Genomic DNA, 72,089 nt, shown 5'->3' on the forward strand with positions numbered 1-72,089 from the left:
ATGTCAGATCCAAATGAGCAGGACCTCGCCTGATTGTTCATTTTTGCCATTTCATAAAGGTGTGCGTTCAGGCAGAAACACATCTTTAGAAAATGGAATTTATAAAATAAAAAGAATAGCAGGGAGAGGACCAGCAGAATAAACACAGTGGATTCCAAACAACCTTGTTAATCAAATCCAATTTTAAAAAGACTGTCTTCTGCCATAAAAGATAGACAATGACAATAAGTTCATGACATTAACACAGGTGTCTAAATCAAAATGGAATGGGGAAAAAAACTAATAAAAAAGAATAGGAAAATATCATTTATAATTATCACTGCTTTTTAAAATAGCGCAGAGAGCAGTATCTAAAATTCTAATTTCATCCTATATAATAAACATAGGTGGAATCACGCATCCTTGTGAGAAGGATATAAGTTGAATGAGAGAGGAATTCATGTTTCCACAGGACGGCAAAAGGACGATTGCTAGTTTAGAAAATAGATCCAATCACAAAAAAAAGGTAGCAGTGAGGAAGCACAGATGGGAGGTAGGTGGCAATACATACAAAAGGCAGTTTATTACTACAAGGCACATAAAAAACAATGGGTGAGGGACAAACTATGACTAGTTGACAGGTTTGGCCACTCACAATTTATAAACTCTCAACAAATACATCTGTACATACATACAAGAACTAAACAGCAAATAGCAAACTTGGCTTAAAATTTTGCAATTGTGTTTTTTGTTTGTTTCACATTTTTGTTTAAATTCTAGTTGGTTAACTTAGTGTGATACTGGTTTCAGGAGTCAAATCACGCGTTTGAAAGAATGCAATCAAAAAGAAGAAAGAAAATGATTCAGCAAGAATGACAAACAAAAACAAGAATAAGAATGCTCCGAACCTAGGAAACCAGGCAAAGAATTTTTGCAGATAATTTGCTGCAAAGAAAGTAAATGGCTAACACCCCAAAACTGTATTCCGTCTCTAGGTAACGAAAAAATTGTCAAGTAAAGCCCTGTAGCATATTCCTGTTGTGTTTTAAATAAACTGTTTAAGTGAATATCTAATGGAGAGAAGATTCTGTGAAATGTATGTCTCCAGAACTGTGGTTGCAAGATCGTGGCTCCCTCCATTGGTCTGGATCTTTCTAACGGATACAGAATATGCTCCAAAATACCCCATCTTAAAAATATTTTTTAAATTCCCTCACTGCACTGCACCCCCCTCCATACCTAATAGTGTATTTTCCTATTCCCTTTTACTGCAACACTCCTTGGAAGTGTTCAAAGTTTCCAGGAAGACGGTACCTCCCACTCCTTCGTTAGTCTCACCCAACTGGACTTTGATTCCCACCACTTAGTTGTCGACAATAATCCTTGCATTAGCAATTTCAACAGACATTCCTTTTTTAAAAAACATTTTAAATATATTGATTATGAATGAATGAGTTCACCACACCAACAAACACAACAATCTCTCAGATCTGGGACAGGATGGTTAGGCTCTCAGGTGACCTCATCCATTCTCCCTGAACCTTTCCTGAAATACTTGCTGAGCTCTGAGACTCACCTGCTTGGGGTCTCTGAGAGGAAGGTCTCCGAGTGGAGGTCAGAATTCCTCCCTGTTGGTTGATGATAGAGAGCAAGCTCTATTTCCAGACAGCAGGAAGGAGTGCTAGGACCCCAAATGCAAAAACCATGTCTCCTCCAGCTTCAGGTAGAACATGTTCAGGGTCTGCAGCAGAGGAGATATTTATAGTCTCTTATGTTTGCTGTATCTGTTCTCTATAACTGCTCATTAGACACATTTCCCATTATTACTCCAACCTCTGAGCACATCTCCCCATGGGAACTTATCTGGACAGAATGGAATTTTTTCCTATAGGTTCTCTGTTCCCAGGAGATCAGGTTAGAATCCAGGTATATCCAGGGTGCCTGAGTGGCTCAGGGAGTTAAGTGTCCGGCTTTGGCTCAGGTCATGATCTCATGGTTGGTGGGTTCAAACCCCGCATTGGGCTCTGTGCCGACAGCTCAGAGCCTGGAGCCTGCTTCAAATTTTAAGTCTCCCTCTCTCTCTGTCCCTCCCCCGACTCATGCTCTGTCTCTGTCTCTCAAAAATAAGTAAAATGTTAAAAATTAAAAAAAAAAAATTCAGGTGTATCCAATTTTTATTATTCCTCCTTGAACTTTCCTGGCTTCTAGAGCTCTAACATTGAAACTTTTCACAGCCCGGAGTGAAAGTTTTTTCCAAATATAAGACTCAGGAACCTGGGTCTCCAAAACATTGAGTTTTGGTGAGAACACAACTCCTACTAGCTCCAGAAAATTTCTATTCCTTCTTCAACAAGCAAAGGTAGGTTCCTTTGCTATGAAATCATGGGTACAACAATCCTTGGATTCATAATTCTTTTGACAAGTCAAGTAGGAGTTATGTATTTTTAAGTTGACATTTATTAGACGTTTGGTTATTCAAGCTATATTACAAAGCTGTAGTCATCAAGACAGTATGGTACTGGCACAAACACAGACACACAGATCAATGAAACACAATAGAGAACCCAGAAATGGACCCACAATGATATGGTCAAATCTTTGACAAAAAAGGTAAGAATATCCAATGGAAAAAACGCAGTCTGTTCAACAAATAGCGTTGGAAATTGGTCAGCAACATGCAGAATGAAAATGGACCACTCTCTTACACCATACACAAAAATAAATTCCAAATGGATGAAAGGCCTAAATGTGAGACAGGAAGTAACCAAAATACCGAGAGGAGAACACAGCGAAATATCTCTTTGACCTTGGCCATAGCAACCTCTTATTAGACATGTTGCCTGGAGGCAAGGGAAATAACAATGACAACCAAAAAAACATGAACTGTTGGGATTTTATCAATGTGAGAAACTTCTGCACAGTGAAATAAACAACCAGGAAAACTAAAAGGCTGCCTCAGGAATGGAGAAGATATTTTCAAGTAACATATTGGATAAATATTCCATTGTGTGTATGTGTGTGTGTACGTGTGTGTGTGTGTGTGCGTGTGTGTGTGTGTGTACCCCATTTTCCTTATCCATCTGTCTATTGATAGACACTTAGGTTGCTTCCACATTTTGTTTATAATAAGTAATGCTGCGATAAACATAGGGGTGCATATATCTTTTCAACGTAGCGTTTTTGTTTTCTTTGGAAACAGTAGTGGAATTATTGGATCATAGAATAGTTCTATTTTTAAGTTTTGAGGAACCTCCATACTGTTATCCGCAGTGGCTGCATTCCCACCAACAGTGCATGAGGGTTCCTTTTTCTCTACACCCTCACCAACATTTGTTTTTTCTTGTGTATTTGATTTTAACTATTCTGCCAGGTGTGAGGTGGTATCTGATTGTGGTTTTGATTTGCATTTCCCTGATGATGAGTCATGCAGAGCATCTTTAATGTGTCTGTAGTCATCTAGATGTCTTCTTTAAAAGAAATGTCTATTCAGATCCTGTGCCCATTTTTTAATTTGATTGTGCGGGGTTTTTTTTTTTTTTTTTTTTTTTTGGTGTTTAGTTGTATGAGTTCTTTATGTATTTTAGATATTAACCCTTTATCAGATATGTCACTTGCAAATATCTTCTTCCATTTACTGGGGGGTTTTTTTTGTTTTATTGTTTCCTTTGCTGTGTAAAAGCCTTTAATTTTGATGCAGTCCCAATAGTTTATGTTTCTTCTGTTTCCCTAGCCTTGGGAGACCTATCTAGAAAGATGTTGCTATAGCTGATGTCGGAGAAATTACTGCCTGTGTTCTTTTCTAGGATTTTTATGGTTTCAGGTCTCACATTTAGGTCTTTAATCCGTTTTTAGTTTGTTTTTGTGTGTGGCATAAGAAAGTGGTTCTGTTTCATTGTTTTACATGTAGCTGTCCAGTTTTTCCAGCACCATTTATTGAGAAGACTGTCTTTGCCCAATATTGTCACCTCTTTTGTCATAGATTAATTGACCATATAATCATGGTCATGGAGTCTCTATTCTGTTTCATTGACCTATGTGTCTACTTTCGTACCAATACCATACTGTCTTAATTACAACAGCTTTGTAGTATATCTTGAAATTTGGTAGGTCTGGTCTTCTTTCTCAGGATTGCTTTGGCTATGCAGGGTCTTCTATAGTTCCATACAAATTTTAGCATTATTTGTTCTAGTTTTGTGAAAACTACTGGTGGTATTTCAATAGCGATTGCATTGAATCTGTAGATGGCTTTGGGTAGTACGGACGTTTTCACAATATTGATTCTTCCAGCCCATGAGCATGGAATATCTTTCCAATTATTTATCTTCTATTTCCTTCATCGGTGTTTTATAGTTTTTGGAGTATAGGTCTTTCACTTCTTTGGTTGAGGTTATTCCTAAAGATTTTATTCTTCTTTGTGCAATTGTAAATGGTGTTTAAAAACATTTTTTGTTCTTTCAGCTACTTCACTGTTAGTGTATAGGAATGTTGCTTATTACTGGGTATTGATTTTTTATCTTGTACTTTACTGAATTAATTTATTACTTCTAGTAATTTTATTGATTGATTGAAATTCAAGTTAGTTAACATACAGTGTAGTATTGGTTGCAGGAGTAGAACCCAGGGATTCATCACTTACATATAACACCCAGTGTTCATCCCAACAAGTGCCCTCCTCAAAACCCATCACCCATTTAGCCCATCCCCCATGGTTTCTGGGTTCCCTCCAGCAACCCTCAGCCTGTTCTCTGTATTCAAGAGTCTCTTATGGTTTTCTCCCTCTCTGTTTTTATTGAACTTTTCCTTCCCTTTCCCTATATTCATCTGTTTTGTTTCTTAAATTCCACATATGAGTGAAATCATCACATTTATCTTTCTCTGACTGAGTTATTTCTCTTAGCATAATACACTATAGTTTCATCCACTTTGTTTCAAAAGGCAAGATTTCACTCTTTTTGATTGCTGTGTAATATTCTACCGTATGTTATATACCACATCTTCTTTATCCATACTTCTAGTAATTTGTTGGTAGAATTTTCTGGAATTTTTATGTATAGTGTCCTATCATCTGAAAATAGTGGCTGCTTAACTTACTTCTTACCAATATGGATATCCCTTATTTCTCTTTCTTGTCTGATTGCTGAGGCTAGGACTTCCAATACTATGTCGAATAAAACTGTGAGAGTGCACATCTTTGTCTTGTTCCTGACATTAGGGGGAAAGATCTCAGTTTTTCCCCATTGAGTATGATGCTGGCTGTGAGTTTTTCACTTATGGCATTTATTATGTTCAGGTATGTTCCCTCTTTATTGAGAGTTTTTGTCATGAATGAATGCTGAATTTTGTCAAATGCTTTTTCTGCATCTATTGATATGATCATATGTTTTTTATCCTTCATTTTGTTTATGTAGTATATGATATTGATTTTCAAATATTGAAACATCCTTGCATCTCTGAAATAAATGCCACCTGATCAAGGTCAATGATTATTATAATATATTGTTGTATGTGGTTTGCTAGTATTTTCGTGAGGATTTTTGCATCAATCTTCATCAGGGATAGTGGCCTATAGTTTTCTTTTTTTGTGGGGTCTCTGGTTCTGGTAGCAGGGTAATGCTGGCCTTATAGAATGGATTTGGAAGCCTTCCCTCTTCTTCTATACTTTGGAAGAGTTGGAGGAGAATAGATATTAACTCTTTAAATGTCTGGTAGAATACACCTGTAAATCATCCATCTGGTCCTGAACTTTTAGTTTTGAGTAGTTTTCTGATTACCAATTCCATTAAAAAAATTTTTTTAATGTTTTATTTATTTATGAGACAGAGAGAGACAGAGCATGAACGGGGGAGGGTCAGAGAGAGAGGGAGACACAGAATCTGAAACAGGCTCCAGGCTCTGAGCTGTCAGCACAGAGCCCGACACGGGGCTTGAAAATCACAGACCGTGAGATCATGACCTGAGCCCAAGTCAGACGCTTAACTGACTGAGCCAACCAGGCGCCCCTTTTTAAAAATTTTTTTTTAATGTTTTATTTCTAATCCCATTTTTTATTGACAATTGGTCTGTTCAGATTTTCTATTTCTTCCCAGTTCCATTTTGGAAGATTGTATGTTTCTAGGACTTTATCCATTTCTTCTAGGTTGTCCACTTTGTTGGCATACAATTTTTCGTAATATTCTCTTACCATTTTCTGCATTTCTGTAGTGTCGATTGTTACTTCTGTTCTTTTGTTTCTGATTTTACTAATTGGGTCCTTTCTCTTTTTTCATGATGAATGTGGCTCAAGGTTTGTCAATTTTGTTTATCGTTTCAAAGGAACAGCTCTTGGTTTCACTGGTATTTTTCCATTACATTTTTTAGTCTCTGTATCATTTATTTCTGCCCTGATCTTTATTATTTCCTTTCTTTTGCTCACATTCGACTTTGTTTAGTCTTCAGGAAAGAATATTTTGAATACAAAATAGTACCTGATAGTAATTTAGAGCAGGCATATCAAACATGAATGACCTTAACTTCATTTCATTGGTCCTGTATCCATACAGACACTGTTTTCTTTCTAGTTCTTTCTAATTAGAGGACAGACCTTCCATCCTGGTTCGATGTGAATCAGCTACTAATGTTCTAGATCCTCCCATCAGCCATGCTCCACTAGACTTTTTTCCTTTTAACCCTATCACTGAGGTGTAATTATATACAATAAACTGCACCCATTTAAAGTTTACAGTTGGACCCTTGTGGTGAGCACAACATAAAGAGTCGTCTGTCAAATCACTATGTTGTACACTTGAAACTATCAATGACACTTCAATAAAATTTTTTAAAATAAATTGCAGAGTTTGCTCAATTAAAGGAGTCATAAATATTTAGAAGCATATTGTGAATGATTCCATTTATATGTAATTCCAGAAAGTGCACAATAAGCTTTAACTACTTTGTTCTGTAACTTATTAAAATTTTTAATGTTTATTTATTTTTGAGACAGAGGGAGACAGAGTGCGAGTGGGGGGAGGGGCAGAGAGAGAGGGAGACACAGAATCTGAAACAGGCTCCAGGCTCTGAGCTGTCAGCACAGAGTCCAATGCGGGGCTCGAACCCACGAAGTGTGAAATCGTGACCTGAGCTGAAGCCGGACGCTTAACAGACTGAGCCACCCAGGTGCCCCTGTTCTGTAACTTATTAAAATTTAATTTTCTTGAGTCTCAGTTTTCTTATTTCTGAAGGTAATGCAGGATAACAAAACTAATTTCAGAGGAATATTGTGGGGAATGAACAAATGTGTGGTAATATTTTGATTCCTAAGAAAATGTTCAAGGAGTATGGTGTGTGTGTGTGTGTGTGTTTATACACATTTTTCTTTCAAGTAAACATTGTGGGGAATAAACAAATGTGTGGTAGTATTATTTCAATTCCTAAGAAAATGTTCAAGGGGTATGGTGTGTGTGTGTGTGTGTGTGCGTGTATGTTTATACACATTTTTCTTTCAAGTAAACATATGTGCATACACACAGACTCATTATTAGGCAATATTTCATGTCAAAAATAAACTGGAGAGAAAGTGGGAGAGGATAAAAATGATAAGAATGAAAACTTGGATTAACATGAAAGTAAAAGCATATAAAGATTTGGACATAAAAATTTAAGATAGAACAAGTGACCTTAATATTTCAGGTTTTGTCCCTCAGTGCCTGCACGTCAGTATGGCTCATAGCTTGGGAGATTTTCTCTACCAGCTGTTGGGGTTGAGCAACTCCAAAGTGACTTTAGATTTCTTAATCTACATAAACTGATATTTCGACACCAAATGTCCTTATCTGAGAGAATATGAATGAATAATATCCAAGGCTGAATTTCATTTCCCTTGAAGAGAGTGTTATTGGATAACTATCTGGAATAGATATTTATTGTGGTTGAGACAAATTCCATGCCGCTGGCTTAGAACAAATAAATTTATGTTCTGATAGTTCTGGAAGTCAGAAGTCTGAAGTAGGTCTCCCTGGGCTAAAATCACGCTGCAGAGAAGAGTTCATTCTGGAGGTCTGGGGAATGAAAGCCACCTTTATTCCCCGGTTCATGGTCCCTCCCTTTATCTGCAAAGCCAGCAACATAGCATCTCAAAATTTCTCTGTGATTCCTACTCTTCTGTCTCTGTCTTCCATATCTGGAGGTACTTTGTGATCTATTGAGCCCACCTGGATAATCAGAACAAGTTTATCTTCAGGTCAGCTGGCTAACAATGTTAATACCATTTGTCACCCTAATTCTCCCTTGCCGTGACACAAGATATATTCGAAAAGTCTGGAGATTATGATGTGGAAATATTTGGGGGACATTATTCTGCCTACTAAAAGTCTTTTTCAGGGGTATATTTGGGGTCAGCTCAGGGTCCCTCAGATTAAAGAATCAAACACAGACTTTATTTCGGACTCTAGGGTGAGTCCTTAGACTTTTCTTTCAAAACCATACATGAAGAGGATCACATGCCTCATTTATTAAAATTACTTCAAAACTATAAATGGTAAAGTAAACCCTCAATTCAATGAATTCACTATCAACTCAAGGCGAAGGTGAAGTGCAAGCTGGTTAGACCTCTGGAAGGCAGGCAAGTTCATGAGCGTGAGTAATACAAAACTGGACTCACCTGACTTCTAATCTAAACTCCCAGGAACAGAGTGTCAGCAGGAAATTTTTCCTTTCTGTGCACTCCAGTGGTCCATGGAGAAATCATGTGCTCCAAGGTGGGAGTAACAATGGCAACAGCGTCTAATGAGCAGACATAAGGAGCTGGAAATGTCTCCTTCACTGCAAAACCATAGTATATGAAACCTTGGAATGGCCAGGACATGATTGTTGCTTTGGGGCTCCCAAGTCTGGGGGAGGAGGGACCAATGTTTCACTCCTTCCTGCTGTCCTGTCTGGGAAAAGAGTTTCGGTCTCCGTGATCAATCATGCAGGGAGGAAGTCAGACCTCCAAGTGGAGACTTTCATCTTCTAGACCCCAACCAGATGAGTCTGAGAGCTCAGCAGATATTTCAAGCAAGGTTCTGAGAGATTGGAACCTGAGAGCTTTCACCTGAGGTTACCTGAGACTAGGTAGACACATTTATAATTAATTTACATAGTATGTTCAAAAGAGAAGCGTCCATTGGACTCAGCAATACAGGGATCATTGTTGACAATGAGTGGTGGGAACGGAAGTCCAGTTGGATGAGACTGAGGAAGGAATAGAGGGGCATAAAGTGGTTCCAGTGAAATTAGAACATGTCCAAGGAGTTTTGCAGCCAAGGAGAGTAGGAAAACAGAGTGTTAGGCTTGGAGGCATGTGCCCTGAGCTTTTTAAGGAATGGTGGTTTTGAGCACGCTCTGTATTTATAGAAAGACCCAGAGCCATAGAGGTAGCTGTTTCCTTGTAACAGCACTTCTTGAGACACACACTTCTTGGCATCATCTTTCACGGTGAGTATTCACATAAAAATGTGTGTTTAATTTGCAAAAGAGTGTATGCTAACTAGCTTTACTGCGTAATACTTCATTACCAAGTTGTATAGAAACTAGGAAGATATTTGTTCAACATAGAAGAAAAAACTCAGCCAATCTCTTCATCAGTGATAATCATCCACTTACTAATGAGAAGGAACCATTGTAAGCCTTTTACATACACTGACTAACGCTGTCTACCACCCTAGGAGGATGGACACTGCTCTCCCCACTCTTTGAGTAAGGATATTCACATTTGGAATGGATTCATTGTCTTTCCCAAGTTCAAATAGCTTAATAGGATAGATCTGACCTTCGAAGCCTGGTTTTCTGATTCCAAATGCTTTGCATTTAAAATCATTCAGAAAAACCTTTTATTATTGCAGCTTGAAAAATCCCCTTCTGTTGTTGTACAGTGTATATTTTCTGTTGTCAATTGCAGGTTTATTCCCTTAGCACATTTTCTAGAGAGACATGCGATCAGTAAAAGATCCTGACATCATAAAAAATACCCCTCCTTTCTTGTTTAGGTACATTTTTTCCCAGCTATCTTAATTATTGTGGGCATCAAATGGATGTAACTGGGGCTGGAATGCTGCCAGAACCAGGGAAGCTTTCCTTTCATCACAGTCTCTCAGGGACAATTGGAGCTTATTAGATCTTTTTTCCCCTGTTCCATTTCTTTCCTGTCTGTGTTTTTGGAACTGCTTTTTTATGTTTCTTTAAATACAGGACACAAGGGGCACCTGAGTTGCTCAGTCTGTTAAGCACTCAGTGCTTGGTTTCAACTCAGGTCATGATTTCCCAATTTGGGGGTTCAAGCCCCGTGTCGGGCTCTGTGCTGCCAGCACAGAGGATTCTCTCTCTCCCTCCCTCTCTCTCTCTCTCTGTCCCTTAAATAAGTATACTTTAAAGAAAATACAGGACACAAGATGATCATATTAAAAGGGCTCCCATGTTTACATGTCCATTGGAGGCATACTCAACAAAATTTAAGTACTATTTACACATTCTCTAGGATAAAGGTAATCTGATGTTGACAGCTTGCCTTGTACCATTTCTTTCAAAAGTATGGTGGTTGAGGGCGGGAAAAGCCTGATAGCAATCAGTGCCGGGATGCCATAATGCACTCAGTGTGTGTGTGTGTGTGTGTGTGTGTGTGTGTGTGTGTGCATGTGTGTGCATGTCTGTGTTGTAGGGTATGAGTTGTCCTCAGGGCAATGAATTGTACCTGAGTTCATATACTCCAATATGTGACCCTTAAATGCCAGGATGTCAACCAACAGATGGAAATAAGAAAGGGAATATCTCTATTCACAGAATATCTTGGGAAAAATTAATAAAATGCAAAGAACCATGGGAAGGAAGGACTCCCTGTGTCTTGAAGTTTCTGTCCATTTATTAACTGGATTATTTTGGGGGGTGTTGAGTTTGATAAGTTCTTTACAGATTTTGGATACTAACTCTTTGTCAGATAGGTCTTCTGCTAATATCTTCTCCCATTCCGTAGGTTGCACTACTAGGTATTTGCCCAAAGGATAAAAAAATACTAATTCAGAGGGATACATGCACAAGGATGTTATAGCAATATTATCTCAAATAGCCAACCTAGGGAAATAGCCCAAGTGTCAATCGATTGGTGAATGGGTGAAGCAGAGTTTACACACACACACACACACACACACACACACACACACACACACTCGGCCATCAAAAAGAATGAAATCTTGCCATTTGCAATGATGTGGATGGAGCTAGAGAGTAGTATGCTCAGCAAAATAAGTCAGAGAAAGACAAAAACCGTAAAATTTCACTCATATGTGGAATTTAAGAAACAACAGAAAACAAGAAAAGGGAGAAAAATAACACAAATCAAGAAGCACACTCTAAACGATAGAGAACACACTGATGGTTACCAGAGGAGAGAAAGGTGGGGGGATGGGTAAAATAGGTGATGGGGATTAAGGGTTGCACCTGTTGTGATGAGCACCGGCTGTTTATGGAAATGTTGAATCACTATACTGTGTACCTGAAACTGATATTACACTGCATGTTAACTAACTGGAACTTAAATCAAAACTTTAAAAAATGAAAAATAAATAAATGGTAATACACGAGAAAAGCTCATTTGCTTGAAAAATACTCATGTTATTATTTTCTCTCCTAGTATTCAACTTCACCACATGGGACTCAGCAATGATACACACATTTCATTTTTTTCTTTGGGGGTTTTCAGAGGAACCAGAATTACAGCCCCTCATATTTGGGCTTTTCCTCTCCATGTACCTGATCACTGTGTTTGGCAACCTGCTCGTCCTCCTGGCTCTGACTTCCGCCTCCACACCCCCATGTACTTCTTCCTGGCCAACCTGTCCTTTGTAGACATCTGCTTCACCTGCACCACCGTCCTGAAGATGCTCTGGAACATCCAGACCCAGAGTAAGGTCATAACCTATGAGGACTTCATCACCCAGATGTACTTTTTCCTACTCTTCACGGGACTGGACAACTACATCCTGACCGTGATGGCCTATGACCGATTTTTGGCCATCTGTCACCCCCTCTGCACTACACGGGCATCATGAACCCCCGGCTCTGTGGGCTGCTGGCTCTGGTGTCCTGAATCATGAGTGTCCTGCATTCCTTATCACAAAGTTTAATGGTGCTGCAGCTGTACTTCTGCACACACATCACTTTTTCTGTAATTTAATCAGATGATCCAACTTGCCTGCTCTGGCACCTTTCTTAATGACACAGTGATGTATTTTTTAACCGTGTTGGTGGCTGGTGGTCCTCTTGCTGGGATCCTTTACTCTTATTCTAAGATTATTTCCTCCATACATAGAATCCCATCAGCTCAGGGTAAGTATAAAGCATTTTCCACCTGTGCGTCTCACCTCTTGGCTGTCTCCTTACTTTATTGTATGGTCCTGGGAGTATACTTTAGCTCTGCTGCTACCCAGAGTTCACGCTCAAGTGCAACAGCCTCAATGATCATTCCTATGCTGAACCCCGTCATCTACAGCATGAGGAACAAAGACATAAAGAAGGCTCTGATGAGATCCTTCGGGATGGCAAGTGTAAAAGGGACCATTGTCCTGCTAGTGAAGAAGTGCCCTTGATTGCAGGGCTCAAAGCCATGATTCTTTGAACATCATGAAATAGAATTTGTTGTTATGTATTTCCTGAAATTTCCATTTCTTAGAAATCAGCTTCTCTATACAATTTCAGAAAACTCAGTTTACTAAGCTGTCTGCTCTGTCCAATATATACACAAGTTTTTCCCTTTGTCCGTTTTCATGTGTTCCCACAATTCTTTCTGGCCTTGGGTCAGACATATTTGAAAATTTCCACATCTTTTTGTGGCACTTGGGTGGCTCAGTCAGTTGAGTGTCCAATTTCAGCTCAAGTCATGGTCTCATGGTTCATGAGTTTGAGCCCTACAGCAGGCTCACTGCTGTCAGCACAGAGACCACTTCGGATCCTCTGTTCCACTCTCTCTCTGTATCTCCCCCTCACCTGCTCTCTCTCTCTCAAAAAAATATAACTAAACCTTAAAAAAAGAAAATTTCCATATCTTTTATAGGACAGCTTTAATGATGTCTTAGAAATGTTTCTTCTCGGGGCGCCTGGGTGGCTCAGTCGGTTAAGCGTCCGACTTCAGCTCAGGTCACGATCTCGCGGTCGGTGAGTTTGAGCCCCGCGTCAGGCTCTGGGCTGATGGCTCAGAGCCTGGAGCGTGCTTCCAATTCTGTGTCTCCTTCTCTCTCTGCCCCTCTCCCGTTCATGCTCTGTCTCTGTCTCAAAAATAAATAAATGTTAAAAAAAAAATTTTTTTAAAAAAAGAAATGTTTCATCTCAAATAATATATATCACATGTATATATGACATATATCATACATATATAACAATTTCTTTTTTAATTTAATTTTAATTTGTTTTAATTCCAGTATCATTAACCTACAGTGTTACATTAGTAACACTTTATTTATTCATTCATCCACTTGAACATCTCGGTTGTTTCCATGTCTTGGCTATTGTAAATCATGTTGCAATGAAATGGGGGTGTGTATATCTTTTTGAATCTGTGTTTCTGTTTTCTTCAGATAAATGCTCAGAAGTTTCATTGTTCAATCATATGGTAGTTCAATTTTTAATTTTTCAAGGAACCTCCACACAGGTTCCCACAGTGAATGAACCAGTTTACATTCCCACCAACAGTACACGGGGGTTCCCTTTTCACCACATCCTCACCAACACATGTTGTTTTTGTCTTTTTGAAAGTAACCATTTTAATAATAGGCATGAAGAGATATCTCATTGCAGTGTTAATTTGTATTTCCCTGGGGGTTAGTGATGGCAAACATTTTTTCATGTATCTGTTAGCCATCTGTATGTCTTTGGTGGAAAAATGCTTATTCAGATCCTCTGCCCATGTATGAATCATATTGTTTGCTTTTCTTTTTATTTTTTTTCATTTCATTATTTTTCATTCATGAAAGCTGATTTGACATACATCCGCATAGAACCTTTTCTCTCATGTCTACAGCTCAACACACTGCTGAATCCAAAGGAGCTGGTGCCATTACTATGTGGAGTATATTGTATTAGTGTTTCAGTCGTTTATTCCGACCCATTTCTTCTTTTATACTCTAAAACATCTTCATTATGCTGTTTGGTCAGATAGATCCACAAGAAGCTGGAGGTGCCCAAGGTCAGCCCAACTTTCATCCAGTCGGGTCTGTCACGTGGCAGCTCCTGAATGTAGGACCTTGATGGCACTGAAGACCAGTTGGGAGTCTGGCCAGATCCAGAAGCTTGGAGAAGGGGTGCAACAATGAAGTCAGGGCCATCTTCCTGGGCTGGGGTCCTTTTCTGTCTTTGCTATTGAGTTTTTTATATACTTCGGGATATTTACCTCTTATGATATGTATGATTTGCAAATATTCTCTGCCACTCGAGAGGTTGCCTTTTCATTTTGTTGATGGTTTCCTTGCCATGCAGAAGATTTACTTTGATGTAGACCCTGCTTATTCTTGCTTTTGTCCTCTTGTTTTTGATTTCAGATCCCAAAATCATTGCCAAAATCAAAATGTTTTTTTCCCCAGGAGTTTTATGGCTTCAGGTCTTATGTTCAAGTCTTTAATCCACTTTGAGTTACTTTTTGCCTGTGGTGTAAGACAGTGGTCCAATTTTATTCTTTTGCGTGTGGCTCTCCAGTTTACCCAACACCATTTGCTGAAGAGACTGTTCTTACCTTACTGTATATGTTTGCCTCCTTTGTCATAAACTAATTAACCATATATACAATGGATTTGTTCCTGGGCTGTCGATTCTGTTGCATTGATCTGTGTGTTTTTTATGCCAATAACATGCCGTGTTGGTTACCATAGCTTTGTAACATAGTTTGATGCCTCCAGCTTTTCTCTTCTTTCTCAAGATTGCTTGGCTATTCGGTTCTTTTGTGGTTCCAGACATATAGTAGAAGTGCTTGTTCTATTTCTATTAAAAAAAAAAGTGCCATTGGAATTTTGACAGGGAGTGCTCTGAATCCACTGATTGCTTTGGGTATATGGACATTTCAACAGTATTCATTCTTCCAGTCAATGAGCATGGCCTATTTTTTCATTTATTTGTGACTTCATTTCTTTCAGCAATTGTCTTATAGTTTTCAGTATACAAGTGTTTCACTGCCTTGATTAACCTTGTTCTCAGGTATTTTATTCTTGTTTATGCAGTTGTAAATGAGATTGTTTTCTTCATTTTTCTTTCTGATAGTTTGTGATTAGTGTGGAGAAATGCAGCCAATTTTTATATATTGACGTTATAGCCTGCAGAATTCATTTTTCAGTTATAAGGGATTTTTTTCTTTTAAATAATCCATTGAAATGCAATGGCACACAATAAGCTAAACATATTTAAAATGCCATATAGCCGGTTACGCAACTGACTCTTGATTTCGGCTCGCATCACGATCTCACAATTGTGGGGTCAAGCCCCACACTGAGCTCTACACTGACAGCATGGAACATGCTTTGGATCCTCTCTATTTCTCTCTCTCTGCCCTTCCCCTGCTCTTGCACTCAATAAATAAATAAATAAATAAATAAATAAATAAATAAATTTTTAAAAAAATAGTAAAATGCAAAATATTCTGAATTAAAGGAATCATACAAAAACCGAGTTCATACTGCCTAAATCCATTTAAATGTAATTCAAGAAAGTGCACAAAAGCTTTAAAGCTTTGTTACATAATCGTAAACATTGTGATCCACCCGAAACCTCTGTTTTCTTAATTCTGATGGTGATGTGGGTTAATACGTCTAATTCAGGCAGCTGTGTTTAGGAATAAGTACAGTGTTTGGAAATACTGGGTGAGTCCAAGAAGTCTTTCATAAGTAGGGAGTGTATGTACGTGCACATATCTACGCATCTGTATATTATTTCATACAAATACACTCTTATCAATGTATGTATGACACAGACACAGGAATCCCATCTTCAAAGTTGAAAGGATATTTGGAGAGGATAGAAATCAAACCAATGAATGTTTGAATTAATATGGAGTTTTAAAAGTGTAGGAATTTAGACTCAAATACTTAAAGTATAATGGGTGAACTTAATTTTAGTAATAAATGACATTTTTGCTCTTCTTTTCAATGTTTACTTATTTACTTTGAGACACAGAAAGAGGGAGAGAAAGAGAAGGTGGATGGGGAATGGGGAGAGAGAGAGGGAGAGAGAATCCCAAGCAGGCTTCACACTGTCAAACCAGAGCCCAATGTGGGGCTGATCCCACAACCACGAGATCATGATATTAGCCAAAATCAAGAACCAGTTGCTTAACCGACTGAGGTACTGAAGCACCCCAGATTACCTTTTTTTATATCAATGCATAAAGGCCTCAAAACCAGAACTTATGTTTAAATCTAAAGTCACAGAGTGCCTGGTTGGCTCAGTTGGTAGAGCATGCAATTTTTTGGGGGGAAAGATATTATTTTTAAGTAATCTCTGCACCCAACATTGGGCTTAAACCCACAAACCTGAGATCAAGATTCCCACCCTCCATGGACCTAGCCAACCAAGAGCTGCACGCATGTGACACTTGATCTCAGGGTCATGAGTTCAATCCCTATGTTAGGCGTATTTATATAAAATAGATAGATAGATAGATAGATAGATAGATAGATAGATAGATAGATTGATAGATAATAGATAGATAGATAGATAGATAGATAGAGTCAATTTATATTTTATCAATGGGGAGTTCACTTTTTCCATTCCTTTTAAGAAATGGAGCAGAAGCTCCAAAATGACTTTATTTTTTTTCTTCCAGTTGAGGTTGGATTTCAACACAGAATGCCCTTACCAAGAGAAGAGAAATGAATTAACTGAGAGACTAAAATGCCTTTTCCTCCAAAACCATTTTATTGGATGAATTTCTATATTACATTGCTATTTCTGATTAACAGATTACCACACTAGAAGCTCAAAAGAAACACATTTTTGCTATTACTATTTAGAGGTCAGAAGCCTGAAGTCTCCATAGGCTAAAATCAAGATGTCTGCAGGGCCTGGTTCCTTCATGGATGCTCCAGGAGAGACCGTCTTCTTTCCTATTGTGGTTTCTAGGGACAACAAGCATCCTTTGGCTCATTGCCCTTTCTGCATCTTGAAAGCCAGCAATGTGGTGTCCTCACATCTCTCTCTGATCCAACTACTCTGCCTTCCTCTCCTACACTTGGAGGACCATGGTGATTACATTAGTGCCACCTGCACAATCTTGGCCAACCTTAGTTTAAGGTCAGCTCATTACCAGCCTTGTTCCACTTGCTACTTTAATCTCCCCCCCTTACTATAAAAATAAACACATTGAAAGTTTCTAGGGTTTAGAATGTGGACATCAGAAGGCTCTTATTCTGCCTACTGGAAAGCCCTTTACCAACAGTATTTTATTTCATGTCACTCAAAGGCCCTTATGTAAAAGAAACAAACACAGAATTTATCACAGCCCCTACAATGACTGGATATGCTTAGCATTCCAAAACTTATGCAAACACAATTTATTTTGTGAAGAAGACCTACGACCACCTGCACCTTGCTCTATCCCAGGACCACAACCTTGCTACTCAAAGAGTGGTCCATGGACCAGGACTTACAGTATCAACATCATTCAGGGGCTCGTTAGACACACCAAACTCCTGGCCCACCAGCACCTGCAATGTCATAATTTGCATTTAAACTAGAATTCTAGGTGATTCGTATGCACCTTGAAGTTGAAGAAGTGCTGGGCTAGAGTAGGTTTTCTCACATTTTCAATTTGGCCTTTGAGGCAGGATGATTATTTGTGTTGGGAGCTGTCCTGCTCACCACAGGTGTTTAGCAGCATCCCTCAGACATTGTCAAATACCCCAGGGGGAAAGACTCATCTCTGGGAGGGAACCACGGGCGCAGAGTTCGAAAACTGGGAACGTCTTGACAGGATCCAATGAACACCCATCTATTTCCACAATGATAACTTTGAGAAGATCACTAACTTCTTCAAGCCCCATTTCTCCATGGGGAATGGAGTTCACACTAGTACTTTCTTACAGAATATACTTTTATAAAAATCAGGCTATTCCTAGAGCTGCTGAACTCAGGTTATAGTGCATAAAAAGATGTAAATATATCTCTGACAATTAACAAACATTTTATAATGGCATTTTAAGTAATGCCTTTAAACTGGTGATGTAAATATGAAATCCCTAATTGTTTTGGCAAAACTATCATGAAGCCCACGAGTGTAGTGCCCCAGGTTTTATATCAAAGGAGCAAACCTCACATCTTTGTTGAAAAAGAGAAAAGTTACTTTCCAAAGATATTAGGGGCTATGTCTTTAACCCAAGTCAATGCTTTGAAGAGTCCAAGGGACCTAGTCAAAACTGATTTCTCAGTCTTAAACAGGAGAAAACGTTCATTCAGGATTGAGATAACATGCTGGGAGTTTAGATCTCTGAAAGACAGAAGTAATAGAAAAAGAGTAAGAAAAATGGACTTCAGCTGCCTTATCACCTGGTCTCCTAGCAACAGAAATTCAACAGGGAAAATTTCCTTTCTGTCCACCCTGGTGTCCCGTAGGGTAATCACGTGCCTAAAGGTGGGAGAGACAAGAGGGAAATGTGCCTAATGAGCAGAATTAAGAGGCTGCAAATACCTCCTCTGTTGCAGCCTCACAGTGTGTACACCTCAGGCTGGACAAGACATGGTCGTTTCTTTTGCAGTCCTAAGTCTGGATGGGACACTGAAGTTTGACCCATCCCGGCTGTCGCGTCTGGGACAGAGCTTCATCCTCCACCATCTACCAATGAGATGGGTATTTTGATTTGCATGTAGAGACCTTCCTCCCAGAGACCCCATCTAGATGAGTTTTACATCGCAGTAAGTACTACCAGAGAAGGTCAAGAGAATGAAAGTCAAGAACATTTACCTGAGGTCACCTGAGAGCCAATCTAGCCTAGCCAGAGCTGAGAGTTTGCTGTAGTTGTTTGCTGGCTTGATTAGTAAGTTGATTGATTGATTGATTGATTGATTAATGTATTTATGATGTTATAAATAGAAGTAAATATTGAAGTCAGAAATGCAATGTTCAACGTTAACAACTAAGTGATAATAATGGAAACTCATTTAGAGGGGGGATGGGAAGCACAAAAGTAGAACCTGAGACCGAGGATCTTTGCAATTAACCGGAGTAGAAAAGTCTAGTACTGGTTGTTGAGGGATGTACATTGAAGTGAGGACATGTCTTTTCATTTTTAAGATGGGACATATTACACTACAATTCCATACTGATGAGAAAAACCCGGATGAAAGAATGTTTGCAAGTGCATCCTTGCAAGAGCAGTACTTGAAACATACATGTCACAGCACCTTCTCTCCTTGAGTATTCAAATGAAATTTTTTAGGGGCACCTGGCTGAATCAGCCAGTTGAGGGTCCGAATCTTGATTTCAGCTCAATTCATATCAGGGGTCATGAGATTGAGCCCGACTTTGGGCTCTGCTCTGACAGCACGGGGCCTGCTATGGATTCTCTCATTCTCTCCCTGCCCCCTCCCATTCATGCTCTCTCTGTGTCAAAATAAATAAATAAACATTAAAAAATAAAAATTTTAAGTGTACTATGTGAAACGGGGTATGCGAATGAGCTCCCTTCACAATCAGCTCACAACCTGTGAGTCTGAATGTATTCTGGGTTAGCTAGCCACCCACTTTCTCTATTGAAAGCTGTCTATGGGAGTCCTTGGTGTTTGCATAGTGGGGTTGGAATGGTTTTATTTCTGGGTTTTTTTACTCCTTTTTTTTTCAGAAAAAGAATTGGCATTTATTTCGTGAACTACTTGCCATTTTGTTTATTTTTTAGTGCACGTATAGGTGTATTTGTGCAGAATGTATGAGAGTGTGTAAATTTTGTGTGGTAGTCTATGACGTAGTCATACTCCCTCCACAGCTTTTTCTATTTTTATTTATTTATATTTTCCTGAAAGAATTGATCTGAAAGAATTGATCTGTCACCTTAATATTCTTCCCTTGTGAAGACCCTACTGTCCACAAAATTAAATTCAATGTCCTTCTGCTACTTAGTGCTCATAAATCACCCCTTCTACATATTTCCAACTAATTTTCACTTCTCTGTATTCCTCGTTTGTTCCTTTTGGCCTTTTATTATTGGATCTATTTCTACAATCAGAATTCCAACACTTGTAAGGCATTCTTTTTTATGCTTCACTAAGAATCACCTTTATCTTTGGGGTGCCTGGGGGGTTCAGTCGGTTAAGCTTCCAACTTCGGCTCAGGTTATGATCTCGCGGTTTGTGAGTTCGAGCCCCATGTCGGGCTCTGTGCTGATGCCTCAGATCCTGGAGACTGCTTCAGATTGTGTGTCTCCTTTCCTCTCTTCCCATCCCTGGCTTGTGCTCTGTCTCTCTCTGTCTCTCAAAAATAAATAAATAAATGTTAAAAAAATTTAAAAAAAAAAAGAATCAACCGTTATCTTCCATAAGCATAGCTGGTCCATCTATCTTTATGTGACGTGAAATTAAAAGCGTAGATATCACTTTCTCTCCACATGAAAAGACTTTTTCATATTCTTTTATTCCTGAATCCCTAGCAATCTAAATTAGATTTGGACCCACGAAACTATCATTAAATTATTATTCTTTTAAATCTTTTTATTCAGAAGTTGCTTTGGTTCTTCAATTTTGTTTCATGTGGTGGTTTTTGAACCACTCTGCCTAACCCAAGTGCATTTTCGCTGTTTCTCTTTCTCAAAAGTCTTCATTGCTTTTAAATTTTTTCTGTTACGCACACATACATATTCACACACTTTCAATTCAAATGTATAGGAAGACAGCAATGCATATTGGAAGCACTCTTTATGTTCTGACACCATCGTTCTTTCTAGCTTTTCTCTGCCCATCCTTCTAACTCAGTAGTACCTTACCTATGTCCCTCTAGTCAAGTAGTATAATGCTGATTCATTAGTTCTTTTTCTTTTAAAGATTTTATTTTTAAGCAATATCTACACCCAATATGGGGCATGAACTCACAACTTCAAGATCAAGAGTCTCACTCTCTACCTACTGAGCCAGCCAGGCACCCCTGATTTATTATTTCAAGGCCGGTATGACGCATCATGGTGTGGCTGTGCCATTACACCTTTGATAGTCTTTCATATTTTTCTCATTAAATTACTATTATATCAATGCTTCAAAATATTTTTAAATACGTAATACTATGTTTCTCACCCAAAAGTGATTTTGTACCCCAGAGTATATTGAGCAATGTTCAAAGACATTTTTGGCTGTCACACTGGAGAGGGGTGCGTGGAGGCCAGGGATGTTCTAATCCTACAATATATAGGACACACCCCACAGGGAAGGATCTGGCTGGGAATGTCCATACAGTAGAGACTGAGAAATCCTGAGTTAAAAAATATCTGTATTTTTGTTTAAACATTTTTTTTTCAAAAATCTCTACACCCAACATGGGACTTGAACTTCAAACCCCAAGCTCAAGAGTTGTGTGCTCTACCAACTGAGCCAGCCGTGCGCCCCAAGAGGATCTGTATTTTTAATATTTGTAATTGTCTTCACAGCCTCCGAAGATGTTATAACGCTTCACAATTATGACAGCAAAATTAGAAAGTGCCCCTTTGTCAATTGGTTAAAATTTCCGACCCCACTCAATGTGACAGCCCTTTGAGTGATTTCTCAGGGAAATGGGTGTGAAAGAGATTTCTTGTTGATTTTTTAAACTATTAGTGAGCTCCAGTAAAGATTCATATATTTGATCACTATGTTCATTTGTCTGTTATTATTATATGTCCACATATTATATGCCTATTTATCTATAAGTATCAGCATTTCGAATACTTGTTGTAAATCACACTTCTGTATTGATTTTTAGTTAGGTATTTTCGGCCATAAAATAGTTATAAATTTTATTCATTGAAATGTATTTGTCTTCTTGTTTCTGAGTTTATTTGTTTTTTTGCCTTAATTATGATGGTTTGTCCACCTGTAGATTTTTTTGACATGTAGTTTTCTAGATGTACATCTAAAATGCAGCGGATACTATTACACTGAGGGTTTAGTCTTTTGGATTTTTTTGTGAGATGTGTGAAATAAGGAAGCACCACACTTCCTTCCACGTAGAAAGCCATTTGTGCCAGCTTTCACTCAACAATCTGGTCTTTTAACCACATTTAAATTCAGCTTTGTCACGTTAAAAGTGCATGTATGATAAGACCTAATTCCTGATTCATTCAACCAATACGAAAAGTGCATCTGCTAGTACCAGAAATTTCTCAGAACTTTATATGTTATGCTCTTTTATTTCCAGGTCTTGGGGAATTTTATGATTCATCTGGGTTGATTTTGTTGACTTACTGGTCCTGTAGATCATGTTTCAGTTAGTTCTCAAAACTCCATTCAATTTTGTTTAATACAGTTGTACTGAAACCGCTCTCTTTAACCTGGTTTTATTTCCTCGATCACTCTTTGTATTTCATAATGTCTCATGTTCTTGACTTTGTTTCCATGTAAGTGCCTATACATGCACATATTTTGGAAAGAAGAAGATGAAGAGAAGTTCCTGCTCCTTTGATAATTACATCACAATGACTGACAAGAGTGCAGTCCAATAAATGTGAGTGCAAAATAGTGTCCTCAGATAAGTCACATGCAGATTATTCAGAGTAAGAGAAGAGACTGTCATGGGGTGTGTAGGGTTTTATAGAGTCTGGGGATGTCTTTGCATGTTGGACAAGGAACAAAACCATCCCTAGTTGTGGTCATCAGACTTGTGAAGAAAGTGATTAAACCCAAAGTGTAAGAATAACAAATACACGAAAAAAGATGTCACATAAGAAAAATGCTAAACAGGCTTGCCTCATCCTCTCTTGGGCCATATAAAAACTGATCAGTCAAACGAAGATAGAATAGACACAGGAAAATCAAGTCTTCTTCTTTCTGCTCTCTGGGCATAAAAATGCCCAAATTGTGAGAAGTGTTCTATTCTTTTGTGATGTTCAATATGTAAGATGTTTCACACCATAAAGATAGCGTTACTTCTGTCCTTTGGACAAACTTATTTTTGTCCTTTCATCATTTTTGCTGGAGACAAATGGGATACGACCAGGATTGGGTGCCACCAGCATCATTTTCTCTCTCTCTACTCATCGCACATAATTTTTTATGTTTCATTACATACAGGTCAGAAAGTGACCATTCCAAAATGGAGCCCTGGGATTATTTGTCCTTGGGAAGCTATGAATAGGACTTTCGGGGTACGATTTCTACCTTCTTTCTGGGAAAGGTATTGTGATGTGTTTGCGTTCATATCCTAAACAGTGTGTTGAGGCAGGCAGGGGGACATGAGAAGGACAGAGAAGTAACACACACCAGGAGGATATGATGCATTGTGTTGTGTGTATGTGCAAGTGTGTGTGTGTGTGTGTGTGTGTGTGTGTGTGCAGTGAAAGCAGGTCTCCAAGCAGGGGTACATGGGCTCCTCTATTCCAAGGTGACCCTATAATACACAGACCAGACTCAATCAATAGATGATACTGAGAAGAGATGTTCCACGGACAGGACACTACAGTAACCAGGTGAATAAAGTGAAAGAGGTACACAGTATGGACGAGGAGCTCCCTGTGTCTTGAACTTAGGCAGCTGTGAGGCAACATGGTTCTACAAAATTCACAGCCATTGCCTTTAGTCCTTAACACACTGGCTTCCTTCTGAGCCTTGATTTTCTGGGAAAAAAAAGCGCTTCCTCAAGGCCTTTGCCTTAGCCGACGCTCTGGCAGTCTCCAGGCAGTTTTCTCTAGTCTTTCAGGTCTCTGTTCAAACGTCACCTTCTTAGCCAATCTTGACTAAACACCCAACATCACACCCCAACCACTCTCTTCCTGTACCTGCTTCATTTTCCTCATGACCTCTATCTCCATCCCAAGATTATTTAATTTTTATGTATGCATATATCCTATGCACATCACTGAATATTAGGTAATTTTTCTGTTCAGCCCCCTCTACTTTATGACTTGGAAATGCTGAAAACATGATTGATGCTCTATATACTCCTCAAATGCATTAAATAATTTCTTATTAAAAATGTACAAGGGCGCCTGGGTGGCTCAGTCAGTTAGGCCTCTGACTCTTGATCTCGGTCGGCTCAGATCATGAGCTCGCGGTTTGTGGGTTGGGGCCTCACGTCTGGCTCTGCGCTGACAGCGTGGAGGCTGCTTGGAGTTCCGTCTCTCCTTCTCTCTGCCCCTTCTTGACATGCACACATTCTCTCTCTCTCTCTCTCTCTCTCTCTCTCTCTCTTAAAAATAAATAAATAAACTGAAAAAAAATTTTAATGTACAAAACCTAGCCTATTGGAAAACATCAACGTTGGGATGAAAATTCCTAGTAAGAGAGGAAATAGGGATCCCCTCAAAGGACTCAGATCCATTCACAAAATATCGAAATTACTTTCTTGACTGGGGAATATAAATTGTAGCATTTGAACCACGTGAGCCAAGCGATTTATGTGAAAATTAGTCATGTTATTTTCCCCTTTACTGGTAGTCACCTCCACCACATGGACCCAGGAAATGATACAGGAATTTCAGAATTTCTTCTTATGGGATTTTCAGAAGAACCAGAACTGCAGCCCCTCATATTTGGGCTTTTCCTCTCCATGTACCTGATCACTGTGTTTGGGAACCTGCTCATCCTCCTGGCCGTCAGCTCTGACTCCCACCTCCACACCCCCATGTACTTCTTCCTGGCCAACCTGTCCTTTATAGACATCTGCTTCACCTCCACCACCATCCCGAAGATGCTCTGGAACATCCAGACCCAGAGCAAAGTCATAACCTATGCAGGCTGCATCACACAGATATACTTTTTCATAACCTTTGCGGGGATGGATGACTTTCTCCTGAGTGTGATGGCCTATGACAGGTTTGTGGCCATCTGCCATCCCCTGCAATACACGGTCATCATGAACCCCCGGCTCTGTGGGCTGCTGGTTCTGGTGTCCTGGATCATGAGTGTTCTGTATTCCTTGTTACAAACCTTAATGGCGTTTCGGCTGTCCTTCTGTACAGAGGTGGAAATCCCCCACTTTTTCTGTGAACTCAATCAGATGATCCAACTTGCCAGTCCTGACACCTTTCTCAATAACATGGTGTTGTATTTTGGAGCTCTGTTGCTGGCTGGTGGTCCCTTCATTGGAATACTTTACTCTTACTCTAAAATAGTTTCCTCCATATGTAGAATCTCATCAGCTCAAGGCAAATACAAAGCATTTTCCACCTGTGTGTCTCACCTCTCGGTTGTCTCCTTATTTTATTGTACAAGCCTAGGAGTGTACCTCAGCTCTGCTGTCACCCAGAGCTCCCACTCAAGTGCAATATCCTCAGTGATGTATGTGGCGGTCACACCCATGCTGAACCCCTTCATCTACAGCTTGAGGAACAGAGACATAAAGGAGGCTCTGCTGAGATTCTCTGGGATGATAGCTACAAGAGGGCCAATTGTCCTGGGCTGAAGAAGTTCCCATGATTGCAGGGCCCAAAGTCTGAGCCAAATGTTGAGATTGTTTCATCAGATTGTGGAGGTGAAAGATACCTCTTCTATTTTTTCCTGGAATTTCTATTTTTTTCTTTCACCCTCTCTGCACAATTTATTTAACTCACTTCATTAAGCTTTCTGATATCTCTTACATCCAAGAGATTTTCCCGTTGTCATTTTCTTCCTCTCCCAAGGTTATTCCTTACTTTGGATTAAAATATTTGGAAATTCTTACATATTTTTCAAAGGACGACATGGATATATTAAGAATAATTTCTTCTCATGTGAAATGTATCATAGGGAGTACTTTTTCTTTTGTTTGACCAAAAACAACAACAACAATAACAACAACAAAACGACCATTCATGACTCATACTAGTCCTATGGAAAGTCTAGTCTTGGCTACCACAGCTATTGATATAAGTTTAAAACAGAGAAAGATCTGAGACCACCAGACTTCACTCTTTTGAACATCATTCTTTTCTATATCACTACATTAACTGCTCTTCCTGATAAGGCAGACTTTTATGTACTGGTTGTTATCGCTGATCGTGGGTTTTTTTTCCTACACATTAGGTACCTGCTCTGTCACACAGCTTGTGTCCATCATGCTTACCATAGTCACTGACAAAAAAAAAAATGATAATAAAATGCATGTCTCCAAGTGGAATCTACAAAGAAAGAGAAACATGTAAAAAATAGATTGATATAATATGGCCTTTTAAGTCAAACTTGACTTTAAGTATGATGGCACAAAATATTAAGTCATGCATTTATCACTATGCAAAACATTTCCTTCTCAGGCACTTTATCTGCTCACTGAATTACGGAATATCAGGGTTCATGTGTAAAGTGTATTCATTAAGACGAAAGGCTGGTGGCATGTTTTGGGTTTTATTAAATTATTTTCTGGTTTCTGAAAATGTCCAGTGCTACTTATAAATGTGAGCCCTTCCATTTCTCTAAATGAAATATCTCCCACTATTCAAAATTTTGCCAAAACCACTGAGGAGGCAGCAAATGAATATTATCCATATTGTCTGTTTCACATCTTCCTCCTTCTTAATCGCTGGATGACTCCCCAGCAAGTGTGGATTCCTGTCCAGGTAGGTGAATCGGAGTCACAAGCTTTGTGAAAACATACATGACCTTCCAAAATTTCCGTGTTACCTGAAAGGGACTCAGTGGGGTCATTTTTTAATACGTTTATCTGAAATAAACTTGAAGAATAGAATAATCTTGATGCTTCAATTATGCTACCTACAAACTCCTAGAATAAAAAGAATCAGATTATGACAAATGGCCTCATTTCTTCCCAATTTGATTATTATATCAGTTATCTATTGCTGTGTCCAAAGCATCCTCAAATAAAATAGCTTACTACATATCTTTATTATTGAATGGGATTGTAGGGTAGGAAGTTGTTCGGATCTCTGCTGGGCTCCTCATGAGTCCATAGTCAGGTGTGAATCTCTACATTGTGTTTTGAAGGCTCGTCCATGAGGTGTGTGGTTCTAGTGTCTTTCTGTCTTGAACTGACTTATGTCAGTTTACTCCTTTTCTATATGTGGGCTAATCTTCTAGTCTACAAAACGTGAGTTTATTGAATGTGATTTGTCTTAATTTAGTTCCACTATTTTAATATTTACATGTGAACCTTTGCTTTTTCACAGCTGGTAGAGAGATCTCCCACCCCATTAGGTGTGACTCAGCTCACTGTGCTCCAGATCTGACCCTGAGTCATGCACCATTAGAATTTTTAATTTCTAATTAACTTATTGGAGCATTATTACATGCGACAAACTGCACATATTTAAAGTATACAACTTTAAATTGAAAGAGCCATTGAAAAATCATGGGTACATACTGCATGATTCCATTTATATAGTACTCAAGAAGGCTCATGGTAAGTTTTAACTGCTTTGTTGTGCGATTTTTAGGATATGATCACTCTACCCATTGCTTTCTTCTGAAGGCAATGTGGAAGATAAACATAACTTCAAGAGATGTGGTGAGGAACGATGACATGTAGAAATACTGTTGAGTCCAAAGAATGTTCAAGAATAAGGGTTGTGTATGCAAATGTACATACAAATGTATGTGTATTTATGTATATTTTTCTTTTTTAAAATCTGAACTTTATTGTCGAATTGGTTTCCATACACCACCCAGTGCTCATCCCAACAGGTGCCCTCCTCAATGCCCATCACCCACTTTCCCCTCCCTCCCACCCCCCATCAACCCTCAGTTTATTCTCAGTTTTTAAGAGTCTCTTATGGTTTGCCTCCCTCCATCTCTAACTTGTGTATTTTTCTTTCAAACAAACTCACTCACATACATAGATGTACATGCATGAAATTCATGACCCTTATTGTAACTCATTATAACTTACATGTTGTGTTGAAAGAAAGCTTGAGAGAAACTTGAGGGTAAAGAAAGGAAGAGAATGAAGGTTTGCCTTAACTTGGAATTCTAGGAATGTAGAAATTTAGACAAAAAAATTAGAGTAGAACAGGTAGCCTTATTTTTAACAATGAATCATGTTTCTTATCTTAATGCCCAGAGGTCTCAGAAACTGTATCATATTTGCATTTATGTAAGGAGAAATCCTGTGTACCAGCTCATAAGGCTGAGTATCTCCAAACTGACTTCAGGTTTTGTTTCTTCTACTGAAGTAGGGTTTCAACACAAAATGCCCTTAGTCAAGGAAGCTACGTAAATGAGTTGAGAGTCTTGGGTTCTATTTCTTCAAAGAAAATTTTTTGGATGAATGTCTTTGTCATTTCCAACTGCTGCTTTATACAATTATCACATTAAAGGTTTAAAAGAAACAAATTTCCACTCTTTCAGGTCTGGAGGCCAATGCCAAAAATGAGTCTCATTGGGCTAAAATCAAGATGTCTTTGCAGGGCACAAGAGAGCTTGAATTCCTGCTCAGTTATGTGATTCCAGGACACCATATTTTTTCCACCCAAATGCAAATCCTTCCAACCTCTATTGATAACTGAAAAGGAATAATTTTTTAATAATTATCCAAAATAAACTTGAATAACAGAATGATCATGAATGTTGCTGCATAGCAAACCATCCTGAAAGCAAAGGGCTTGGTAGAATGTCTTTAGAATTCAGTGGAATTGTATGGTGCTGAGTTGTTCTAATCTCTGTTGATCTCCTCAAGGGTCTTGAGTCAGCTGTGTGTCAGCTGGGGAGGCTCTGCTGATCTTTCCAGGGCATTCTAATATAATTGGGGCTAGGCCAGCTATCTGTGGCTGATCCAGGATGGCCTTGACTTGAACAACTGGGCTGTCCTCCATATGTCCCCACTTCCTCTGCAGGCCATCTCATTTTATTCACTTTGCAGAGCCATAGTTCCAAGAGAGAGCAGCAGAAATGCACAAGGCCTTTAAGTTCCACTGTCACTTCTATCATATTATGCTGGCTGCAGTAAATGAAAAATCCTAATCCATCCAGAGTCAAAGGTGGAAGAATAGTCTCCACCTCCTGATGTAAGGTACTGTGCACATTGTCAAAGATATGGCTACAGAGAAAGACCGGCATTTGGGGCCACCTCTGCAAATATTCTACCATGGCTGTTAATTTCAATTCAGTAGGTTTCATTTCCACCTCCACCTTCAGCAGTGCAATGATCTGACAAGAGAGTGAGAATTAATTAGGTGTCTAATGATCAGTTATGGAAATTCTACTCCAGATGGTCAAGCTTTCCTCCAAATGTAAGTTTCCTCCTCACCACTTAAGATCAACATTCTTAATAAAAGAAAAGGACAAAGAAACCAAGGTTTTTTTTTCTAGTTGCCTCAGAGAGACTGGGGACCCTGTATCTAACTCGTTGATTAATGGAGTTAGCAACTATTGTATCACTGATGCTATTTTCATGGCATCCTTCTGTAGATACTGTTTTTCTATTGATTGACCTTCTCATTGACATACTCATAAAGGTTTTCATCCCGGTACTATTTGTTTGTTTGTTTGTTTGTTTGTTTATTGGGAGGGTTCCATTGGGAGGAGGTTACATTGGAAATGCAAACAAAAGAGACATTGGAACATATTTTCTTCGTTTATCCAGCTCTATTGAAATTTCATTGACAAATAAAATTATGCAAGTTTAAGCATACAACTTGGTGATTTCATATATTTACATGTTGTGAAATAATCATCACAATAGGTTAGTGAATAGATCCATCACTTCACATAGTTACCATTTCTTTTTGTTGGAAGAACATTTACTATGTACTCTGTCAGCAACATTCAAATATACAACACAATATAGTTAAGTATAATGACCACGTTGTACATTAAGTTCCCAGAACTTATTCATCTTATAACAGACAGTTTTTAGGCTTCCACTAGCACCTTCTCATTTCCCCAAACCCTAGCCACTGGAAAACATCAACCTACTCTCTGTTTCTATGGTTCGGATTTTTATATCTCATATATAAATGAGATCATAAAGTATTTGTCTTTCTCTGTCTGATTCTTTTACTTAGCATAATGCCCCCAGGGTCCATCCATCTTTGACCAAAGGAAAGCATGTCTTCTTTTTAAACTGGTGAATTCCACTGTATAGATGTCATCATTATTAATTCATCTGTCAACGGATGCTGGGCTGTTTCCATGTCTTGGCTATTGTGAATCATGCTGCAGTGGATGTGAGAGTACAGATATCTGAGATGCTTACAAGTATGTGGGAATTAAACCATGCACTTGTGAATGACTGATGTGTGAAAGAAAAAAATCAAAAAGCAAATTTAAAATCTTAAATCAAAGGAAAATGTTAACATAGCATATCACAACTTATGGGATGTTACAAAAGCAGTTCTCAGAGGGAAGTTTATAGTAATAAGTACCTACGTTAAGAGAAAAACGACTTTAAGAAAATAACCTAACTTTATCATTGAAAGACCCAGGAAAAGAAGCACCAACTAAGTCCAAAGCAGCAGAGGAAAAGAAATAACAGATATCAGAGCAGATATAGATGATATATAGACCAGAAAACCAGTAGAAAAGATTAATAAAATAAGGAGCCAATTTTTTGAAAAGCTAGGCAAAATTGACAAGCCTTTAGTTTGACCAAAAAGGGGGGGGGGGTGCAGGGAGAAGACCCAAATAAATAAAATCAATAGCAAATGGTGATGCTTTACAGCCAAAACCACAGAAATAGAAAGAATCATGGGAGACCACTATGAACTATCTCACTGCAACAAATTGGGCAACCTAGAAGAAATAGATAAATCCCTAGAAATGTACAATGTAACAACAAAATCAGGAATAAATAGTAAATGTGAAGAGACCAATAATAAGTAGGGATATTAAATCACTAATCAAAAATCTTCTGGCAAAAAAAAAAGCCCAGAATCAGAGAGCATCACAGGTGAGTTCTACTAATCATATAAAGAAGAATTAATGATAAGTCTTCTCAAACCCTTCCAGAAACTTAGAGAAGAAGACAAATTTTCAACCTCATTTTCCAAGGCTGGCATTACCCTGATACCAAAGGTAGAAAAGGTCAGTACAAAAAAAAAAAGAAAAAATATAGACCAGTATCCCTGCTGAACACACACACAAAATTTTTCAAAAATATCAGCAAACTGAATCAAACAGCACATTAAAGGAATTATACACCATGACCAAGTGGGATTTATCCCTGGCATACGAGGATGGTTCAGCACAAGCAAATCAATAAAGGTGATACACCCCATTAGTAGAATGAAACATAACAATCATATCATCTCAATACATGCAAAAAGCTTTTGACAAAATACAACATCCTTTCATGATTATAAAAAAAAATCTTCAACAAACTGGGTATAGGGGGAACATACCTCAACATGAAAAAAAAGGCTATATATGACAAACCCACAATAACACTGTACTCAATCGTGGAAAGGTTAGAAAACCTCTTCCGAGATCATCAGCAACACAACGGTGCCCATCTAGCTAAAGCATTCAGGCAAGATAAAAAAAAAATGCATCCGGATGTTTTCCTTAGAAAAGTGTCTATTTGGGGCGCCTGGGTGGCGCAGTCGGTTAAGCGTCCGACTTCAGCCAGGTCACGATCTCGCGGTCTGTGAGTTCGAGCCCCGCGACAGGCTCTGGGCTGATGGCTCGGAGCCTGGAGCCTGTTTCCGATTCTGTGTCTCCCTCTCTCTCTGCCCCTCCCCCGTTCATGCTCTGTCTCTCTCTGTCCCAAAAATAAATAAAAAACATTAAAAAAAAAAAAAAGAAAGAAAGAAAGAAAAGTATCTATTCATGTCTTCTGCTCATTTCTTCATTGGATTCTAAATCGGAAAGAAAGAAGTAAAATTGTCTTTATTTACAGATGATATGAACTGAATATAGAAAATCCTTTAGATTCAACCCTTAAGAACACACGCACCATGATGAGCACCAAGTAACATGTAGAATTGTTGAATCACTATGTTGTACTGAACTACATTGTTCTGTGTGTTGATTTTCTGCCCTGCACCAATACAACTTTATTGAATTGAAAATTACACACGTGGTACACCTTTTGCAGACATGGCCCCAAATACCACTTATCCCTGTATCCATGTACTTTGCAATGTGACTGGGAAGCTCCTCCCACTTCTCCACCTTTGAATCTGGGTTAAATTTACTATTTTATTTGCCTTGGCTAATACTATCTGGTAAAAATGACAACGTGCCTCAAGGGTCTTTGGCGTGTTTCTGCTGCTCTCTTGGAACCCTGCCTCTGCCATTGAAACAAGTCCAAGCAAGCCTACTGTAGGTGGAGAAATCATGTGGAGCAGAGCCCAGTTGCTCTAAGGATGGTCAACCTAGCCTAGCCTATCTAGGAACCAGCAAGTTCCCAGATGTGAGAATGCAGCCAGGATTAACAGAGCACTTCCAGCAGACCCACAGCCCTCCACAACCTCATGAGGAGACCAACAGAGAGGGGAAGACTTCCCAAACATAGATTCCCATGTGATCGTTGGAGATAGAATGTGTTATGCTAACCGAAATGAGTCGATCAGAGAGAGAGAAATATCATATGAGTTCACTGATACGTGGAATGTAACAATCCAAATAGATGAACATATGGGGGGAGAGAAGAGTGGGGAAAAAAGCCACAAGATGCTTTTAATGATAGAGAAGAAAGTGTAGGTTGATGGACGGAGGTAGGTAGGTGATGGGCTAGATGGGTGATGGGTACTAAGGAGTACACTTGTTGTGATGAGCACTGAGTGTTGTGTGTAAGTGATGAATCACTAAATTCTTCTTCTAAAACCAATAGCACACTACATATTAACTAATTAAAATATAAATTTTAAAAATTTAGAAAGCATTATCTTAAATCATTTACCTTTGGCAAGGCTTGTTACGCACCAATAGCTTACTGATACAATAACCAATATGAAAAAATCTGAGACAATTAAGGATAATCTACTGCTTTTTATTTTTGGCATTTGTTCTGATATTTGAAGACGGCATTCATAATGACCTGGTTATTCACATTTATTTCAGATCAATGTACTAAAAAGTGACTACCATTCAGGTTCTCTTCTAGGTAACTGGTAGAGATTGGAAAGACCTATATGTTTTTTGTGTGGATAATTTGTGGGACTCTTGGTCACAAGACTCCATACCCAGAGCATTACTGGGCAGGAATTCAAGCTCCTGTCCACATCATCTTCTGATCATGAGGATTGAAGAGAGTTTAGAGCATAAAAAAGGTAAAGAAATTAATCCCAGAGAGAATACACATATGGTTCACTCACTCACACTGTAATTTTTATGACAGCATTTTTAAAGATGAGATATTAAGTTTAGGACAATGGAGGAAACAATACTTGTAGGCAACACTGGAAATTTTCAAGTAGAAACAAAAAAATCATCCAATTAAATAATATAAAATCTGCCACTAAATTCTTCACTCCAATTAATAAAACCCTTTAAACATGGACACCAAATATCTCACACCTCAATAAGATATACATCATCAAAAACATATTTTCTGCAATAAAATACGGCGTGATTGAAAATTTTATGTCATCATTTTTTCAGGTCTTCTCGGATAGTAACCCCATATTAGTCACTTGGTTTATGCAAATTTGTCTTTCTGTACTTTACACTTGGAGCAGAGCATGTTTTTCATAAGGAATTTTTGCCTTACTATTCTGTGCCAGGGATACTGTGGATGCTGATAAGAGAGAGAACAGGATCCTAATGAGGATCCTAAAACCCCATGACTAACTACAAAACAAACTAATATGTTAAAGTCTACATTATCAGGAAAAGCATTCAAGGTAGTCATGTAGAAAGGAATGGGCAGTCACAGAATTTCCTCTACAGTAAAATTATATAAATGGCCTCAGTTGCCAAATATAGTTTATTCCATAAAACTGGTACAGTTCATCACTATGTGAAGCAAATGGGAATCTCCAAACTGTTTCTGATTCAAGGTTGGACTAACTTTGGAAAGTAAGAAAACAAAAGAAAGGAAAAACTGGTGGGTACCAGAAGGAGCATAAAGTTAAACAAAGGGACTTATTAAAATTTAATAAAGCAGTCGAACTTTGGAAAAATTGAAATTCCAGGATATGAATAGAGGGATTAAGTTCTTCCATGATCCGATTAAAGGATCACAATCTCTGGCTGTTAAGCTTTGAGCCAGCAATCACAGGTACTTCTGGGAAAATGGCTCTTTTATAGCTTCCCTCTGAAAAATACATTTAGAGCCTCTTTTCTGTCTCTGTTCCTCAGGCTGTAGATGAAGGGGTTCAGCATGGGCGTGACCACTGTGTACATCACTTAGGATATTGCACTTGAGTGGGAGCTCTGGGTAGCAGCAGAGCTGAGGTACACTCCCAGGCCCATACAATAAAATAAGGAGACAACCGAGAGGTGAGATGTACAGGTGGAAAATGCCTTATACTTGCCCAGAGCTGATGAGATCCCACGTATGGAGGAAACTATCTTAGAATAAGAGTAAAGGATCCCAGCCAGGGGAGCACCACCCAACAGCACAGCACACCGTGTCATTAAGAAAGGTGGCAGAGCAGGCAAGTTGGATCATCTGATTGAGCTCACAGAAAAATCGGGGATTTGCATGCCTGTCCAGAAGGACAGCTGCAACACCATTAAGGTTTGTATCAAGGAATGCAGGATGTTCATGATCCAGGACACCAGAACCAGCAGTCCACAGAGCCAGGGGTTCATGGTGACTGGGTAGTGTAGCGGGTGACAGATGACCACAAAGCTGTCATAAGTCATCAGTCAGGAGGAAGTTGTCTAAACCTACAAAGAGTATGAAAAAGTACATCTGCATGACACAGCTTTCATAAGTTATGACTTTTACAACTTCTCTGTGTTTGTACATTCCCATCTGGGGGACCGTGGTGAAGGCGACATAGATGTTTACGAAGGACAGGTGGGCGAGGAAGAAGTACGTGGGCGTGTGGAGGTGGGAGTCATATTTTACAGCCAGGATGATGAGCAGATTCCCAAGTATGGTGACCAGGTACATGGACAGGAACAGCCCAAAGAGGAAGGGTTGCAATTCTGGTTCCTCCAAAGATCCCAGAAGAAGAAATTTTGAACTTCGTATATCATTGCCTAGTTCCATGTAGTCGATGTGACTATCAAAATAAGAGAAAAAAAGCATGACACGACCATGCATTGCTAATCTGGAAGATACATCATTGTTTATATTTTGCAGTCAGGAAATTAATTTTTACATTTGTAAATGGAACATGTTAAAAACACTAAAATCTAGGAATAGAAGGAAACTATCTCAACATAAAGCCCTGTATGAAAACCCCACAGCAAACACGTGCTCAAGGGTGATACAGTGAGCATTTTCCTGTATGATCAGAAGCAAGGAAAGGATGCCCGCTTTCACAACTTCTACTCAACACTGGAAGTTCTAGCCAGAGCAATTAAAGAAAGAAAAGGTATCCAAAATGGTTAGAAAGAAATAAAGTTATGCATGTAGATGATGTGATCTTGTATGTAGAAAATCCTGAAGATAACACCAAAAAACTAGCACCTCCAATAAATTAATTCAGCCAAGAAACTGGGTACACAGCCAACCCTCAAAAAATCAATTGCATATTTACATACAAAGAATGAATGATCTGAAAAGGAAATAAAACAATTCCCTTTATGTGACACCCCAAAGAAGAAGACTATCGCCGCACACCAGTCAGAATGGCTAGTATAAGGAGACAAGACACAAATGTTGGTGAGGATGTGGAGAAGAGGGAACACTCATCCACGTTGGTGGGAATGCTAACTGGTGCGGCCACTGTGGAAAACAGTATCGAGGCTCCTCAAAGCAATTACATGATCATGTAATTCTGTTGCTGGATATTTACCCAAAGACAACAAAAACACTAATTCGAAAATATATACGCACCCCATGTTTATTACACCATTGTTTACACTAGCCACTCTTTAGAAGCGTCCAGTGACAGATGAATGTGTAAAGTAGATTGGCAAATATATTTATATATTTATATACAAAAAATTGAATATTACTCATCCGTAAAAAGGAATGAGACTTTGCCATTTGCAACAACATGGATGGAGAGTATAGGGTGCTATACTGAGTGAAATAACGTAGCAGGATTCTCGCACAGAAAGTCGTGACTCCAAGGCTTTTCTTTCCAGGAGGCAACTCGATTCTGGCCGGCACTGCTCAGTTGGGTTTGTACCCAAAGAACTGAGCCCCCAACATCCCGTGGCATAGTTTTTTTTAATATATTTTTATTTCTTTGTCTCCTGTATATGGTAACATACAAAAACATGTAGTCTGATTAAGTAGTCTCAGTTCACAAGGTCATGAGGGATATTGTCACGTAGGCACATGGCCAGGCTATCTTGTTTTTTTCCCTTTCTCTCTTTTTTCTTCTCTCCTTAGGGAGGGGACCCTACCACATCCCCCCCTTTGATGCTCAGACCCCTCCTATTTTGGGACAAAGAGCATCATCTTGGTTTAGAGGTTAATATTTTTATAACAGTATTACATGAGTGGCCGTCCTTTCTAAATCATGGCTTCAATGAGACTGGAGGCAGACCGTACAACCAGGGGAGCTAAGCATCCAGGGGTAAGCATCCGTACAACCAGGGGTAAGATTAAGCATTCTCCCAAAATTAGGAGGATAGATTCCCATGAGGGTTTTGAATACACTGAGAGTTGAAAAACATCCTCCAAATAACTCCCCAGGGTCCCAACTTTTCCGGGCTCTGGACAGGGACATTAGCAACGTTTTTATTTGATCTGTGATCTCCTCTATGACTTTTCCCTCATCTATCTGTAGGCAGCAGTTGCTAAGGTTAAATCTTCCACAAACACCTCTCTCGGAAGCAAGCAGGTAATCTAAGGCCATGTGATTTTGATAATGGCATTGTGCATTTTGGTTTGTTGCTTAGCTAGTAAGTTAAGAGCTCTGGCAGTTTCATTGGTTATAACTTTTATAACTGCTTGTAGTCTGATTATGCGGTTTAGCATGTAAATGGGAGCACAGTGGCCCCAGGACCCATCCTCTGTCCAGGTGGCAGGGCCATAATATTGGATTATACGCTCAGGAGGCCATTCATCATCTTTTTAGTTGCCAATTTGTAAAGCATACCGCTTTCTTTGAATCTCCCTGTCCCCATACACTTGGACTCCCAAATGTTTCCTTCTGGCAAGTGGGAGCACGAAGAAAGATGGATGAAGAGTTCCCAGAGTGTATGATCCTGACCAGACTGAGGGAAGTACTATATATATAGGCTTTCCTTCCACATATCCAGGCTAGTCCACCTGGGACCCGCCATTTGATGGCTGTATGGACCTTGTCCCAGGCCTCTCGGAGATGAGAGAAGTTAGACAAGGGGTGGGGATCTGGCTCAAGGTGATCTGGGGTCCCCCACCATTGGGTTTTCTGGACAGTTGAGTTATAAAATCTTTGGCTTACGCATGTTAAGTTTTTAAGAGACGACAATGAACTTTTTCCCCACCAGGCAGGACACTTTTTCCCAATAATTGAGCTTCTGAGAAGCCAAACCCTGGTCATAGGACTGGGGTATTTTGTTTTACTATAAGGTTTGTGGGGATCCAATTTTCTAGTCTCTATGGCCATTGTTTCCCCGTGTTGGTACCAGCGAAGTATCCGATCCACAAAGGGAGGGTGAGTGTTCACAGAAACCTCTCACCACGTTTCCAGACGGCCGGGGTGGCCTCGGCCAATCCTATGGCAAAGAGTAGAGCAAGAATCATGATAATAGTGAGAAACGAGGCATGACAGTGCATCACAACAAGAAAACATACAGAAAATAACGACGGTCTTTTGTTTCTCCGGACCGCCGATTCCTCAAGCTTCTGCCATGTGTAGGTCAGCTTCTGGAGTGACAAAAGCAGGGCTGCAGTCTCCTGGCGCCTCTGGAGTTGCAGAATCTTCCGTATGGTCAGTTTGCACAGCATTGATGGGTCAGGAATGCACTCCCAGTTTTGAGATGCCGGCTTCAGTCTGCTGTAGTGAATCCAGGGACACACGTTGGCCACCTTTCCTGCGGTAGGGGTGGACAAAATGACAGTGAACGGGCCCCTCCCGAGGGGTTTTAGCGGTTGGACATTTCACTCCTTTATCCCTATTGCATCTCCTGGTTTAAAGGGATGAGCGTCTGTGGTCAGATTCAGATAATCGCTCCCTGACCCAGGTGTGTAAGGTGGTTAGGGTAGAGCCAAGGCCTCGCATCTGTTGTCTCAGGGCTAGTTGGTCTATCTCATTTAGATCCCTCCCCCTATGCCCTTGATAATGGGGGAGGGGCGCCCATAAAGGATTTCATAAGGGGAGAACCCCATCCGCTTCTTCAGCCTCCCACCTGCAGCTGCCGTCTGCCTCCCTGAAGGTCCCTTCTCTCTCCCTACCTAATGTTAACCCTTTCCCTATTTATTTCTCTGCTAGAACAGGGCCTGGAACCGCTGTTAGGGAACAGGGGCAACGACTGTTCTGGCTTCTTCAGGCTGATAAGGGATGGTGTAGGAGGTACAGCAGTTGGAGTCTACCCAAGGGGTCCGTGGAATGGCCCATAGTATGGTTCTGCAGGAAGGCTGGCAGGCATTAGCAGACACAGAGAAAAACACAAAGGAAAAATTATACTGACCAACAAGATGGCAACTTAAGATCATGTCTATGGTTTCCAAACCTGTCAAACAACCTTTGTAAACAACACATGTCAGGGAATCTCTCATGACCCAGGTGATGGAGAAGCAGGAGCGGTAAGTAATCAACGGTGGCTCTATTTCCAAGAGTTTGGCCTTAACTTAATTTAAAAACAATTTTTAAAGCATCTAATGCTTGTGAGGTGTTATTTAGAGCTTTTCTGAGTGTAAACAGACAGTCTGCTTTATTTTGAGATGTAAACTTTTCCAAGAGCCAGGAGTGCTACCAGAGAAAGAGTCAAGGCAGCCATTGACCATTATTAATTTGTAAATATTTAGGTAAGTCAAACCTAGGCATTATTTGATAAAGCAGAAGTTTTATTACTTTTTGTGCCTTTTCTGTCTCATAGGGGAAAGCCTTTGCCCAATTAGTAAAAGTATTAACTCATACCAACAGATGTTGGAATTTTTTTTTGACCTTGGCATATGAGTGAAACTTAGTTGTCAATCTTTCCTGGACAGCCTCCAGTTTCTTGATTGCCTGGGATAACAAGTTTGTGGTTGACAGGAGTGTTTCTAAGACATACTTCACAGGATGATCCTGCTTGCAGAACCGTCCTTGACAAATTTTGGGGAGGAGACATCATTAGGGTAAACATCCTTTGGGCCATTTGAGATGTTTTGTCCCTCCCTAAATAAAAGGCTTGATGCTGTGTTTTAATGCTCTTTTAGCTCTGAGATCTTTGTAAGAGTAATTGTCCTGCTCTGTTTGTAACCATTCCAATGGCTGGAGACAGTGTCTAGGAGTTAGACCCCAGTTTATTATTTTTGGGGGGACAGTAGGTCGGCTTGAGTCTCCTTTAATAATTGATATAGCAGGCAAACTATTTTCCTGAACCCTGGTATCTACAGCCTACAATATCCAGTAATTTTCAAAAACTCACATAATTGTTTATCTGTCCTGGAGTTGGTAGCACCATAGTCTCTAATTTACTTCTAATGTCCCCTTCTAGCAAGGGAGTAAGGCTCTCTGGCATTATCAGGAAAGAATGAGAAAAAATTACATTTTTTCATATATATCCCAAGGGCTAAGAGAAAATTTTAGTTAGAAGTTTCTCGAAGATGCCTCTAATCATCCTGCTGCATTTGGATAGTTGGCCTGGAGTGGAAAGGAGGACAGAAAAGGTCGCTCTGGTGTCGAGAAGGAAATCAACTAGTTTTCCTTCCCTTCTATATTTAGAGTTACTCGAGGTTCTGGGTTTCTGATAGACAGTTGGGTTGGGGGGGGGGGCCACCGTGAAGAGCCCCAGGCCCCGGTTAATCCCTTCCAGGGACATTGTTATCTGAGCCCTCACAGACAGAGGTCCCCCAGGGTATTCAGATCTCCAGTGATTGTCTCCACATAAGGGGCATGGCTTTTGGGGTTTTCATTTTGGTTGTCCCCTCTGAAGACATTCTCATTTTAGTGCTCTCAGCGGCCATATAAATGGCACTTGGTGCCAGGACCTCGGGAAGCCCGATCTCACATAGTACCTAAGGCCACAACTAAGGCCTCAGATTTTTTTAAGCCTCCTTTTCTGTTTTTTTTTTTTTATTCTCCTCTTGATCTCGGTTGTAATATACCCAATTGGCAGCTCATAAGAGCTCCTCCAGGGTCCCTTCAAGGCCAACAGCCAACTTTTGCATTTTCTCTGAATACGTAGGGCTCAGTGAGCGACAAATTTGTCCTTTTAATCATCTCAGCCTTAGGGGTGTCAGGGGAGATAGCCATATATTTAATGAGAACCTCCCTCAACCTTTCCAAGAAGGCCCTCTGGCTCTCATTTTTTGTTTGTAAAATAGTGGCTAATTTAGCATAATTTAAGGGCCAAATCTTAGATTTCCTTAGTTGTTTTTTTTTTTATAAAGCATCTATCTCACTAAGAGTCTGGTTTAACAAAAGCATTATGTCTTTCCAGGTCAACTCAAAAACATACATAATATTCTGAAAAGGCTTTATATACTTATTCAGTCAGAAAATGTACCTAGATCTCCTTTTACCTGTCTTAAACCTTGTAATGTAAAGGTTTTTTCTTCTGGCATTCTAGCTTCTTGTAAGGGAAACATGCCCTTTACGGGGAGGGCCTGGATAAGGTGGGTAGCAGGGAGCAGAATTGCATTATTATTATTATATGTAGATTAAAGACCTGTGGAGGAGGAAGAGGAGGAGGAGGAGGAGGAGGAGGAGGAGGAGGAGGGAGAGTTCCCTTCCTCCTTCTCTAGGTCTGTTTTGGGTACAGGCGAGGGGCCCTTAATTGTGTCCCCTCCTGATTGCTGGGCTCTAGAAAGGGTTGCCATTAAATGACAATCCACCTTACGTTGCTTTACATATATCTCGATTTTTTCCTTAAGGCCCAGGAACAATGAACATAGGGGAATTCTCCCCATTTCCCTTCACATTTGCAAAACATGTCCACTTGTAGGATAGTATTGTCATTGATATTTCTCTCTGGCGTTGACTGAGGCCAGGTTCCCTCTTCCAATTTGTATTGGGGCCAAACCTTTGTGCAAAAGAAAATGAACCATAATGCATTCCAAAGGGGTAATGGCCTTGGTTGGGGAATTACCCATCCGTAGGAAAAAGGATGAGTTATTTTGTCAAGTGTTGTTTTGGCATCTATTGAGAGGATCATGTGGTTCTTATCCTTTCTTTTATTAAGGTGATGCATTATACTGATTGATTTGTGGATATTGAACCAGCCCTGCCTCCCGGGATAAATCCCACTTGATACTGATGAATAATTCTTTTAATGTGTTGTTGGATTTGGTTTGTTAGTATTTTATCGGGAATTTTTGTATCCATGTTCATCAGGGAGATTGGTATGTAAATCTCCTTTTTAGTGGGTTCTTTGTCTGGTTTTGGAACCAAGGTAATGCTGGCCTCATAGAATGAGTTTGGAAGTTTTCCTTCCATTTCTATTTTTTGGAACAGCTTCAAAAGAATAGGTGTTAATCCTTTTTTAATCTTTGGTAGAATTCCCCTGGATAGCCATCTGGGGGGAGGAAAATTCTAAGAGACTCTTAAATACTGAGAACAAACCGAAGGTCGATGCGGGGTAGGGAGAGGGGAAAGTGGGTGATGGGCATTGAGGAGGGCACCTGTTGGGATGAGCACTGGGTGTTGTATGGAAACCAATTTGACAATAAATTATTTTAAAAAATATGATCATAGGGGAAGGGAAGGAAAAATAACATAAAAATAGGGAAGGAGGCAAACCATAAGAGACTTGTAAAGACAGAGAACAAACTGAAAGTTGCTGGAGGGGAGGTGGATGGGGGGTGGGTTAGATGGGTGATATGTATCAAGGAGGGCACTTTTGGGGATGCGCACTGGGTGTTATATGTAAGTGATGAATCACTGGGTTCTACTCCTGAAACCAAGACTACACTGCATGTTAACTAACTTGAATTAAACACATTTAAAAACAAAAATTGAGGTCACCCATTGCAATGGAAACTTTTGCCTTTATTTCTGCATCCTTTTATCTTATGTTTATTCAAGCATCCAATCTTTTCTCTATCCTCTCTAACTTTCTCTCAAGTCTTCTTTCAACTTAAAAGATAAAATCATAAATCATATGTGGGTGTACACATCTGATTGAGCTTACTTGAAAAAAAAAAGTATATGCACACAAACACTTAAGACACAACCACTACACTTGAATGTTTTCTTTGGAGTAAAAAATTAACTTCCATGCATTTCATTCTTGCCTTACAACATTCATAGGAAGTTATGTTTAGCTGTATACTTTAATACAGATTATTGAGCGTCATTATATGCTAATAATTTAATTAATTGGGAAAATCTCTATGGTGCAGGGCTATGAGTAGGATTGAGAGCACAGAAGCTGACTCTCCATTACAGGTTTGGGAGATAGCTTCTAACAGGGAAGGAAAACAAGTGTTAAGGCAGTGGAATTAAATTCAAAGAATACACATGATTGGAAACGCAAGCTGGTGCAGCCACTCTGGAAAACAGTCTGGAGGCTCCTCAAAAAACCAAATAGAACTACCCTACAGCCCAGCAATTGCACTATCAGGCATTTATCCAAGGGATACAGGTGTGCTGTTTTGAAGGGACACATGCACCCCCAGGTTTATAGCAACACTATCAACAACAGCCAAAGTATGGAAAGAGCCCAAATGTCCATTGATGGATAAATGGATAAAGAAGATGTGGTATATATATATACACACAATGGAGTATTACTTGGCCATCACAAAGAACAAAATCTTGCCATTTGCAACTATGTGGATGGAACTGGAGGGTATTATGCTAAATGAAATTAGTCAGAGAAAGACAAAAATCATATGACTTCACTCATATGAGGACTTTAAGAGACAAAACAGATGAACATAAGGGAAGGGAAACAAAAATAATATAAAAACAGGGAGGGGGGCAAAACAGAAGAGACTCATAAATGTGGAGAACAATCTGAGGGTTAATGGAGGAGTCATGGGAGGGCGGATGGACTAAATGGGTAAGGGGCACTAAGGAATCTACTCCTGAAATCATTGTTGCACTATATACTAATTTGGATGTAAATTTTAAAAAAATAAAAAATAAAGTTAAAAACAAGAATACACATGATAATTTCACTTAATTTATAAATAGAAGAATAACTTACATATAAAAATGTAGTAAATTTATACACACAATGGAATACTACATGGCAATGAGAAAGAATGAAATATGGTCTTTTGTAGCAACATGGATGGAACTGGAGAGTGTTATGCTAAGTGAAATAAGTCATACAGAGAAAGACAGACACCATATGTTTTCACTCTTATGTGGATCCTGAGAAACTTAACAGAAGACTATGGGGGAGGGGAAGGGGTAAAAAAGTTAGAGCAGGAGGGAGGCAAACCATAAGAGACTCTTAAAAACTGAGAATAAACTGAGGGTTGATGGGGGGTAGGAGGGAGGGTGGGTGGGGGTGGGCATTGAGGAGGGCACCTTTTGGGATGAGCACTGGGTGTTGTATGGAAACCAATTTGACAATAAATTTCACATTTAAAAAAATAAAAATAAAAATTTAGTAATAAGATTATAAATTGGTTGAAGACAGAAGAGCACTACAACCACACACAGCATCATGGATGAGCCTTAGAAACACAACAGAGAGATTCACACCCGACTCTAGACTTATAAGGAGCCCAGCAGAGTTCAGAAATGCTTCCAAGAATATAATGCCGTTTGACTGTAAAGCTATTATTGATGAGAAGAACAAAAGCAAGAGAAATGTAGCTAAAAGTCAATGTCAACTTGCAGCCCACTGATAAATCCATAAGACATGTAAAGTGTGACACTTCTACAGGAACTCATGGCTGCCTTCATGTTTATGTTTTATTAGAGATTGACAGCAACATTATCTTGAAAAGAGCCAGACCACCAAGGTCCTGTCAACCTCACTTTCAGCTTACAGAAATTCCTTAGAAACTTCCTTATCTCTACTCCCCCTCTCCACAAACTTAAAAGTATATCATCAGTCACTCTTCACAATCCAAGTGTAGCTCTTTCTGCCCACAGATTCTGTCCACAAGCCATAATAAAAGCATAATTGTGCACCATAAAATGTCTCAAGAATTCTTTCTTCACCATTGTGCTTGGTGACCTCGCATCATCATGATATCCTGTTTGACGAGGACAGCCTGTTATACAGCAATAGCTGACTGACACAATAATCCAAGTGAACAGACTGAGGCGATCAGAACATGTGCTGCTTTTTATTTGTGACATATGATTTGACAATCAAGAAGCAGTCATGATCATCCTGAGATGCAAGTTTACTTCCCATGACTTTATGAACAAGTGACTACATGTGGGCTCCCCTCAGGGTTACTGGCAGAGTTTGAAGGACATGCACGTTTGTGCAGAAGAACTGGGGACCCTGACCCACACGCCAGCAGGACATCCAGCTCTCGTGTGAAGCATCCTCTGGTCATGCAGGTGGGAGAGATTTCAGGGCAAGATGGAGGTACGAAATGGATGATGTTGATGGTGTTCATTTGGATCCCTTAGCATTTATGACAAATATTAAGAAAAGAAATTATTTCATATACACCATAAAGAGTCATATTAGCAGGTAACATTGGAAGTTCTCAAATAGGAACAGGAAGAGAATTCAGTGATAAAACATAGAAGACATTAAGCAATCCTGTACCTCAATGAATAAGCCCCATCAGTTGTGGACACGAATCTTTAATACATAGATGCACAGCCTGAACTCTGATGGTAAAGGAAAGGAAAGGAAAGGAAGGGAAGGGAAGGGAAGGGAAGGGAAGGGAAGGGAAGGGAAGGGAAGGGAAGGGAAGGGAAGGGAAGGGAAGAAAATAAAGAAAAGAAAGAAAAAAGGAAAGAAGAAAAGAGAAAAGGAAAAAAATAAAAGAAAAGAAAATTTTGTTTAGTAACAAAATGCGTGTTCTGAAATTTGGCCTCATATTTATGTCATCCTGACACTAAGGAAATAACAGGTTGATCTGTTTATTCAAGTGTGTCTTTCCCCGAAGACTCGACTGGGAGTTACCTTATGCTAATCAGGTTTGCCAGTGGCTATGGTAGGCTCTCTGGACACCGAGCTGAATAACAGAATAAACCAGAAGACCGGTTATGAAATACAGTAGCATGGTAAGAGTAAGTGCCTGAAATTAAGCTTTTGATTTCTGAGGCGTCCATTTCAAAGACAACCATGTTGAATAAATATATTGTCAGGTGTGTGATACAATTACTTAGACTGCCCCTGCCATGAAGTACCTGTTTAGAAAGCCCTGGCGAGCTCAAATAACTTCCCATGAATCAACCTGCTTTTCCCCTTCAGTAGTCAAAATCTACTCATATATAATTGTCCACTAAGGTGTGAGACACAAAACCCTAGTCACTCTGGCCATGGACCTCAATAAACCAGATGCCTCAGCAGTTCTCTCTCTCTCTCTCTCTCTCTCTCTCTCTCTCTCTCTCTCTTTCTCTCTCTCCCTCCCTCTCAATGTCTCCCTCTCCCACTGACACCTCCCCAAATGGCCTTAGGGTGTCCCACGGGCTTTCCAGGATCCCTGAGTAATAAACGTTGCATTTTTAGAGTTCTCTGATGGGTGTTCCTGAGGTGTTTCTTGCACTTACAATAAGAACCCAAGGGCCAGTGCAGTCACAGCATAGGCTGCCAGGGAATGTGCATGGGAATGTCCACAGGCACATGGGCACAGGTGAGTGCCTGGGCTTTCAATAGCCAGAGCACCGTGTCAATAGCCAGAGGCTGAAACTGAACACTGTTAGAGTCCACATCATCAGGAGGAATGATGCAGGTTGTGATATAAAATGATCGACAGTCTCAAGGCGAAACTGTGGTGGATTTTTTTTCACTCCTTTTCTTTGAACTTGCCTCCTTCCTGATAATCTCCTAGCACCTTATCTCAGCTCCCAGTTATAGTTTCCTCCAGGTCTAAGACTGAGGAACCCGCTAGGGCTAGGTCTCTTTATCTTCAAGGCACTGACTTGTGGTGGGGACCCAGAGATCTCCAGACATGTTTATTCTTCTTTTAAATGAGGTGGAGAACTTGGTTCTTCTGATAATAAACCTTGGGCACTACGCACATTGGGTTCAAGATACGTTTGCCATTACAATTAGGAATTTCTTACTTTATCTCAAGCTAAAAGCTGTCCCTTGGTCCCACTTATAAAGTGTTTGTTAATTATAAGATATATTCTTAGGTCTTTGTATGTGCTATCACCTGTAATGAGCACCTTATGGGGATTATTTGATTCAGTTTTCTGTAAACATGTTATCCCTGAGGAGCAACATTTCTGAACTCCCTTCTCCATGCAGGAATAGCACTTGGTGGCATGTAGTGATCTGCCCGAAGTCGTTGCTCAAGTGTTCGATGGGCCATGAGTGTGATTCTGTCAGGATGCTTCTAGTTCTCAAGCCTGGGGACAGTGGTCCTCAACCAGAAATGAATTTTCCCCTGGGCATGGCTGGTAATGCCTGATGCTCTCAACACCCACGTCCACAAGAAAACACCCTCCACAAATAGAATTATGCTGTCCCAGATGTCAAAGTTAATAAGTGAGAACACCTATTCTAGACCAACACTTCTCCAACTTCACCTGGTCTGCAAGGTGTCCATGATTCGACACGATCCCACTACAAATGCAGGAGCTGAATCACAAGTCCCGGTGGCCCAGAGATTCTGCCTTTAGAACAAGCTTCTAGGTGACATTGATGCATGAATCCTGGTCTATAGACCACTCTTTGATGAGCAAGCCTGGGATCCTGTGTTAGAGATAGGCATAGGAAGTTTCGGTCTTCCGCACCAAAGATCATCATTGCGTCTCATTTTGAGGGAATAATGTACCCACTCATTTTAGAGGCTGTGTAAATTCTGTTTGCGTCTTTCATATACAGATCCTTGGGTGACACAAATTAATACACTTCTGAAAACACTTTTTAGAAAGCAAAATTAGGGCCTCTCAAATATGTGCACTCCCTAATCCCCAGGAACCTATCAACATGTTATTTTTTACAGCGAGGGAGAATTAAGGTGTCAGATTGAACAGGATTGCTAATCAACTTACAGTAAGAGAGAAAGATTAGTGATGGTGGGAGAAATTGAAACCCTTGTGTACTGTTGGTGAAAATGTATATTGGTGAGGCCTCATGGAATGAAATATTGATTAAAAATAGAACTAACATATGATCCTGTAAATGCACTACTGGATATTCACCCAAAGAAAACATAAACATTAATAGGAAAAGATATATGCACCCCTGTGTTTTTTGCAGCATTATTTATAATAGCTGAGATATGCAAACAACCCAGTGTCCATCAATAGATGAATGGGTAAAGAGGATGTGGTATATAGTATACAATGGAGTATTACTCATTTACAAAAAAAGATTGAGATCATGTCATTTTCACAGATGGACCTAAAAGGTATAAGGCTAATTGACATAAGCCAGTCAGAAAGACAAATACCACATGATCTCACTGATAAGTAGAATTTAAAAAACAAAACAGAAAAAAAAGAGACAAAAGAAACAGACTCTTGAAATATAGAGAATAAATGATGGCTTCCTCAGAAGAGTTGTGCAGGGGGATGGGTGAGAAAGATAAAGGAGATTAAGGGGGCACTTATCTTTTTTTTTAATGAAGTCGTCATAGTTTATTTCCGCTTTTGTCTCCCTTGCCTCAGGAGACACATCTAGAAAGAAGTTGCTAAGGCTGATGACAAAGGAGGTTACTCCCTGGGTTCTCCTCTGTGATTTTGATGGTTTCCTGTCTCACGTATCGGTCCCTCATCAATTTTGAATTTACTTTTGCATGTGGTGTAAGAAAGTGGCCCAGTTTCATTCTTTAGCATGTTGCTGTCCAGTTTTCACAGCAACATTTGTTGAAGAGACTCTCTCATTCCCATTGCATTTTCTTTCCTGCTGTGTCAAAGACTGACCACAGGTTGTGGGTCCGTTTCTGGGTTTTCTATTCTGTCCCATTGTCTACGTGTCTGCTTTTGTGCCAGTACCATACTGTATTGATCACTACAGCTTTGTAATATAACTTGAAGTCTGTAATTGTGGTGCCTCCAGCTTTGCTTTTCTTTTTCAAGGTCACTTTGGCCATTCGGGGTCTTTTGTAGTTCATCAACACAAGAAACAACAGGCATTGGTGAGGATGTGGGGAGAGGGGAACTCACTTGCATTGTTGGTGGGAATGCAAACTGTTGCACCGTGCACGGTTGCCACCGTGGAAAACAGTATGGAGAGCCCTCAAAAGAGTTATAAATAGAACTACCCTATGATCCAGCAATTACACTACTAGGTATTTACCCAAAGAGTATACAAAAATACTAATTCAAAGGAATACATGCACCCCAGTGTTTTTAGCAGTTTTAGCTACAATAGCCAAATTATGGAAGCAACACAAGTATCCATCAACTGATGAATGGATAAAGAAGAGGTGTGTGTGTGTGTGTGTGTGTGTGTGTGTGTGTGTGTGTGTGTGTAATGGAATATTACTCAGGCATAGAAAAGAATGAAACTTTTCCATTTGCAATGACTTGGATGGAGCTAGAGAGGATAACACTAAGTGAAATAAGTCAGTCAGAGAAAGACAAATACCATATGATTTCACTCATATGTGGAATTTTCTTATTTGAGAGAGAGAGAGAGAGCATGAGAGGTGGAGAGGGGCAAGGAAACAGAGAGGATCTTAAGCAGGCTCCACACTCAGCACAGCACCCAATGCAGGCTCAATCCCACAACCCTGGGATCATGACCTAAGCCTATAACAAGAGTTGGAAGGTCAACTGACTGTGTCACCCAGGTGCCCCTCATATGTGGAATTTAAGGAACAAAACAACGAGCAAAGGAAGAGAGAGAGAGAAAAAGAGAGAGAGAGAGAGGGGGGCAAACCAAGAAACAGACTCTTAATAATAGAGTACAATCTGAGGGTTAACAGAGGGGAGGTAGGGGGAGATAGGAAATGGGGATTGAAGATTGCACTTGTTGGGATGAGCACCTGGTATTTTATGGAAGTGTTGAATCACCAAATTGTATACGTGGAACTAATATTACACTGTATGTTAATGAAAGGGAATTTAAATTAAAACTTTAAAAAGAAAGTACACTTATCCTAATGAGTACTAAGAAATGTATAGAATGGTTGAATCATTATATTGTACCACTGAAACTAATAAAACACTGTATGTTAATTACACTTTGGTTAAAAAAATTTTGAGGGAAAATAGATTTTTTAAAAAGACAAAAAGATAGAAAGGTTAACTGTGACTGTCCAGGTGGGACTAAGGTAACCATAAAGGTCCTCCAAATGTTGCGGAGGGAGACAAAAAGTTGGCGTCACAGAGACTTTGAAAATGCTACCCCGCTGGCTCTGAAGGTGGAGGAAGAGGTGGCCAGCAACAGAGACTGCAATAGATTCTCCTCTGAGCCTCCAGAAGGATCTCAACACTGCAGACATCTTGCTCTTACCCCGATGAGACTCCCTCCAAGCCCTGATTCCAAAACTGTAAGAGTGTGTGTGTGTTTGTTTTAAGCAGCTAGCATGGGGATAGTTTACAGCAGCAGTAGAAACCTCATAGGGACACAGTCAATAAAATTCTTTGCAGGAACTGAGTTTAAGACTCAATTCTCTCATCAGCTTCCCTTGGATAAGGGCAATTGATATCAAAAACACAGTAGGTAGAAAGGAAAAATTAAATCAAGTTGGAGATATTCTTTCCCATTAGCTGGTAGAGTGAATTAATTCCTCAGGGCATAAATGCGGGTATGGTCTATGAGGCCTTTGAGCCAGTCAGACAGGAAGGAAGTCTGATCAAACTTAAAGTCATTCTTTGTCATTTCAATCTTTGGCTGTATTTCTGCATCCTTTCATTTCATGTTGATGCAACCATTTCATGTGGATTCTTTTCAGTGCCATCTTCCCCAGTTCTCTCTCAGGTTTCCTTCCAACATAAAAGATGAAATCGTAAATGCATCTGTGTGTGTGCATATGCGACGACTGAACTTACTTGCAAGAAAAATGTATGCAAACACACACATACCCAAGACACAACCATTACCCTAAAATGTTTTCTTTGAGGTCAAAAAAGAAGTTCCACATATTTTATCATTCCCAGCAATGTCCATATGCCGGTATGTTTCGAATCCCACATTACCATCAAAAATAGGGAATATGATGCCCGGGATGCTTAAATTTTTAGTAATTACCTAACAAAGCAGTTAAAGCCTATGTAACAGTCTTAAGTTATACCCAAATAGAAACTTGCACTGAGTAGTCTTCATTTTTGTGTAGTTCCTTTAATTCACCAAAGTGTACACTTTACATATGCAGGTTGGTGTGTACAATTATACTCCAAAGATTTAATTCAGTGGGAAAAAAATCTAATGGTGCATAGCTAAGGGTAGGATCTGGAGACCAGGTAGCTGATTCTCACTTAAGAGGGGTGGGAGATAGCACTTCTAATGAGGAAGAAAGTCAAGTGTTAATATGAGTCTATGAACTATGGAATTACATTAAGTAATTCCCACAATAAACAAATTTTTTCTGTAAGTAGAAGATTAACCTCCATGTACAAATGTAGTAACAAGAGCCCTTAAATTGACTGAAGACAGAAGAGCACTACAGCCAAACACAACATCACACATGAGCCTTAGAAACACAGTGTAGAGATTCACACCTGACCCCAGACCCATGAGGAGCCCAGCAGAGATCAGAAACACTCCCCAGCATATGATTCCGTTTGATTGTAAAGGTATAATGATATCTCATTTGACAAGGACAGCATGTTATACAGCAATAGCTGACTGACACAATAACCCAAGCGAACAGACCTGAGGCAATTAGAAGATGTGATGCTTTTTTTAAGTTTATTTATTTATTTTGAGAGACGGAGAGTGGGGGAGAGTGATGGAGTCACAGAGAGAGAGGGAAAGAGAATCCCAAGCAAGCTCCATGCTGTCAGCAGGGGAGCCCAATGCGGGGCTCGATCTCATCAACTGTGAGATCATGACCTGAGCTGAAACCAAGTGTCGGGTGCTTAACCAACTGAGCCACCCAGTGGCCCCAGAAGATGCTGCTTTTTATTTATGGCACATGATCTGACAATTGAGGAGCGCAGTCATGATCATTCTGTTATTCTAGTTTATTTCCAATGACTTTATGAACAAGCGGTGATGGTGGCATTCTAGACACCTAGGTGAACGCTTCTACTTACCAGAGAACTACTCAGAACACACCCAGTCTGAAGCACCTCTTCAGAAAGCCGTGGGTAACCTACATACTGACACATGAGTGACCCTGATTTTCCCTTTCTGTGCCAGAATTTATGTTTTAAATTTGTCAACAAAGAGGGAACCTGCAAACCCCTAGACACTCTGACCAGAGACCCCAATAAAGTCAGGGCCTGCCATTGTGGCCTTTCTCTCTCTCCTTCTGAATTTCCGTACGGTCCCTCCAGACCTTTCTGCCTATTCCTTGCAGAGACTATAAGTAATAAACCTTGTTTTTTTAGAGTTCTCTGATAGGTGTTGTGGAGGTGTGCCTTGCAATCACAGTAAGTACCCCAAGGGCCAGTGCAGTCACAGCATAGGCTCTGGTCAGGGAAATGTCTGTGGGAATGTTCATGGGCATCGGTGAGTGCCTGGGCTTTCCTACCTTAGACATCGATGTCAATATCCTGACATTTAGCTTGTTCATTTTAAGGAACACTGTTAGAGTCCACATTCTCAGGAAGAGTAGTTAAGGTAATGATATAAAAAGATTGACAGACTCAAGGTGAACACTGTGGTTTTGTATTCTCCTGGACAATAGAATTATGTAAAGAGCTTAGTGGCCAACTGTAGTTTTCTCCCATATGAGGAATGATTATTCTTTTGGGAAATCTTGGGGAAATCTACTTGGCATGATAGAAGTCATTTGAAATGAAAATATTTTTAAGAAATCCAACTTCTGAAAAATAAAATAGAAATGAGAGGGAGGCAAACCATAAGAGACTCTTAATGATAGGGAAGAAAGTGAGGGTTGCTGGAGGGAGGTGAGTGGGGGGATGGGCTAAATGTGTGATGGGCATGAACGAGGGCACTTCTAATGAGTGGTAGGTGTTGCATGTAAATGATGAATCACTAAGTTCTACTCCTGAAACCAATACTACACTATATGTTAACTAACATGAATTTAAATAAAATCTTGAAAAGAAAAAGAAATCCAACTTTCCCATTGTAAGATACAGAAATTTCTAGGCCTTTGTGACCCAAGGATGGGGAAAACATTGGGAATGTATGAAAATGGACAAAGGATAAACTGTACATCAGACAGAGCAGAAGCTTAATAAAATGATTTACTTAAATGTATAGAGAAGTTGAAATCAAACAAATGGAAATTCCAGGAAAGAAATAGAAAGATCAGATTCTACTTCCACAGTCTGATAAAGGGATAGCAGTTCCTGTCTCTGAGGCTCTGAGCCCTGCAATCATGGGCACATTTTCAGCCCCAGGACAATTGACCCTTACGTCCCTGGAACGCCAACGATTCTTTTCAGAGCCCTCTTTATGTCTTTGTTCCTCAGGCTGTAGATGAAGGGGTTCAGCATGGGTGTGACCACCGTGTACATCACCGAGGCTGTGGCACTTGACCGTGAGCTCTGGGTAGCAGCAGAGCTGAGGTACACTCCTAGGACTGTACAGTAAAATAAGGAGACAACTGACAGGTGAGATGCACAGGTGGAAAATGCTTTATACTTGCCCTGAGCTGATGAGATCCCACGTATGGAGGAAACTATCTTAGAATAAGAGTAAAGGATCCCTGCTAGGGAAGCACCACCCAACAATCCAGCTGCAAAATGCATCACCATGTCATTAAGAAAGGTGTCAGAACAGGCAAGTTGGACCACTTGATTGATTTCACAAAAAAAGTGGGGGATTTCTACTTCTGTACAGAAGGACAGCCACAACATCATTAAGGTTTGTAATAATGAATTCAGGGTGCTCACCATCCAGGACACCAGAACAAGCAGTCCACAGAAGATGGGTTTCATGATGATTGTGTAGTGCAAAGGGTGACAGATGGCCACAAATCGGTCATAAGCCATCACAGACAGTAGAAAGTTGTCCAATCCAGCAAAGAGTAGGAAAAAGTACATCTGTGTGATGCAGCCTGCATAAGTTATGACTTTGTTCTGAGTCTGGATGTTCACCAGCATCTTCGGGACACTGGTGGAGGTGAAGCAAATGTCTACAAAGGACAGGTTGGCCAGGAAGAAGTACATGGGCGTGTGGAGGTGGGAGTCAGAGCTGACGGCCAGGAGGATGAGCAGGTTGCCAAACACAGTGATCAGGTACATGGAGAGGAAAAGCCCAAATATGAGGGGCTGCAGTTCTAGACCTTCTGAAAATCCCAGAAGAAAAAATTCAGAAATATGTGTATCATTTCCTGGTTTCATGTGCTGGAGGTGACTACCAGGGAACAAAAAAATAACATGACTAATTTTCTCGATAATGAACATTGCAAATATCATTGAAATGCTACAATTCTTATTTTGCATCAAAAGTGAATATCCATCATTTTTGTATGGAACTTGTCCCCTCTTAGCATCTCCATGCCAGCTCTGAATAGGTATTCACTTCCCACACTTAACATTTTCCCCAAGTGCTCATATTTTCTATACTTTTAATGAGGAATTCTGTCACCCGTTTGAGGAATAACCTTGAGCACTGACTAACCTTCATGCAAAGTGTATAAGTGTCTAGAAACAAAAGCCTGGAGGGTTCAGTGATGGAGAAAGGGGATAAGCAAAGGAGACCAGATAAAATATCAGGGGTGACAGGTGCTGTGAAGAAAAACAAAGGCTGTGTAAAGGGAAGCGTGGATGGAGGGATGGCTCTTCCTGGTTGTTCGGGCACACAGGCACACATGTAAACAGAGCCCTCGAGGAGACAGGAGACACAAGGTCCTCTGGGGAAGAGCGTGCCCGTCGGAGGGAACTATGGGTGCGACGGCTCTGAGGAAAGACGTGGGTTTTTCTAAATTAATTTTTTAAAGCATGAGGGTGGTCGACACACCAGGTCACGTTAGTTTGGGGGGCACCACACAGTGATTCAACAAGTGTCAACATCACGCCCTGCTCACCATGCTTGGAGCTGCCATCTGTCACCACACAGCCTGTGACAGCATCACTACAGTATTCCCTCCGCTGGGCCTTTTACTCCTGTGAGTCTCCCCTTCCTGAACATGGAAGGAATTCCTTAACCGGAAGCCAGTGTCTCCCACTCCCCTTCACCATCCTGCCTTTTGTTGTTTGCATAATGTGTTAAAGACCCAGGCTCAAAAGAAAGCCAGTGTGTCCAGGGGAAGGAGCGAGAGGAAGACTGATGAGAGGTGGTGGCAGGGAATGTGGAGGAATGAGGTGGCCTCCCGGACACTGATGAAACTTCCCGGCACAAGGAATCCCTCCTTCACATGGTGTTCCTTGCACTTTATTAATTTCGTTTCCAAGGAATCTTTGAATAGAAATGGGCCTTCTTAGCTTCATATGTTGGTAGTAATCTGGCACCTGTATTTTAAGGGTCATGTATTAGAGCTATGGGTTTCAGGACTTCTCCTTGAGAACCACTATGTCGCACGTGGACACACACACACACACACTCACACATACACACACATACACACACACACTATAGCCTCCTATAGCTATTCTCACCTATGGCCACAATATTATACAAACAATGATACAAGGCAGGCTGTCAACATCAGATTGTCTTTCCTCTAAAGATGTAAAAATGTGTCCAAATTCCATGAGCATGTAAACATGGGTCTTCATTTTAATAAGATCATTTCATGTCCAGTGTTTAAAGAAAACTAAAAAATCAAATTCAAAAACTGAGAGCAAGAAAAGTGGGGAGAAAGATCTGATGAGCTCAGGTGGCCCCTAGCGATGGTGATGAGAAAGGTGTCCCTGGTTCTGGTGACACCCCAACCCCAGGTACATCTCCTTGATGCCTAGAATAATAAAGCAGCAAAAACAATTTATCCAAAAGAAAACGTATGAATGTCTTCATGTTATCAAGACATCCCACCAGAATAACAAGCAAGGAAAGACACCAACAATTCACAAAAGGAAATGCACAGAGTACAAAAAAATGGGAGATTTTCAAAGATTATTTGCTCAAAAAAACTTTTTCTAAAAAATATATAATTCCAAACTTGCATAATCAGAAACTTGGGTTTCAAATTTGGAATCTACACATATTTGCTCTTTGAACTTGGAACACCAACAAATCTATTCTCATATGGCCCAGGAACAGATGAAGCTGGCCCTTCCCTCACATTCCTTTGTAATTCCTGGGCTTTGGGTTTTAATCTCTTTTTTGGCAAACTCATCGGGCAACTCTCCTCCTGTTTCTGATTTTTGTCCAACGTGTGTAGGCATCCCTACAGTCTACCCTATAAAATCCTGTACGTGCCTCAAAAACCTATTTCCTTTCTTCATCTGTATATCCCTGAGTGCATTATGTCGCACACACATTTATGTCACCCAGTCTACTTTCTTCATTTAATCTAAGATCCAAATGAGCAGGACCTCACCTCCTTTGTTCATTTTTGCCATTTGATAAAGGTGTGCACTGAGATAGAAACACCCTTCTAGAAAATAGAATTTATTTTTTGAGGAACCTCCACACTGTTTTCCAGAGTGGCTGCACCAGTTTGCGTTCCCACCAACAGTGCAAAAGTGTTCCCATTTTGCCACATCCTCGAACCAGCAATAGCACTACTAGGAATTTATCCAAGGGATACAGGAGTGCTGGCTCATACAGGCACATGTACCCCAATGTTTACACTATCGACAGCACTATCGACAGTAGCCAAATTATGGAAAGAGCCCAAATGTCCATCAACTGATGAATGGATAAAGAAGATGCGGTATATACATACAATGGAATCCTACTTGGCAATGAGAAAGAATGAAATCCTGCCATTTGCAGCAACGTGAATGGAACTGGAGGGTATTATGCTAAGTGAAATAAGTCAGTCAGAGAAAGACAGGTATCAATGTTTTCACTCGTATGTGGAACTTGGGAAACTTAACAGAAGACCTTGGGGGAAGGGAAGGGGAAAAATAGTTACAAACTGAGAGGGAGGGAAGCCAAACCATAAGAGACTCTTAAATACAGAGAACAAACTGAGGGTTGATGGGGAGGTAGGAGGGCAGGGTAGAGGGGAAAATGGGTGATGGGCATTGAGGAAGGCACTTGTTGGGATGAGCACTGGGTGTTGTACATAAGCGATGAATCATGGGAATCTACCCCCAAAATCAAGAGCACATTGTACACACTGTATGTTAACCAACTTGACAATTAAATTAAATTAAATTAAATTAAATTAAATTAAATTAAATTTTAAAAAAAGAAAGTGGAGTTTATAAAATAAAAAGAACAGCAGGAACAAGAAAACCAGGATAAACATAGTGGATTCAAAACAACCTTGTTAATTGAAATTGAATTTTAAAAGACTGTCTTCTGCAAGAAAAGGTTAAAAATAACAATAATTTCATCGCATTAACACAGGTCTCTATATCAAAATGGCATGGGCAACAACCAAAAGCAGATATGAAAATATAATTTATAACTATCATTCATTTAAAAGTAGTGCAGGGAGCATTATCTAAAATTATAATTTCATCCTATATAAACATAAGTGGAGTCACACATTCTTGTGAGAAAGATATAAGTTGAATGCAAGAGGAATTCATGTCTCCACAGGATGGTAGAAGGATGATTGCTAGCTCTGAGAACGGATCTAATCACAAGAAGCAAAAGATAGTGAGGAATCACAGATGTGAGGGAAGGTGGCAATACATACAAAAGGCAGTTTATTACTACAAGGCACATAAAAAGCAATGGGTGGGAGACAAAATATGACTGATAGACTTGACCACTCAAAGTTTATAAACTCTCACACCACCCAGAAAATATATCTGTACATACATACAAGAATTAAACAGCAGATAGCAAACTTGGCTTAAAATTTTGCAATTATTTCTTTTGTTTGCTTCATGTTTTTATTTACATTCTAGTTGGTTAGCATATAGTTTAATATCGGTTGTAGGAGGAGAATTATTCGTTGAAAGAATGCAATCAAAGAGCAAAAGGAAAGTGATTCAGCAAGAACAACAAACAAACAAACAAAAGCAGGAATAAGAATGTTCAGACCCCAGGATACAAGGCAAAGAACTTTCCCAAATAAGTTACGACAGAGAAAGTAAATGGCTAACGAACGCAGAAATATTTTCCGGCTCCAGGTAATGAAATAAGTGGAAAATAAAGCCCTCTAGCATATGCCTGTTTGTCTTTTAAATAAAAATTTTAAATGAATACCTAATGTGAGAGAAGATTCTGTGAAATGTATGTCTTCAGAACTGCAGTTGCAAGATCGTGGCTCCCTCCATTGGTCTGGATCTTTCTAATGGATGCAGAATATGCTCCAATATACCCCATCTTAAAAATATTTTTTAAATTCCCTCACTGCACTGCAATGCTCTCCATACCTAATAGTGTTTTTTCATATTCCCTTTAACTGCAAAACTCCTTGGAAGTGTTCAGATTTTCCTGGGAGTCAGTATCCCCATTCCTTCTTTAGTCTCATCCAAATGGACTTTTATTCCCACCACTTAATTGTGGACAATAGTCCTTGCATCTCCGAGTTCACCAGACATTTCTTTTTTAAACATATTAAATAAATTGATTATAAATGAATGAATTCACCACACCAGCTTGTCTCCAGACTAGGCTGGTTAGGCTCTCCGGTGACCTCAAGTAAAAGCTTTCAGCTTCCATTCTCTCTGAACCTTTCCTGAAGTACCTGCTGAGATCTGAGACCCACCTGGATGGGGTCTCTGAGAGGAAGGTTTCCATGCGGAAGTCCAAATTCCTCCCCATTGGTTGATGATGGAAACCAAAGCTCTGTTCCCAGACCGCAGGAAGGAGTGAAGCATCGGTCCCCAAGCCAGACTTAGGAATCCAAATGCAAAAACCATGTGTCCTCCAGCTTAAGATTGGAGCAGGAGGTCAGGGGCTGCAACTGAGGAGATATTTATAGCTCCTTATGTTTGCTGTATCTGCTCCCTATACCTGCTCATTAGACACATTTCCCATTATTACTCCAACCCCTGAGCACATCTCCCTAGGGGAACTTATATGGACAGAATGGAATTTTTTCCTGTAGATTCTCTGTTCCCAAGAGATCAGATTAGAATCAGGCATATCCAATTTTTATTACCCTTCCTTGAACTTTCCTGGCTTCCAGAGCTCTAACATTGAAACTTTTCACAGCCCTAAGTGAAAGGTTTTTTTCCAAATCTAAAACTCAGGAACTTGTCTTGACTATGTCCCTTGGTTCTCCAAAACAATGACTTGTGGTGGGAACACAGCTCCTGATAGCTCTAGAAAAATCCCTATTCCTTCTTCAACAAGCAAAGGTGTGTTCCTTTCCTATACAGTCATGGGTACAACAATCTTTGGCTTCATAATTATTTTGACAAATCAGTTAAGAGTTTGTATCTTTAATACAGGTTAAAAGTTGACATTTATGAAACATTTGGTAATTCAAGCTATATTTTAAAGCATAGTCATCAGGATAGTAATGTACTGGCACAAAAACAGACACATAGATCAATGGAACAGAATAGAAATCCCAGAAATGGACCCACAACTATATGATTAACTAATCTTTGACAAAGTAGGAAAGAATATCCAATAGAAAAAAGACAGTCTCTTCAACAATGGTGTTGAAAAATTGGACAGCAACATGCAGAATGAAACCGGACCACTTTCTTACAACAAACACAAAAATAAATTCAAAATGTGTGAAAGACCTCAATGTGAGACCATCAAAATCCTAGTGGAGAACACAGGCAGCAATCTCTCTGCCCTCAGCTGCAGCAACTTCTTTTTTATAAATGTTTATTTATTTTAGAGAGAGAGAGAGAGAGAGCACGAGCAGAGGAGGGGCAGAGAGAGAGGGAGACACAGAATCTGAAGCAGACTCCAGGCTCCAAGCTGTCAGCACAGAGCCCAATGAGGGGCTCGAACTCACGAGCTGCGAGATCATGACCTGAGCCGAAGTCGGATGCTTAACTGACTGAGTCACCCAGGCTCCCCTGCAGCAACTTCTTATTAGACATGATGCCTGGAGGCAAGGGAACAGCAAATATGAACTATTGGGACTTCTTCAAGATAAAAAGCTTCTGCACAGCAAAGGAAACAATCAACAAAACTAAAAGGCTGCCTGCAGAATGGGAGAAGATATTTACAAATGACATATCTGATATAAGGTTAGTGTCCAAAATCTATAAAGAACTTCTCAAACTCCACACTGAAAAATTAATAATCCAGTGAAGATTTGGGCAGAAGACATGAACAGACACTTTTCCAAAGACATGCAGATGGCTGACAGACACACGAAAAGATGCTCAATGTCACTCATCGTTAGGGAAATACAAATCAAAACCACAGTGAGATATCACCTCACACCTGTCAGGATGGCTAAATTTAACAATGCAGGAAACAACAGGTGTTGGCCAGCATGTGGATAAAGGGGAACCCTCTTACACTGTAAGTGGGAATGCAAACTGGTGCAGCCACTCTGGAAAACAGTATGGGGGTTCCTCAAAAAATTAAAAATAAGACTATCCTACAATCCAGCAAACGTACTACTAGATATTTACCCAAAGGATAGAAAAGTAATGATTCAAAGGTGCACATGCACTCCAATGTTTATAGCAGCATTATCTACAAGAGCCAAATAATGGAGAGAGCCCAAATGCCAATTGAGTGATGAATGGATAAAGAAAATGTGGTTTATGTATACAATTGACTATTACTCAGGCATAAAAAAGACTGAAATCTTTCCATTTGCAATGAGTGCATTATGCTAAGCAAAATAAGCCAGAGAAAGACAAATACCATATGATTTCATTCACACGTGGAATTTAAGAAATGAAACAGATGAACATAGGGGAAGGAAGAAAATAGAGAGAGGGAGGTAAACCATAAGAGACTCTTAGCTATAGAGTACAAACTAGGGGTTGCCGGGGAGGAGGTGGGCAGGGGAGGAGTTAAATGGGTGATGGGGATTAAGGAGCACACTTGTTGTGATGAGCACTGGGTGTTGTAGGTAAGTGATGAGTCATTAAATTCTACTCCTAAAACAAATATTACACTGCATGTTAACTAACAAGAATTTAAATAAAAACTTGAGGGGTGCCTGGGTGGCTCAGTCAGTTGAGCATTTGACTTCAGCTCGGGTCATGAGCTCACCGTTTCTGAGTTCAAGCCCCATGTCGGGCTCTGTGCTGACAGCTCAGAGCCTGGAGCCTGCTTCAGATTCTGGGTCTTCCTCTCTCTCTTCCTCTTCCCTACTTGTGCGCTCTCTCTCTCTCTCTCTCTCTCTCTCTCTCTCTCTCTCTCAAAAATAAATAAACATTTTTTAAAAAAAGCTTGAAACATTTAAAAAAAAGATCTTTTCAGGCACCATGGGCTGAGCTTGAAACTGTATATGTATTGTCTCATTTATTTTTTTCAAAAGCCATTCTATGAGGGCCATAATGTTAGGAGCCTCATTCCACATTTGCAGAGATGTGACTTGGAAGGGTTGAGTGGTCACCCCAGAATTATGGACTGGACCATTATGAACTGATGTGCTTCTATTGGAATGCTGAGTTCTCTTGCTCTAGACCAGTGGATCTCAGCCAGGGATGATTTTGCCTCCAAAGGACACTTGAAAATACCTGGAGAAGGTTTTGTTTGTCATAGCTTAGGAAGTGCTCCTGTTAATTTGACATGCCCAGGGTGGCCCAGAAATTCTGCCTTGTAACTAGCTCCCTGTTGTTACTTTGACAATCTTGGTCTGTAGACAACCTTTGCATATTAAGACTGTGGTCCAGGGGCGCCTGGGTGGCGCAGTCGGTTGAGCGTCCGACTTCAGCCAGGTCACGATCTCGTGGTCCGTGAGTTCGAGCCCCGCGTCGGGCTCTGGGCTGATGGCTCGGAGCCTGGAGCCTGTCTCCAATTCTGTGTCTCCCTCTCTCTCTGCCCCTCCCCCATTCATGCTCTGTCTCTCTCTGTCCCAAAAATAAATTAAAAAAAAAAAAAAAAAAAAAAAGACTGTGGTCCAGTGGTGGAATCAAGTGTGAGTATTTTTGGGTTTTCTTCTATAAGAATCCCCCTACCTACCTCAGGTCTGACCTTAGGCAGTCAAATGTGGGACTCAGGGGCTCAGCTTCTTTATACACAAGTTTGCAGGTGTCTCTTTTTCCTCATGACAGGAAATGAATCTTCCAAGCCTTTGTTCCTTTATCTGTAAACTAGAGAAATTCCATCTAAGCATTTGGTGTGAGAATCCTTTTGGTTAGTAATATCTTTTTAAAAAATTTAATGTTTATTTATTTTTGAGAGAGAGAGAGAGCATGAGTAGAGGAGGGCAGAGGGAGACACAGAATCCAAAGCAGGCTCTAGGCTCTGAGCTGTCACCACAGAGCTTGATGCAGGGCTTGAACCCACAAACCGTGAGATCATAACCTGAGCCAAAGTCGGACGCTTAACCAACTGAGCCATGCAGGCACCCTGAGAAGTTAGCAATTTTTTAGATCTCACAGCGAATTACCTGGCACAGAGAAGGTGCTCAATCCACAGGGGCTACTGTGACCTTCTAAGTTCCACATTGACTAAGTTGATGATGACACGCCCCTCCAAAAAAGTCTCTTGGGACAGGAAGTGAGTCCAGGATTATTCTGCTTCAGGGGCAGTTTTTTGGGTGGGTTGGGAAGGCAGTGGGTGTAGATGGCAGCATCTGACACAACTGGGGGCCCAGGCACTCACTGGCACACTCTTACATTCATCCCTGGGTGAAGTCCCTGGCTGAGATCTCCTGGGGCACTAAGCGTGCTCCCTTGGGATAGAGCTTATGTGGGTAAAGTATAATTGTTCCTCTTACTCTCCTCAATGCGTTCAATATTGAGTGTTTTTTGCTCCAACTTTGGGCTTGAGTTTCTTCATCAGGCCCCTGGACTTCCATGAAGATACTCTCAGCAATGAGTTACTGTCTTTTCTTAGGGAAAAGATGTGAGAAAACTCCAATTTCACCGTTTTGACGATCTGTTTTTTTAATTGGGAAAATACATGTTTTCTAGAAGCTCCACTAACAGATTTCAACTCATATGTTTGGGCAAACTTGTGTCACATGGTATGGTCAGCAGAATGATGGCCTTCCAAAAATGTCTGCTTCCCAATCCTCAGAAGCTGTGAAAATGTTAGGTTACAAGGGAAAAGGGATTAAAGTTATAGAAGGAATTAAGTTTGCTCATCACTTGATCTTAAGATAGAGGTTATCTGGGGCTAACTGGATGAAGCCCTTGTAATCCCAAAGGTCCATGAAGAGAAAAAGGAGGCAGCTTAAGGGTCCAAGAAATGAGAGAAGGGAAAGATTCAGTCAGCCACTGCTGGCAATGAAGACACAGGCTGGAGCCATAGGACAAGGGAGGAGGATGTTCCCTAGAAGCTAGAGAAGGCAAGAAAGGGGGATCCTCCTGGAATCTCTAGAAAGGAATGCAGCTGTGAAGACATCTTGATTTCTATCCCAGGGAGACCCATTTTGGACGTCTGATCTCCAGAACTGTAAGCTAATACCTTTGTGCTCTTTTTAAGCCACCAAGTCTGCCGTCGCTGGTTACAACAGCAACAGTAAGCCAAAGCACATGATGACCCCTTTATTAATGTTTTGAGTATATTGCCACCCCCATCAATATCCTGCTACTAGGAAAAAGGGGAGAATCAATATTGGAAAGGCAACATAGCCTCTGTTCTTGATTAGAACCTGTAATAAACTTCCATTTCACCAAACTGTGAAATTGACGGGAGAATAAGAAAACACAAATCCTATAAAATAAAATATGTCATATTATAATTTTTTAATGTTTATTTTTGAGAGAGAGACAGAGTGTGAGCTGGGGAAGGGGAAGAGAGAGGGGGAGACACAGAATCTGAAGGAGGCTCCAGGCTCTGAGCTGTCAGCACAGAGCCCGACATGGGGCTCGAACCCATGAACCACGAGATCATGACCTGAGCCAAAGCCAGATGCTTAGCCTACTGAGCCACCCAGGCAACCCATAAAATCTGGCATATTATAAAAGTGGAATAAAAAAAACCAATGAGGGAAGCAAGGCTTTTGAAATAAGAGGTGTTTGGACAATTTGTTATTAGTTAGAAGCAAAATAACATTAAATTTCTATCTTAATGACATCTGCTTGTTGGCATAAAGAGAGTGAACATGTAGAAAAGCAAAATGAATAAAGTGAACTTGTAGAAAAAACATAGCAGTGGACATCTAGAAGAAAGATTAGGTTAATCCTCTGAGCATAAACCAGGTGGAAGAAAAAGCAAAGAACTGAGAACATAATCAATGGATTCCAGTGCCTTGAAATCTGTAGGTCCAACAATAAAGAAAATTTACAAACAAGTGTAAAACTAGGGAAAATATTTAGAACATGTTGGATATTACAAAGCATAAAGTGTAGACATATAAAAAATTATTTTAACCCAATTAGAATAAAAATACCTGAGAAATTGTCTAAAGATGCAAACCAAAAATATAGGAAGAAAACATGCAAATAAATATACAAACTTGAAAATGTGCTAAACTTTGTAACAATCAAATGAAGTAAAATTATAATATTAAGGAAAACTTAATAAACCTCAGTGTAGGGTTTGGATTTAAAACTCCATCATTAGAGCTATACCAGGCACTGTAAAGATAGGTAAGAGACAGTTCTGAAACTCAAGAAATCTGTAGAGTGGACAAGTTGAGAAATTTAATAACGTTGATGGGACTGGAAGGAAAGTAGATCAGGAAAAAAACGTGGAGGGGATCAAATCTTTGGGTTCATTTATTCATGTGACCTGAGAAAACATCTCTGTAAATGAGTTTTCAGGACATTTCCAAAATAGGCACACATCCCATCCCTCTGAGGATAGATATTAAATACATGAGATTTGATTCATTTTTTTTAAAGAAATCCAAACCATTACCAAATATAACTGAGAAAATATCAGGTTCTGTTCACACCAAGTTAAAATGAGTGGTTATAAAGTGAAAAAGGGAACTCAAGATATAGCCTGAAGAAAAACCGAGAGGGCAGGGAAGACCCCAGGAAAGTACTGCTTTAAAACAGGTATAACTGGGGAAAAAATAAAGATATTGGATGAAGCAAGCCAGGATTTCTGGGCCTCCGTATTGTGCACCCAGTTACCATAAGACTCCTCCAGAGACCCCACTGCTGAGAGGCACCACCCTGCTGAGGAGTCTCCTTAGAGCCCCCTTCATGTCCCTATTCCTCAGACTGTAGATGAAGGGGTTCAGCATGGGCGTGACAATTGTGTACATCACTGAGGCCACCAGACTTTTCCTAGAGGATGAAGTCGCTGCAGAACTGAGGTAGACCCCAAGACCTGTTCCATAGAACAAGAAGACCACTGAGAGGTGAGACCCACACGTGGAAAAGGCTTTGTACTTGCCAGTAGCTGAGGAAAGGTTGAGTATGGAGGAAACAATTTGAAAGTAGGACAAAAGTATTCCGTTGAAAGGAATCATGGCCAGAAGGCCAGTTGCAGAATACACCACCATGGTATTGACGAAGGTGTCAGAACAGGCAAGCTTTAGGACTTTGGGAAGATCACAAAAGAAGTGTGGGATTTCCATGTTTGTGCAGAAGGACAGCCTCAAAAGGGTCAAGGTCTCGAGCAGGGAACCCATGATACTGAGGCACCAGGATCCCAATGCCAACAGCCCACAGAACTGGCCGTTCATGATGATTGAGTAGTGCAGGGGGTGACAGATGGCCACAAAGCGGTCATAGGCCATCGCGGTCAGGAGTAAGTTGTCCAGGCATCCAAACACAATGAAAAAAAATATCTGGCTGAGGCAGCCTTCATATGTTATGATTGTGCTCTGAGTCTGGATGTTCCAGAGCATCTTCGGGACAGTAGTGGAGGTAAAACAGATGTCAGCCAAGGACAGGTTGGAAAGGAAGAAGTACATGGGGGTGTGGAGGAGGGAGTCAGAGCAGATGGCCAGGATGATGAGCAGGTTCCCAGTGACCGTGACCAAGTACATGGACAGGAACAGCCCAAAGAGCACAAATTGAATATCTGACTTTGCTGAAAATCCCAAGAGGAGAAATTCCGAAGCACGTGTTTGATTTCCTGATTCCATGTGGATGAAACCACTACCAGGAAAGAGAGGGGAAAAAAAATCAACATTCAATTACCATCACTTTGATGGCACAGAAATGTGGTTGCCTTCGATTTCAGGTGAATGGATTAATAAAGTACTGCCCCTTATATCATTGCCTCAGTTGGGGAGTTTTAAATGCTTTCATCCTTCCTTTGTACCGCTACTCGCTGGAAATGTAATCCTTGTTCCAAAGCAGCTGTCCCCCTTCATCGCCTGGCTACTCAGAGTGTGGTCCATGGATCAGCAGGATCAACATTGCCCAAGAGCTTATGTGAATGCCGAGTCCCAGGCCACATTCACCTTGCCGAATCAGAAGCTACACTGCAACAAGGTCGCAGAGTCTCACCTGTTCATTCATGACTGTGTAGTGTTGGTCTAGAACCTCGGTGGCATCAGGTCCTTCAACTTTTATCTCCCCACTTTTATTTTCTTCTACATCTTGTGTCAAACCTCCTTACTTAATATGTAGGCAAAAATTGGAGCCCAATTAATAGAGCTTTTTTCTGCCATCCGTGTGGAGTTCATACTTTCATTCATTGGCCTTAACTATTCCAAACACTGCTTATGAAGCTTGAATTTAGTTTTTCAATGCAAATATCTATAAAAGGTATACAAGCACCGCATATTAGGCTGATGTTACATTTGGGTATTTTTTGTTTTTAAGGTTAAGATTCAGAGCTTTTATACACATACATATGTTGTAGACTGTGGCTCTAAAGTTCTTGTCTCGCAAGAAAGCGGGATGCAGGATTAAAATGCGAGAGATGGCTAATGTCCGGGACAAGACAAGAGCCCCGATTAAGGGTCCTTGCTCTGTTTTTATTAGGATCAGAAAGCTTACAGACATGGTGATGGACGTGCATAAAGAGACAATGAAACTGTGAACATTAACTCATGGACAGGAGGGAAAGGGGGGTTTGAAGATATGTGGGGTTAGGGGCTTGGGTTAATACAAAACAAAACCCTGGCCCCGGGAGGCTGGGTGGAAGGTTGTTTACAACAGACATGAGGCACCACCTCTGTTTACCAAAATTGGTCTAGAGGACAAGAAAGACAGAGCATGCTACCTCAGGATCAACAAGGCACCTTTCTTTTGTTAATTAGCTTCTCTGGGCAACTTCTGGGCAACTTCACCCTGCAGAGGTCTATAGCCCTATTTACCTGTCTACCTAATTTGGTCCTTCCTTTCTGGGAAAGCAGCTTTCTGCTATTGTACTAAGTTGGGGAGGGGGGGCGCTTCCTCCCTGAATACCTAATCTTGTTTACCTCATATACCTTTGTTCTGTATTGGGGACTTTGTCCCGCCCTCTCTATACTGGGGTCTCTGCCCAGCCCTCTCTATACCTATGTACCTAATCTTGTTTACCCAAACGGTTGTGAGCATCCTGTGGCTTTCTAATTCTTGATGCCTTGTTAACCCATCCGTGCAAGCCCAGGGAATTCCTAAGCTTATTCCCCGCATACATATATACACATGCACTTTAAAGAGAACCTACAAAATTCTCTCTCCAGATAAATAAGCAAACAAATTAATTAATTAAAATATTTGAAACAATGGGGTGCTTGGGTTGCTCAGCCAGTTAAGCATCTGACTCTTTTTTAAATTTTTTTAATTTTTTTAATGTTTATTTTTGAGACAGAGAGCGTGAACAGGGGAGGGGCAGAGAGAGAGAGGGAGGCGCAGAATCTGAAACAGGCTCCAGTCTCGGAGCTGTCAACACAGAGCCCAACGCGGGGCTCGAACCCATGAACAGCCAGATCATGACCTGAGCTGAAGTCGGACGCTTAACCGACTGAGCCACCCAGGTGCCCCTCTTTTTAAAATTTTTTTAATGTTTATTTATTCTTGAGAGAGAGAGAGAGAGAGAGAGACAGATAGACAGACAGAACATGAACAGGGGAGGGGCAGAGAGAGAAAGGGAGACACAGAATCCGAGGCAGGCTCCAGGCTCCGAGCTGTCAGCACAGACCCCAACATGGGGCTCGAACCCACAAGCCATGAGATAATGACCTGAGCTGAAGTCGGATGCTTAACTGACTGAGCCACCCAGGAGCCCCAAGCATCTAACTCTTGATTCCGCCTTAGGTATGATCTCACAGTTCCTGATTTCGAGCCCCATATTGGGTTCTACCCTGGATGTTGAGCCTGCTTAGGATTCTGTCTCTCTCCCTCTGCCCCTTCCCCAATCACAGTCTCTCTAAATACATACATACATACATACATACATACATACATACATACATAAAATCTTTAAAAAGAGCTTACAAAATAATTGATGTCAGAGAAAATGATGGAGCAGAGAACTCCATAGGCCCAACACTTCACAAAAGCACTGAAAATACTGAGGAATATTGTCAGCATCAACTTTACCAGGAATTTTAAAAAGTAGTTGATGGTTTAGTTGGTTACTCATTAAATTCCCTCACTACTTAGGTGAATCCATAAGCACAGGGGTTCTTTATCTTAGAAGGAGCACTTCTTTCTTCAGCTTTGGCCTCCACTCTGAAAGATGGCCAAAGAAATAATCCCAGAGTCCCTGAGTTGGAGATTCTCCACACTCAGAAGGAATGAGATATCCATTGTTTTGAGGCCCATTGAAATTCTGCTACCTTTCTTCAGAGATATGGGGATATCCCCCTGACTGTGCCCTACATCACCTAAGACAACCCCAAGAGCATCGCCATGTCTCTTCTGTTGATCCACTGAGGGAGGACCCAAAAACTGGAAATCATTTCAAGTGTGAGGGATGAAATACTTGAGCCATGATAACAATGTTCCTGCCTCACCTATCCTACAGTGTGGCTATTACCATGTGTGATGCTTCTAGCCTATATTCAGAAACATTTCAAGAACCTGAATTGGCTGGAGACATTGCTCTTTCCATCACACAATGTGACTTTCATGAGAATTGGGGAGATCACTGTCTTTTTGCCTTAGTATCAAGAAGGGTCAGGTTCTATCAACAATTTTATTTTAATGTTATGGATAATATGAATCTTGTAATTAATCATTGTGCCAGAGATTGCCTATGTTAACACATCTATTCTCTTCTTTCCTGTTGTTGGAACCTGACTCTATTTGGAGGTGGTCATACGCTCAGCTAAGATGCTGTATTTCCCACCTTCTCATTCAATCATGGATAGTTGGTGGAAAGTATGAGAAGTTATTGAGTGGGAATATTGGAGTGCTCTTTAGAAGACTTTCTCTTTTCTGTCTCTTCCTTGCCTAGAATTCACACATGACCCCACAGCTAACATATCTTGGAAAACCACACACCACGGATGTGGAAGCAGAGATGGAGTGAACCCTTGCTCCTCATGTTAGCATAAAGTCATCGTGCCACTTCCTTGAAGAGGGGAGATAAATACCCCTAATTGAATATGAACCCTTTTTCTTCTTAGTCTTTCCATTTATACAGCCAAATTTAACCCTAACAGCACAAAAAGAGTCGTTTGTCTTCAATGGAATTCTCAGAGTCATATCAGGAACCGAATTTTGGCACCCATGGTAACATTTCATGGTAGATATTTCACTTACTCATGTAATTATTCCTCTGGGTTTGGGTCTCCTTTCCTTTGGCCACGTTATTTCTCTTGTCATATACACTTAAGGCATTTTGTCCTAAGTATTGTGTAATTTCCCCAAAATTCTTTTGGAATGTGTCATGCGAATGAGTAAGTGAATAAAGAAATGGTGTTTTTCAGATGGCACCATGTCCTGGACACTTGACCCATCATTATCAGTCCTCCCATAAGCATACTGTGACACCTCCTTCTACTCTCTCTTGTGCTGATGAAAAAGGATACACAGAATAGAGGAAACATTTCCAAGGTCTATCAGGCACTGGATGGAAAGGGGAAATTCCAACTCACATCTGCCTGACTCCAACTCAAGGCCCTTCTCACTCTGCGGGGCTGCCTCACGCATTCAGTGCTTCACAAACAAGAGGAAAGGCTAACTTGGGAATAAAGCAGAACCCGAGACAGGTGAACAGACATAAGGGAGGGACAGTTCCTGCTGCAGAAAGAGAGAGGCCCTGGAATGACGCTCGGAGAAGAGAAGTGAGAAGAATGGATCTGAGAAGGTATGAAGTGTCTTCTTCAGACTGAAATGAGAAGGATTTGGAATCAGTGGTTAAGAAAGGCATGGTTAAGAAAAGCCTTCCTGCCTTCCACACCACTTTTCTGGAGTACTTACTGGACTACTCTGGCTTTCCCAGATGCATCACTCAATGGATTTGTCTCTACTGGTCCTTCCTTCCAGGGACAATTGATGTAGAAAGGGCAAGAAATGGATGGTCAGGAGCTGGTTCTTTGGATTAGTTGGACATCTAGGAGGGTCATGGTGAGGATGCTTTCAGCCTATGGCTGATGAGCAGCAGGTGAGCTCTGCAGAGGGGATTCAGAGGCTGAATTCTCAGAGCCCCATATTGCCTGTATTCCCTCAGTGGGGCTCAATTCTCTAAGCAATTTAGCTTATCAGAAGCCAAGGGACCATAAATAAAGGAAACTTTTCTGCCATTTCAGTCCCCATGTGTCCACCTTGGGAGTCAGGTGCATATTCCCTTTCCACCAATGGATCCATCTCACCTGGAGTGGACATCTCTCCCATGCATGTAACCTCTTATGTGGGCACATCAAATACACCACCCCGTGAGCCTCTGAGCTGCTGTGAGTGACTGGATCTCCCTTGCCCAATTCAGAGATATGGCTATGTTGCCTGACCACATCCATCCCAAATAAGATCCTCCCTGAAACTTCATCCTAACTTCTATTTTTTTTATTATTATTAGTTAAATTCAAGTTAGTTAACATACAGTATAGTCTTGGCTTCAGGAGTAGAACTCAGTGATTCATTGCTTGCATATGACACCCAGTGATCATCCCAAAAAGCACCTTCCTTAATGCTCATCATCCATTTAACTCATTCTCCCACCCACCTCCCCTTAAGCAACCCTCAGCTTCTTCTCTGCATTTAAGAATCTCTTCTGGTTTGCCTCCCTCTCTGTTTTTATCTTATTTTTCTTTCCTTCCCCTATGTTCATCTGTTGTGTTTCTCAAATTCCACACAGCAGTGAAATCATATGATACCTGTCTTTCTCTGGCTGACTTATTTCACTTAGCATAATACCCTCTAGTTCCATCCACATCGCTGAAAATGGCAAGATTTCATTCTTTATCATCACTGAGTAGTATTCCATTCTGTATGTATACCACATCTTTAACCATTAATCAGTTGATGAACATTTGGGCTTTTTCCATAATTTGGCTATTGTTGATAGTGCTGCTATAAATATTGGAGTGCATGTGCTCCTTTGAATCAGCATTTTTGTATCATTTGGATAAATACATAGTAATGCAATTGCTGTGTCATAAGGTAGTTCTATTTTTTGAGGAAACTCCATCCTGTTTTCCAGAATGGCTGCACAAGTTCATATTCCCACCAACAGTGCCTGAGGGTGCCTTTTCTCCACATTCTCACCAAATGTTGTTTCTTGTGTTTTTTTATTTTAGCCATTCTGACAGGTGTGAGGTGATATCTCATTGTGGTTCTGATTTGTGTTTCCCTGATGATGAGTGATGCTGAGCATCTTTTCATGTGTCTGTTGGCTATCTGAATGTCTTCTTTAGAGAAATGTCTATTCATATCCTCTGCCCATTTTTTAATTGGAGTGTTTGGGTTTTTTGGTGTTGAGTTGTAGGAGTTCTTTATGTATTTTAGATATTAACCCCTTATCACTCCCATTCACTAGGTTGCCTTTTTTTGTTTTATTGTTTCCTTTGCTATGTAAAAGCTTCTAATTTTGATTTAGTCCTAACAGTTTATTTTTACTTGTGTTTCCCTAGTCTTAGGAGACTTACCTGGAAAATGTTGCTATAGCTGATGTCAGAGAAATTAATGCCTGTGTTCTTTTCTAGGATTTTTATAGTTTCAGGTCTCACATTTAGGCCTTTATTCCATTTTTAGCTTCTTTTTGTGTATGGTGTAAGAAAGTGGTCCCATTTCATTGTTTTACACATAGCTGTTCAGTTTTCCCAGCACCATTTATTGAAAAACCTTGTCTTTTCCCCATATTCTCACCTCTTTTGTCATAGATTAATTGACCATAAAATCATGGGTTTATTTCTGGAGTCTCTATTCTGTTCCATTGACCTATGTGTCTATTTTTGCACCAATACCATACTGCATTGATAACTATAGCTTTGGAGTATATCTTGAAATCTACTATTGTGATACCTCCAGCTCTGTTCTTCATTCTCAGGATTACTTTGGATACTCAGGGCCTTCCATAATTCCATACAAATTTAAGATCATTTGTTCTAGTTTTGTGAAAACTACTGTTGTATTTTGATAGAGATTGCACTGAGTCTGTAGGTTGCTTTGGGTAATATGGACATTTTCACAATATTAATTCTTTCAACCATGAGCATGGAGTATCTTACCATTTCTTTATGCTATCTTCAATTTCTTTTATCAGTGTTTTATAGTTTTTGGAGTATAGGTCTTTCACTTCTTTGGTTAAGTTTATTCCTAAGTATTTTATTCTTTTTGGTGCAATTGTGTTTTATATTTTTTTCTTTC

At 40.2% G+C, this 72,089-nt stretch overlaps 3 protein-coding genes and 2 pseudogenes across 3 annotated transcripts; 1 reads left to right on the forward strand and 4 right to left on the reverse strand.

The window, feature by feature from the left end:
* Positions 1-14,073: 14,073 nt before the first annotated feature.
* Positions 14,074-14,303, reverse strand: LOC102948738 (annotated as a pseudogene).
* Positions 14,304-24,562: 10,259 nt separating this feature from the next.
* LOC102949027 (olfactory receptor-like protein OLF4) lies at positions 24,563-25,531 on the forward strand. Its single transcript, XM_007088595.3, has one exon. The coding sequence runs from the start codon at positions 24,578-24,580 to the stop codon at positions 25,529-25,531; it is 954 nt and encodes a 317-aa protein (XP_007088657.3). The 5' UTR covers positions 24,563-24,577.
* Positions 25,532-33,507: 7,976 nt separating this feature from the next.
* LOC102970058 lies at positions 33,508-40,017 on the reverse strand (annotated as a pseudogene).
* Positions 40,018-52,733: 12,716 nt separating this feature from the next.
* Positions 52,734-53,567, reverse strand: LOC122236028 (olfactory receptor 7A17-like). Its single transcript, XM_042976986.1, has 2 exons — positions 53,213-53,567; positions 52,734-52,927 (listed from the first exon to the last, which is right to left on the reverse strand). Exons 1-2 carry the CDS (start codon positions 53,565-53,567, stop codon positions 52,734-52,736), a joined length of 549 nt encoding a protein of 182 aa, XP_042832920.1.
* Positions 53,568-64,519: 10,952 nt separating this feature from the next.
* LOC102949615 (olfactory receptor 7C1-like) lies at positions 64,520-65,485 on the reverse strand. Its single transcript, XM_007088597.2, has one exon. The coding sequence runs from the start codon at positions 65,483-65,485 to the stop codon at positions 64,520-64,522; it is 966 nt and encodes a 321-aa protein (XP_007088659.2).
* Between the last annotated feature and the right edge of the window lie 6,604 nt (positions 65,486-72,089).

Source organism: Panthera tigris, chromosome A2, assembly GCF_018350195.1.
Source record: "Panthera tigris isolate Pti1 chromosome A2, P.tigris_Pti1_mat1.1, whole genome shotgun sequence".
Lineage (NCBI taxonomy): Eukaryota > Metazoa > Chordata > Mammalia > Carnivora > Felidae > Panthera > Panthera tigris.

Excerpts from the sequence above, each read along its gene's own strand:
- LOC122236028 (XM_042976986.1), bottom strand. The coding sequence starts at position 53,567 with ATGTACCTGATCACTGTGTTTGGCAACCTGCTCATCCTCCTGGCCGTC. Across the intron at positions 52,928-53,212 it reads TCTGGTGTCCTGGATGGTGA|TTGTCTCCTTATTTTACTGT; the intron begins GCACCCTGAATT and ends CTCACCTGTCAG.
- LOC102949615 (XM_007088597.2), bottom strand. The coding sequence starts at position 65,485 with ATGGAATCAGGAAATCAAACACGTGCTTCGGAATTTCTCCTCTTGGGA.
- LOC102949027 (XM_007088595.3), top strand. The coding sequence starts at position 24,578 with ATGGACCCAGGAAATGATACAGGAATTTCAGAATTTCTTCTTATGGGA.